Below are 72089 nucleotides of genomic sequence, written 5' to 3'. Positions count from 1 at the left end.
CACAAAATCGAAATGAACAATTCACATAAACAATACCACAATTGCAATCAACAAATTATTTCAAATTATGCTTCACAATTGCTAAGTCTGTTTGATTGATTATCTCGAACACATTTCTTCAGCAATCTTTGGTTTTGCATTCTGCTATCGAAAGAGGAACCTTGTGATCTTGGACATTATGTTGACCATGAGAGTCAACATTGCGGATTGATCTTTTTTTTGTCAAGCAAGTTCTAGTCTGCTACAATTCAAAGGAACAAGCAAGAGAAAAATAGAAAGCCAAAGAAAATAATGTCATTATGGTTTCTCTGACATCATTATGTTAGAAATTTTGTTGCTCTTTCTGTTTTTTCGTTGTCTTGTTGCTGTGGACTGTGGTGGACACAGCTGCAGGCGGATTGGTCCATTGGAATCTTCTCCAATATTCAGACCGTTTCCATTTGCGAGAAAAGAATTTCTGTTTATACCATTTACTTCCCTTGATTCATGAAGCTGAGATAAGAAACATGTGTTTGCTGGTAAGTTACAATTATTTCGAAAAGATTTAAAAAGACTTATCATTCCTAGAGATAAGACAATTTTTAAAATAACACTAGTAGAAAAAGGTCAATTTGCGTCGTCCCATTTGCGTCGCACAAACACGGAAACGACGCAGAAATACTATTTGTGTCGCAGCCAATGAAGAGTGCGACGCACAACATGGGTCCAGATCATAAAAAGAAGATTTGCGTCAGACAGTTTGAAGCACGCGACGCAAATGATCCAACAATGTGCGTCGCACTCTTGGGTACGTGCGACGCACATGATGGGCTTCCCATATTTAACTGCAAGTTTAGATCGAGTTTCTCTTCAAACCCTAAAACACTTGCTACCCGCCTCTCTCTCTCACCGCGCCTCTCTCTCACCCTCAAACCCTCAAACCCTAAAACACCCGCCTCTCTCTCTCTCACTGCGTCTCTCTCTCCTCGCCGCTCTTTCAACTTCTCCATTGTTTCTTCTCCTTAGGTTGCTGCTTCTTACTGTTTGGGAATATCAATTTGTGTTCGTGCTTGAAGCTTCTTCGCCTCTCTCTCACATGTCTACCATTTATTCAATTCGTATACAAGCTTTATATGTCAGTATTCCATGCTTCAATTCGCATACAAGTCATATTTGATACCACAGTTGCGAAAATAATGATGCAGGCTTCTCCGGCGACTAACTTTTCGCTTCTCCGGCGACTTCGTGCTTGAAGCTTCTCCGGCGATGACTTCGTGCTTCGCACCTTTTTCTTTCTCAAACTGAAGAACTCATGAACTGCGATTATGTTCGTGCTTCTCCGAAGTCTTCGCACATCTCCGGTTTGTTAGATCTTGTAAAGTGATGATTCTTCAGTTTCTTTTATTTTAATATTTTTTAGATCTGAAAATTTAAGAGATGATTCTTCTTTTTTTTTGTAAATTAATGATATTGGTTTGTTAGATCATGTATTATTGTATTATTTGTATTATTGTCTCATTTTATGAAAGTGATTATACAATCGGTTTGTTTGATGTTGTTTCAATATGTTTGTTTGATGCTGTTTGATACTCTCATCAGTTTCTTGAATAATTTTTGTCTCGTTTCTTTTTCCTCGAATGCAGTACTAAAGCATTCATGCTTTGGTACTGCGTTTTTTTTTATTTTTCACATTAGGTCATCTGCGTTGCACATGGCTCAACGTGCGACGCAGATGACTAATTTGCGTCGCACCCCGTGCTATGTGCGACGCAAATTCCCCTTATATCTCGCCTATAATTTGTAGTTTGTGTCCTTGGAAGACTAATTTGCGTCGCACCGTATAAAGGTGCGACGCAAATATTTGAACCATATGCGTCGTTTCCGCATACGACGCAGATAGTTTCCGAGTCATTTGCGTCGAGGGCTTTGGCGTCGCACCATAGTCCGACGCAAATAGGCGCCTCACATCCGACGCAAATTGCCTTTTTTGTACTAGTGTAAATTGATTTGCCAATTACCTTTTTCTAAAGCTCGATAAAATGGAGAGGAGGTCAGAGGCCCAACCCAACGTGGAGGTTTTTTTTTAAAAAAAAAACAGATCTGCGGATCCGGGTCCAGGTCTATTGTACAGATCCGGACCCGGATCCGTGATTTGACAAGTGAACCCGAATTCGACCCGGATCCAACGGGTCCATAATTTTAGGATCCAGACCCGGAAAAAACGGATCCGGGTCCAGGATCCACTGCAATCTCTAGTCACCACCCACCACTGCTAATGCTGATGTCATTAGTAAATTCCAATATTCTCTTTCTTCTTTTTTTTCTTCTCTTTTTTACTTCTTCTTCCCAACTGTCGGTCACCAACATACTCTGCTAATGCCTTTGTCATTAGCTTCCTCTTTGTTCTAGCTTTTTCCCCACCATTTTTAACTTTATTTTGTTGATGCTCATGTCATCAACCCTCCAACTTATCATTTTAATCCTTTTCCACTTTATCTTCAAATTTTTCCTTCACCAATTTTTTTATCTTCACCTTTAATTTAAATTCTTCCACATATTTTAAATTTGACACTTACCTCAACTTCTTTTATCTTGCTTCAACCTTCAACATGATAATTTGCATCTTCTATCTTCTTCTTGCTACTCGGATGTTGGCGTTATCACGTTCCGGCTATGATACCATGATAGAAATTTGGGGTGGAATGCGGAAGTTTTGATGGACCCGAATAGTATCTTAAAATTGTATTTCCATTGATATTAATTGTACAAGTGTGTTTTGAGAGCTCATGTCTCTCATTCACCTTCATAGAACCCTTTCTTTCTACGTTTCCTAATATCTTGTGTGGAGCTCATTTGTTTGGCTCCCCTCATTTGAGTTCATCTTTCATCTCATACAACTATGACATATTTATATTAGTTACATACTGAACTCTAGAATTTTCTATAATAATCTAATGCTAGCTACTTCTACCTACAAATATTTCTAGATATTTCTACAATTTGATATCTCTAGACTTTTCCACATCATTCTTCCATTCTAATCTAACGTAGAATTTTAACAAGATATATCTAGATACATCACTTAATTTTTCCACTTAATACAAGATTTTTCTAGAATACATTAGATTTTTTCTTAGAATTTACATCACTCACCTAGAATTTTCTAGATTAATCTTCAACACTCCCCCTTAATCTTGAAAATTCTTGTAATTCAAAATTCTTTTTGTTGACGCACTTGTCATCAACGATTCCAATCAAGATTCCGAATTTGTTCCTTGAAATTTTTCCAAGTCTCATTGGCGTCCACGTCACCAACCATCTCCAAGTTCACTTTCATTTTCTTCACATAATGTTGATATTCAATATTTTGTGTTGGTACCCTTGTTACCAACTTGCTCCGCCTAATTATCACTTTTTCTCTTTTTCTTTGTTGGTACTCATGTTACCAACAACTCCTTTTTTCATTGATTTTTTTGTTGATCATTATGTTGACACCCATGTTATCAACCATTCAATCTTCAATCTTTTTTTTTTTTTCTTTGTGGTGCTCATGTCACCACCCACCACTGCTAATGCTGATGTCATTAGTAAATTCCAATATTCTCTTTCTGCTTTTTTTTTTCTTCTCTTTTTACTTCTTCTTCCCAACTGTCGGTGCGCTTGTCACCAACATACTCTGCTAATGCCTTTGTCATTAGCTTCCTCTTTGTTCTAGCTTTTTTCCCACCATTTTTAACTTCATTTTGTTGATGCTCATGTCATCAACCCTCTAACTTATCATTTTAACCCTTTTCCACTTTATCTTCAAATTTTTCCTTCACCAATTTTTTTTATCTTCACCTTTAATTTAAATTCTTCCACATATTTTAAATTTTACACTTACCTCAACTTCTTTTATCTTGCTTCAACCTTCAACTTGATAATTTGCATCTTCTATCTTCTTCTTGCTACTCGGATGTTGGCGTTATCACGTTCCGGCTATGATACCATGATAGAAATTTGGGGTCGCATGCGCAAGTTTTGATGGACCCGAATATTATCATAAAATTGTATTTCCATTGATATTAATTGTACAAGTGTGTTTTTGAGAGCTCATGGTTCTCATTCACCTTCATAGAACCCTTTCTTTCTACGTTTCCTAATATCTTGTGTGGAGCTCATTTGTTTGGCTCCCCTCATTTGAGCTCATCGTTCATCTCATACAACTATTACATATTTATATTAGATCATACTGAACTCTAGAATTTTCTATAATAATCTAATGCTAGCTACTTCTACCTACAAATATTTCTAGATATTTCTACAATTTGATATCTCTAGACTTTTCCATATCATTCTTCCATCCTAATCTAACGTAGAATTTTAACAAGATATATCTAGATACATCACTTAATTTTTCCACTTAATACAAGATTTTTCTAGAATACATTAGATTTTTTCTTAGAATTTACATCACTCACCTAGAATTTTCTAGATTAATCTTCAACACTCCCCCTTAATCTTGAAAATTCTTGTAATTCAATATTCTTTTGTTGACGCACTTGTCATCAACGTTTCCAATCAAGATTCCGAATTTGTTCCTTGAAATTTTTCCAAGTCTCATTGGCGTCCACGTCACCAACCATCTTCAAGTTTACTTTCATTTTCTTCACATAATGTTGATATTCAATATTTTGTGTTGGTACCCTTGTTACCAACTTGCTCCCCCTAATTATCACTTTTTCTCTCTTTCTTTGTTGGTACTCATGTTACCAACAACTCCTTTTTTCATTGATTTTTTTGTTGATCATTATATTGACACCCATGTTATCAACCATTCAATCTTCAATCTTTTTTTTTTTTTCTTGTGGTGCTCATGTCACCACCCACATGCTAATGCTGATGTCATTAGTAAATTCCAATTTCTCTTTCTGTTTTTTTTTTCTTTTTTTTTACTTTTTCTTCCCAACTGTCGGTGCGCTTGTCACCAACATACTCTGCTAATGCCTTTGTCATTAGCTTCCTCTTTGTTCTAGCTTTTTCCCACCATTTTTAACTTCATTTTGTTGATGCTCATGTCATCAACCCTCCAACTTATCATTTTAATCCTTTTCCACTTTATCTTCAAATTTTTCCTTCACCAATTTTTTTATCTTCACCTTTAATTTAAATTCTTCCACATATTTTAAATTTGACACTTACCTCAACTTCTTTTATCTTGCTTCAACCTTCAACTTGATAATTGCATTTCATCTTCTTCTTCTACTCGGAGTTTGGCGTTATCACGTTCCGGCTATGATACCATGATAGAAATTTGGGGTCGCATGCGCAAGTTTTGATGGACTCAATATTATCATAAAATTGTATTTCCATTGATATTAATTGTACAAGTGTGTTTTTGAGAGCTCATGTTCTCATTCACCTTCATAGAACCCTTTCTTTCTACGTTTCCTAATATCTTGTGTGGAGCTCATTTGTTTGGCTCCCCTCATTTGAGCTATCTTTCATCTCATACAACTATTACATATTTATATTAGATACATACTGAACTCTAGAATTTTCTATAATAATCTAATGCTAGCTACTTCTACCTACAAATATTTCTAGATATTTCTACAATTTATATCTCTAGACTTTTCCACATCATTCTTCCATCCTAATCTAACGTAGAATTTTAACAAGATATATCTAGATACATCACTTAATTTTTCCACTTAATACAAAGATTTTTCTAGAATACATTAGATTTTTTCTTAGAATTTACATCACTCACCTAGAATTTTCTAGATTAATCTTCAACACTCCCCCTTAATCTTGAAAATTCTTGTAATTCAATATTCTTTTGTTGACGCACTTGTCATCAACGTTCCAATCAAGATTCCGAATTTGTTCCTTGAAATTTTTCCAAGTCTCATTGGCGTCCACGTCACCAACCATCTCCAAGTTTACTTTCATTTTCTTCACATAATGTTGATATTCAATATTTTGTGTTGGTACCCTTGTTACCAACTTGCTCCCCCTAATTATCACTTTTTCTCTCTTTCTTTGTTGGTACTCATGTTACCAACAACTCCTTTTTTCATTGATTTTTTGTTGATCATTATATTGACACCCATGTTATCAACCATTCAATCTTCAATCTTTTTTTTTTTTCTTGTGGTGCTCATGTCACCACCCACCACTGCTAATGCTGATGTCATTAGTAAATTCCAATATTCTCTTTCTGCTTTTTTTTTTTTTTCTTTTTTACTTCTTCTTCCCAACTGTCGGTGCGCTTGTCACCTATGCTAATGCCTTTGTCATTAGCTTCCTCTTTGTTCTAAGCTTTTTTCCCACCATTTTTAACTTCATTTTGTTGATGCTCATGTCATCAAACCTCCAACTTATCATTTTAATCCTTTTCCATTTATCTTCAAATTTTTCCTTCACCAATTTTTTTTATCTTCACCTTTAATTTAAATTCTTCCACATATTTTAAATTTGACACTTACCTCAACTTCTTTTATCTTGCTTCAACCTTCAACTTGATAATTTGCATATTCTATCTTCTTCTTGCTACTCGGATGTTGGCGTTATCACGTTCCGGCTATGATACCATGATAGAAATTTGGGGTCGCATGCGCAAGTTTTGATGGACCCGAATATTATCATAAAATTGTATTTCCTTTGATATTAATTGTACAAGTGTGTTTTTGAGAGCTCATGTCTCTCATTCACCTTCATAGAACCCTTTCTTTCTACGTTTCCTAATATCTTGTGTGGAGCTCATTTGTTTGGCTCCCCTCATTTGAGCTCATCTTTCATCTCATACAACTATTACATATTTATATTAGTTACATACTGAACTCTAGAATTTTCTATAATAATCTAATGCTAGCTACTTCTACCTACAAATATTTCTAGATATTTCTACAATTTGATATCTCTAGACTTTTCCACATCATTCTTCCATCCTAATCTAACGTAGAATTTTAACAAGATATATCTAGATACATTACTTAATTTTTCCACTTAATACAAGATTTTTCTAGAATACATTAGATTTTTTCTTAGAATTTACATCACTCACCTAGAATTTTCTAGATTAATCTTCAACACTCCCCCTTAATCTTGAAAATTCTTGTAATTCAATATTCTTTTGTTGACGCACTTGTCATCAACGATTCCAATCAAGAGTTCCGAATTTGTTCCTTGAAATTTTTCCAAGTCTCATTGGCGTCCACGTCACCAACCATCTACAAGTTTACTTTCATTTTCTTCACATAATGTTGATATTCAATATTTTGTGTTGGTACCCTTGTTACGAACTTGCTCCCTCTAATTATCACTTTTTCTCTTTTTCTTTGTTGGTACTCATGTTACCAACAACTCCTTTTTTCATTGATTTTTTTGTTGATCATTATGTTGACACCCATGTTATCAACCATTCAATCTTAATTTTTTTTTTCTTTCTTGTGGTGCTCATGTCACCACCCACCACTGCTAATGCTGATGTCATTAGTAAATTCTAATATTCTCTTTCTGCTTTTTTTTCTTCTCTTTTTTACTTCTTCTTCCCAACTGTCGGTGCGCTTGTCACCAACATGCTCTGCTAATGCCTTTGTCATTAGCTTCCTCTTTGTTCTAGCTTTTTTCCCACCATTTTTAACTTCATTTTGGTGATGCTCATGTCATCAACCCTTTAACTTATCATTTTAATCCTTTTCCACTTTATCTTCAATTTTTTCCTTCACCAATTTTTTTTATCTTCTCCTTTAATTTAAATTCTTCCACATATTTTAAATTTGACACTTACCTCAACTTCTTTTATCTTGCTTCAACCTTCAACTTGATAATTTGCATCTTCTATCTTCTTCTTGCTACTCGGATGTTGGCGTTATCACGTTCCGGCTATGATACCATGATAGAAATTTGGGGTCGCATGCGCAAGTTTTGATGGACCCGAATATTATCATAAAATTGTATTTCCATTGATATTAATTGTACAAGTGTATTTTTGAGAGCTCATGTCTCTCATTCACCTTCATAGTACCCTTTCTTTCTACGTTTCCTAATATCTTGTGTGGAGCTCATTTGTTTGGCTCCCCTCATTGAGCTCATCTTTCATCTCATACAACTATTACATATTTATATTAGTTACATACTGAACTCTAGAATTTTCTATAATAATCTAATGCTAGCTACTTCTACCTACAAATATTTCTAGATATTTCTACAATTTGATATCTCTAGACTTTTCCACATCATTCTTCATCCTAATCTAACGTAGAATTTTAACAAGATATATCTAGATACATCACTTAATTTTTCCACTTAATACAAGATTTTTCTAGAATACATTAGATTTTTTCTTAGAATTTACATCACTCACCTAGAATTTTCTAGATTAATCTTCAAACACTCCCCTTAATCTTGAAAATTCTTGTAATTCAATATTCTTTTGTTGACGCACTTGTCATCAACGATCCAATCAAGATTCCGAATTTGTTCCTTGAAATTTTTCCAAGTCTCATTGGCGTCCATGTCACCAACCATCTCCAAGTTCACTTTCATTTTCTTCACATAATGTTGATATTCAATATTTTGTGTTGGTACCCTTGTTACCAACTTGCTCCCCCTAATTATCACTTTTTCTCTTTTTCTTTGTTGGTACTCATGTTACCAACAACTCCTTTTTTCATTGATTTTTTGTTGATCATTATGTTGACACCCATGTTATCAACCACTCAATCTTCAATCTTTTTTTCTTTCTTTGTGGTGCTCATGTCACCACCCACCACTACTAATGCTGATGTCATTAGTAAATTCCAATATTTTCTTTCTCCTTTTTTTTTCTTCTCTTTTTTACTTTTTCTTCCCAACTGTCGGTGCTCTTGTCACCAACATACTCTGCTAATGCCTTTGTCATTAGCTTCCTCTTTGTTCTAGCTTTTTCCCTACCATTTTTAACTTCATTTTGTTGATGCTCATGTCATCAACCCTCCAACTTATCATTTTAATCCTTTTCCACTTTATCTTCAAATTTTTCTTGCACCAATTTTTTTTATCTTCACCTTTAATTTAAATTCTTCGACATATTTTAAATTTGACACTTACCTCAACTTCTTTTATCTTGCTTCAACCTTCAACTTGATAATTCGCATCTTCTATCTTCTTCTTGCTACTCGGATATTGGGGTTATCATGTTCCGGGTATGATACCATGATAGAAATTTGGGGTCGCATGCGCAAGTTTTGATGGACCCGAATATTATCATAAAATTGTATTTCCATTGATATTAATTGTACAAGTGTGTTTTTGAGAGCTCATGTCTCTCATTCACCTTCATAGTAACCTTTCTTTCTACGTTTCCTAATATCTTGTGTGGAGCTCATTTGTTTGGCTCCCCTCATTGGGGCTCATCTTTCATCTCATACAACTATACATATTTATATTAGTTACATACTGAACTCTAGAATTTTCTATAATAAATTAATGCTAGCTACTTCTACCTACAAATATTTCTAGATATTTCTACAATTTGATATCTCTAGACTTTTCCACATCAATTCTTCCATCCTAATCTAACGTAGAATTTTAACAAGATATATCTAGATACATCACTTAATTTTTGCCACTTAATACAAGATTTTTCTAGGATACATTAGATTTTTTCTTAGATTTACATCACTCACCTAGAATTTTCTAGATTAATCTTCAACACTCCCCTTAATCTTGAAATTCTTGTAATTCAATATTCTTTTGTTGACGCACTTGTCATCACGATCCAATCAAGATTCGAATTTGTTCCTTGAATTTTTCCAAGTCTCATTGGCGTCATGTCACCAACATCTCAAGTCCTTTCTTTTCTTCACATAATGTTGATATTCAATTTTTGTTGACCCTTGTTACCAACTTGCTCCCCCAATTATCACTTTTTCTCTTTTTCTTTGTTGGTACTCATGTTACCAACACTCCTTTTTTTCATTGATTTTTGTTGATCATTATGTGACACCATGTTATCACCATTCAATCTTCAATCTTTTTTTTTTTTCTTGTGGTGCTCATGTCACCACCCACCACTACTATGCTGATGTCATTAGTAAATTCCAATATTCTCTTCTCTCTTTTTTTTTCTTCTCTTTTTTACTTTTTCTTCTCAACTGTCGGTGCTCTTGTCACCAACATACTCTGCTAATGCCTTTGTCATTAGCTTCCTCTTTGTTCTAGCTTTTTCCCCACCATTTTTAACTTCATTTTGTTGATGCTCATGTCATCAACCCTCCAACTTATCATTTTAATCTTTTTCCACTTTATCTTCAAATTTTTCTTGCACCAATTTTTTTACATCTTTAATTTAAATTCTTCGACATATTTTAAATTTGACACTTACCTCAACTTCTTTTATTTGCTTCAACCTTCAACTTGATAATTCGCATCTTCTATCTTCTTCTTGCTACTCGGATATTGGGTTATCCATGTTCCGTATGATACCATGATAGAAATTTGGGGTCGCATGCGCAAGTTTTGATGGACCCGAATATTATCATAAAATTGTATTCATTGATATTAATTGTACAAGTGTGTTTTTGAGAGCTCATGTCTCATTCACCTTCATAGACCTTTCTTTCTACGTTTCCTAATATCTTGTGTGGAGCTCATTGTTTGGCTCCCTCATTTGAGCTCATCTTTCATCTCATACAACTATTACATATTTATATTAGTTACATACTGAAACTCTAGAATTTTTATAATAATAATGCAGCTACTTCTACCTACAAATATTTCTAGATATTTCTACAATTTGATATCTCTAACTTTTCACATCATTCTTCCATCCTAATCTAACGTAGAATTTTTAACAAGATATATCTAGATACATCACTTAATTTTTCCACTTAATACAAGATTTTTCTAGAATACATTAGATTTTTTCTTAGAATTTAGCATCACTCACCTAGAATTTCTAGATTAATCTTCAACACTCCCCCTTAATCTTGAAAATTCTTGTAATTTCAATATTCTTTTGTTGACGGCACTTGTCATCAACGATCCAATCAAGATTCCGAATTTGTTCCTTGAAATTTTTCCAAGTCTCATTGGCGTCACGTCACCAACCATCTCCAAGTTCACTTTCATTTTCTTCACATAATGTTGATATTCAATATTTTGTGTTGGTACCCTTGTTACCAACTTGCTCCCCTAATTATCACTTTTTCTCTTTTTCTTTGTTGGTACTCATGTTACCAACAACATCCTTTTTTCATTGATTTTTTGTTGATCATTATGTTGACACCCATGTTATCAACATTCCAATCTCAATTTTTTTTTTTTCTTGTGGTGCTCATGTCACCACCACCACACGCTAATGGCTGAGTCATTAGTAAATTCCAATATTCTCTTTCTGCTTTTTTTCTTCTCTTTTTACTTCTTCTTCCCAACTGTCGGTGGCTTGTCACCAAACCTCTGCTAATGCCTTTGTCATTAGCTTCCTCTTTGTTCTAGCTTTTTTCCCACCATTTTTAACTTCATGTTGTGATGCTCAGTCATCAACCCCTTAACTTATCATTTTAACCTTTTCCACTTTATCTTCCAAATTTTTTCCTGTCGACCAATTTTTTTATCTTCACCTTTAATTTAAATTCTCCACATATTTTAAATTTGACACTTACCGTCAACTTCTTTTATCTTGCTTCAACCTTCAAACTTGATAATTGCATTTCTATCTTCTTCTTGCTACTCGGATGTTGGCGTTATCACGTTCCGGCTATGATACCATGATAGAAATTTGGGGTCGCATGCGAAGTTTGATGGACCCGAATATTATCATAAAATTGTATTTCCATGATATTAATTGTACAATGTGTTTTTGAGAGCTCATGTCTTCATTCACCTTCATAGAACCCTTTCTTTCTACGTTCCTAATATCTGTGTAGGAGCTCATTTGTTTGGCTCCCCTCATTGAGCTCATCTTTCATCTCATACAACTATTACATATTTATATTAGTTACATAACTGAACTCTAGAATTTTCTATAATAATATAATGCTAGCTACTTCTACCTACAAATATTTCTAGATATTTTACAATTTGATATCTCTAGACTTTTCCACTCATTCTTCCATCCTAATCTAACGTAGAATTTTAACAAGATATATCTAGATACATCACTTAATTTTTCCACTTAATACAAGATTTTTCTAGAATACATTAGATTTTTCTTAGAATTTACATCACTCACCTAGAATTTTCTAGATTAATCTTCAACACTCCTCCTTAATCTTGAAAATTCTTGTAATTCAATATTCTTTTGTTGACGCACTTGTCATCAACGATTCCAATCAAGATTCCGAATTTGTTCCTTGAAATTTTTCCAAGTCTCATTGGCGTCCACGCACCAACCATCTACAAGTTTACTTTCATTTTCTTCACATAATGTTGATATTCAATATTTTGTGTTGGTACCCTTGTTACCAACTTGCTCCCTCTAATTATCACTTTTTCTCTTTTTCTTTGTTGGTACTCATGTTACCAACAACTCCTTTTTCATTGATTTTTTGTTGATCATTATGTTGACACCCATGTTATCAAACCATTCAATCTTCAATCTTTTTTTTTTCTTTCTTTGTGGTGCTCATGTCACCACCCACATGCTAATGCTGATGTCATTAGAAATTCCCAATATTCTCTTTCTGCTTTTTTTTTCTTTCTTTTTTACTTCTTTCTTCCCAACTGTCGGGTCGCTTGTCACCAAATCTCTGCTAATGCCTTTGTCATTAGCTTCCTCTTTGTTCAGCTTTTTCCCACCTTTTTAACTTCATTTTGTTGATGCTCATGTCATCAACCTTTAACTTATCATTTTAATCCTTTTCCACTTTATCTTCAATTTTTTCCTTCACCAATTTTTTTATCTTCACCTTTAATTTAAATTCTCACATATTTTAAATTTGAACTTACCTCAACTTCTTTTATCTTGCTTCACCTTCAACTTGATAATTGCATCTTCTATCTTCTTCTTGCTACTCGGATGTTGGGTTATCACGTTCCGGCTATGAATACCATGATAGAAATTTGGGGTCGCCATGCGAAGTTTTGATGGACCCGAATATTATCATAAAATTGTATTTCCATTGATATTAATTGTACAAGTGTTTTTTGAGAGCTCATGTCTCTCATTCACCTTGATAGAAACCTTTCTTTCTACGTTTCCTAATATCTTGTGGTGGAGCTCATTTGTTTGGCTCCCCTCATTGAGCTCATCTTTCATCTCATACAACTATTACATATTTATATTAGTTACATATGAACTCTAGAATTTTCTATAATAATCTAATGCTAGCTACTTCTACCTACAAATATTTCTAGATATTTCTACAATTTGATATCTCTAGACTTTTCCACATCATTCTTCCATCCTAATCTAACGTGAATTTTAACAAGATATATCTAGATACATCACTTAATTTTTCCACTTAATACAAGATTTTTCTAGAATACATTAGATTTTTTCTTAGAATTTACATCACTCACTAGAATTTCTAGATTAATCTTCAACACTCCCCTTTAATCTTGAAAATTCTTGTAATTCAATATTCTTTTGTTGACGCACTTGTCATCAACGATCCAATCAAGATTCCGAATTTGTTCCTTGAAATTTTCCAAGTCTCATTGGCGTCATGTCACCAACCATCTCCAAGTTCACTTTCATTTTCTTCACATAATGTTGATATTCAATATTTTGTGTTGGTACCCTTGTTACCAACTTGCTCCCTCTAATTATCACTTTTTCTCTTTTTCTTTGTTGGTACTCATGTTACCAACAACTCCTTTTTTCATTGATTTTTTTGTTGATCATTATGTTGACACCCATGTTATCAACCATTCAATCTTCAATCTTTTTTTTTTCTCTTGTGGTGCTCATGTCACCACCACCACTCTAATGCTGATGTCATTAGTAAATTCCAATATTCTCTTTCTGTTTTTTTTTTCTTTTTTTTTACTTTTTCTTCCCAACTGTCGGTGCTCTTGTCACCAACATACTCTGCTAATGCCTTTGTCATTAGCTTCCTCTTTGTTCTAGCTTTTTCCCCACCATTTTTAACTTCATTTTGTTGATGCTCATGTCATCAACCCTCCAACTTATCATTTTAATCCTTTTCCACTTTATCTTCAAATTTTTCTTGCACCAATTTTTTTATCTTCACCTTTAATTTAAATTCTTCGACATATTTTAAATTTGACACTTACCTCAACTTCTTTTATCTTGCTTCAACCTTCAACTTGATAATTCGCATCTTCTATCTTCTTCTTGCTACTCGGATATTGGGGTTATCATGTTCCGGCTATGATACCATGATAGAAATTTGGGGTCGCATGCGGATGTTTTGATGGACCCGAATAGTATCTTAAAATTGTATTTCCATAGATATTAATTGTACAAGTGTCTTTGTGAGAGCTCATGTCTCTCATTCACCTTCATAGAACCCTTTCTTTCTACGTTTCCTAATATCTTGTGTGGAGCTCATTTGTTTGGCTCCCCTCATTTGAGCTCATCTTTCATCTCATACAACTATTACATATTTATATTAGTTACATACTGAACTCTAGAATTTTCTATAATAATCTAATGCTAGCTACTTCTACCTACAAATATTTCTAGATATTTCTACAATTTGATATCTCAGACTTTTCCACATCATTCTTCCATCCTAATCTAACGTAGAATTTTAACAAGATATATCTAGATACATCACTTAATTTTTCCACTTAATACAAGATTTTTCTAGAATACATTAGATTTTTTCTTAGAATTTACATCACTCACCTAGAATTTTCTAGATTAATCTTCAACACTCCCCCTTAATCTTGAAAATTCTTGTAATTCAATATTCTTTTGTTGACGCACTTGTCATCAACGATCCAATCAAGATTCCGAATTTGTTCCTTGAAATTTTTCCAAGTCTCATTGGCGTCCATGTCACCAACCATCTCCAAGTTCACTTTCATTTTCTTCACATAATGTTGATATTCAATATTTTGTGTTGGTACCCTTGTTACCAACTTGCTCCCTAATTATCACTTTTTCTCTTTTCTTTTGTTGGTACTCATGTTACCAACAACTCCTTTTTCATTGATTTTTTGTTTGATCATTATGTTGAACCCATGTTATCAACACATAATCTTCAATCTTTTTTTTTTCTTTCTTGTGGTGCTCATGTCACCACCCACCACACTGCTAATGCTGATGTCATTAGTAAATTCCAATATTCTTTTCTCTTTTTTTTTTTTCTCTTTTTTACTTTTCTTCCCAACTGTCGGTGCTCTTGTCACCAACATACTCTGCTAATGCCTTTGTCATTAGCTTCCTCTTTGTTCTAGCTTTTTCCCACCATTTTTAACTTCATTTTGTTGATGCTCATGTCATCAACCCTCCAACTTATCATTTTAATCCTTTTCCACTTTATCTTCAAATTTTTCTTGCACCAATTTTTTTTATCTTCACCTTTAATTTAAATTCTTCGACATATTTTAAATTTGACACTTACCTCAACTTCTTTTATCTTGCTTCAACCTTCAACTTGATAATTCGCATCTTCTATCTTCTTCTTGCTACTCGGATATTGGGGTTATCATGTTCCGGCTATGATACCATGATAGAAATTTGGGGTCGCATGCGCAAGTTTTGATGGACCGAATATATCAAAATTGTATTTCCATTGATATTAATTGTACAAGTGTTTTTTGAGAGCTCATGTCTCTCATTCACCTTCATAGTAGAACCCTTTCTTTCTACGTTTCCTAATATCTTGTGTGGAGCTCATTTGTTTGGCTCCCCTCATTGGAGCTCATCTTTCATCTCATACAACTATTACATATTTATATTAGTTACATACTGAACTCTAGAATTTTCTATAATAATCTAATGCTAGCTACTTCTACCTACAAATATTTCTAGATATTTCTACAATTTGATATCTCTAGACTTTTCCACATCATTCTTCCATCCTAATCTAACGTAGAATTTTAACAAGATATATCTAGATACATCACTTAATTTTTCCACTTAATACAAGATTTTCTAGAATACATTAGATTTTTTCTTAGAATTTACATCACTCACCTAGAATTTTCTAGATTAATCTTCAACACTCCCCCTTAATCTTGAAAATTCTTGTAATTCAATATTCTTTTGTTGACGCACTTGTCATCAACGATCCCAATCAAGATTCCGAATTTGTTCCTTGAAATTTTTCCAAGTCTCATTGGCGTCCAGTCACCAACCATCTCCAAGTTCACTTTCATTTTCTTCACATAATGTTGATATTCAATATTTTGTGTTGGTACCCTTGTTACCAACTTGCTCCCCCTAATTATCACTTTTTCTCTTTTTCTTTGTTGGTACTCATGTTACCAACAACTCCTTTTTTCATTGATTTTTTTGTTGATCATTATGTTGACACCCATGTTATCAACCATTCAATCTTAATTTTTTTTTTTCTTTCTTGTGGTGCTCATGTCACCACCCACCACTCTAATGCTGATGTCATTAGTAAATTCCAATATTCTCTTTCTCCTTTTTTTTCTTCTCTTTTTTACTTTTTCTTCCCAACTGTCGGTGCTGCTTGTCACCAACATACTCTGCTAATGCCTTTGTCATTAGCTTCCTCTTTGTTCTAGCTTTTTCCCCACCATTTTTAACTTCATTTTGTTGATGCTCATGTCATCAACCCTCCAACTTATCATTTTAATCCTTTTCCACTTTATCTTCAAATTTTTCTTGCACCAATTTTTTTATCTTCACCTTTAATTTAAATTCTTCGACATATTTTAAATTTGACACTTACCTCAACTTCTTTTATCTTGCTTCAACCTTCAACTTGATAATTCGCATCTTCTATCTTCTTCTTGCTACTCGGATATTGGGGTTATCATGTTCCGGCTATGATACCATGATAGAAATTTGGGGTCGCATGCGCAAGTTTTGATGGACCCGAATATTATCATAAAATTGTATTTCCATTGATATTAATTGTACAAGTGTGTTTTGAGAGCTCATGTCTCTCATTCACCTTCATAGAACCCTTTCTTTCTACGTTTCCTAATATCTTGTGTGGAGCTCATTTGTTTGGCTCCCCTCATTTGAGCTCATCTTTCATCTCATACAACTATTACATATTTATATTAGTTACATACTGAACTCTAGAATTTTCTATAATAATCTAATGCTAGCTACTTCTACCTACAAATATTTCTAGATATTTCTACAATTTGATATCTCTAGACTTTTCCACATCATTCTTCCATCCTAATCTAACGTAGAATTTTAACAAGATATATCTAGATACATCACTTAATTTTTCCACTTAATACAAGATTTTTCTAGAATACATTAGATTTTTTCTTAGAATTTACATCACTCACCTAGAATTTTCTAGATTAATCTTCAACACTCCCCCTTAATCTTGAAAATTCTTGTAATTCAATATTCTTTTGTTGACGCACTTGTCATCAACGATTCCAATCAAGATTCCAATTTGTTCCTTGAAATTTTTCCAAGTCTCATTGGCGTCCACGTCACCAACCATCTCCAAGTTTACTTTCATTTCTTCACATAATGTTGATATTCAATATTTTGTGTTGGTACCCTTGTTACCAACTTGCTCCCCCTAATTATCACTTTTTCTCTTTTTCTTTGTTGGTACTCATGTTACCAACAACTCCTTTTTTCATTGATTTTTTTGTTGATCATTATGTTGACACCCATGTTATCAACCATTCAATCTTCAATCTTTTTTTTTTTTCTTGTGGTGCTCATGTCACCACCCACCACCCACCACTGCTAATGCTGATGTCATTAGTAAATTCCAATATTCTCTTTCTGCTTTTTTTTCTTCTCTTTTTTACTTCTTCTTCCCAACTGTCGGTGCGCTTGTCACCAACATGCTCTGCTAATGCCTTTGTCATTAGCTTCCTCTTTGTTCTAGCTTTTTTCCCACCATTTTTAACTTCATTTTGGTGATGCTCATGTCATCAACCCTTTAACTTATCATTTTAATCCTTTTCCACTTTATCTTCAAATTTTTCCTTCACCAATTTTTTTTATCTTCTCCTTTAATTTAAATTGTTCCACATATTTTAAATTTGACACTTACCTCAACTTCTTTTATCTTGCTTCAACCTTCAACTTGATAATTTGCATATTCTATCTTCTTCTTGCTACTCGGATGTTGGCGTTATCACGTTCCGGCTATGATACCCTGATAGAAATTTGGGGTCGCATGCGCAAGTTTTGATGGACCCGAATATTATCAAAAATTGCATTTCCATTGATATTAATTGTACAACTGTGTTTTTGAGAGCTCATGTCTCTCATTCACCTTCATAGAACCCTTTCTTTCTACGTTTCCTAATATCTTGTGTGGAGCTCATTTGTTTGGCTCCCCTGATTTGAGCTCATCTTTCATCTCATACAACTATTACATATTTATATTAGTTACATACTGAACTCTAGAATTTTCTATAATAATAATGCAGCTACTTCTACCTACAAATATTTCTAGATATTTCTACAATTTGATATCTCTAGACTTTTCCACTCATTCTTCCATCCTAATCTAACGTAGAATTTTAACAAGATATATCTAGATACATCACTTAATTTTTCCACTTAATACAAGATTTTTCTAGAATACATTAGATTTTTTCTTAGAATTTACATCACTCACCTAGAATTTTCTAGATTAATCTTCAACACTCCTCCTTAATCTTGAAAATTCTTGTAATTCAATATTCTTTTGTTGACGCACTTGTCATCAACGATTCCAATCAAGATTCCGAATTTGTTCCTTGAAATTTTTCCAAGTCTCATTGGCGTCCACGCACCAACCATCTACAAGTTTACTTTCATTTTCTTCACATAATGTTGATATTCAATATTTTGTGTTGGTACCCTTGTTACCAACTTGCCCTCTAATTATCACTTTTTCTCTTTTTCTTTGTTGGTATATCATGTTACCAACAACTCCTTTTTTCATTGATTTTTTTGTTGATCATTATGTTGACACCCATGTTATCAACCATTCAATCTTCAATTTTTTTTCTTTCTTGTGGTGCTCATGTCACCACCCACCACTGCTAATGCTGATGTCATTAGTAAATTCCAATATTCTCTTTCTGCTTTTTTTTCTTCTCTTTTTTACTTCTTCTTCCCAACTGTCGGTGCGCTTGTCACCAACATGCTCTGCTAATGCCTTTGTCATTAGCTTCCTCTTTGTTCTAGCTTTTTTCCCACCATTTTTAACTTCATTTTGGTGATGCTCATGTCATCAACCCTTAACTTATCATTTTAATCCTTTTCCACTTTATCTTCAATTTTTCCTTCACCAATTTTTTTATCTTCACCTTTAATTTAAATTCCTCCACATATTTTAAATTTGACACTTACCTCAACTTCTTTTATCTTGCTTCAACCTTCAACTTGATAATTTGCATCTTCTATCTTCTTCTTGCTACTCGGATGTTGGCGTTATCACGTTCCGGCTATGATACCATGATAGAAATTTGGGGTCGCATGCGAATGTTTTGATGGACCCGAATATTATCATAAAATTGTATTTCCATTGATATTAATTGTACAACTGTGTTTTTGAGAGCTCATGTCTCTCATTCACCTTCATAGAACCCTTTCTTTCTACGTTTCCTAATATCTTGTGTGGAGCTCATTTGTTTGGCTCCCCTCATTGGAGCTCATCTTTCATCTCATACAACTATTACATATTTATATTAGTTACATACTGAACTCTAGAATTTTCTAAATAATCTAATGCTAGCTACTTCTACCTACAAATTTTCTAGATATTTCTACAATTTGATATCTCTAGACTTTTCCACATCATTCTTCCATCCTAATCTAACGTAGAATTTTAACAAGATATATCTAGATACATCACTTAATTTTTCCACTTAATACAAGATTTTTCTAGAATACATTAGATTTTTCTTAGAATTTACATCACTCACCTAGAATTTTCTAGATTAATCTTCAACACTCCCCTTAATCTTGAAAATTCTTGTAATTCAATATTCTTTTGTTGACGCACTTGTCATCAACGATCCCAATCAAGATTCCGAATTTGTTCCTTGAAATTTTTCCAAGTCTCATTGGCGTCCATGTCACCAACCATCTCCAAGTTCACTTTCATTTTCTTCACATAATGTTGATATTCAATATTTTGTGTTGGTACCCTTGTTACCAACTTGCTCCCTCTAATTATCACTTTTTCTCTTTTTCTTTGTTGGTACTCATGTTACCAACAACTCCTTTTTTCATTGATTTTTTGTTGATCATTATGTTGACACCCATGTTATCAACCATTCAATCTTCAATCTTTTTTTTTTCTTTCTTGTGGTGCTCATGTCACCACCTACCACTACTAATGCTGATGTCATTAGTAAATTCCAATATTCTCTTTCTCCTTTTTTTTTCTTGTCTTTTTTACTTTTTCTTCCCAACTGTCGTGCTCTTGTCACCAACATACTCTGCTAATGCCTTTGTCATTAGCTTCCTCTTTGTTCTAGCTTTTTTCCCACCATTTTTAACTTCATTTTGTTGATGCTCATGTCATCAACCCTCCAACTTATCATTTTAATCCTTTTCCACTTTATCTTCAAATTTTTCTTGCACCAATTTTTTTATCTTCACCTTTAATTTAAATTCTTCGACATATTTTAAATTTGACACTTACCTCAACTTCTTTTATCTTGCTTCAACCTTCAACTTGATAATTCGCATCTTCTATCTTTCTTCTTGCTACTCGGATATTGGGTTATCATGTTCCGGCTATGATACCATGATAGAAATTTGGGGTCGCATGCGGATGTTTTGATGGACCCGAATAGTATCTTAAAATTGTATTTCCATAGATATTAATTGTACAAGTGTCTTTGTGAAAGCTCATGTCTCTCATCTACCTTGATAGAACCTTTCTTTCACGTTTCCTAATATCTTGTGTGGAGCTATTTGTTTGGCTCCCCTCATTTGAGCTTATCTTTCATCTCATACAATTATTACATATTTATATTAGTTACATACTGAACTCTAGAATTTTCTATAATAATCTAATGATAGATACTTCTACCTACAAATATCTCTAGATATTGCTACATTGTGATATTCTCTAGACTTTTCCGACATCATTCTTCCATTCTATCTAATTTAGAATTTTAACAAGATATATCTAGATACATCACTTAATTTTTGCACTTAATACAAGATTTTTCTAGAATACATTAGATTTTTTCTTCGAATTTACATCACTCACCTAGAATTTTCTAGATTAATCTTCAACATCCCCCTTAATCTTGAAAATTCTTGTAATTCAATACTTCTTTTGTTGACGCACTTGTCATCAACGATCCAATTAAGATTCCGAATTTGTTTCTTGAAATTTTTCAAGTCTCATTGGCGTCCACGTCACAACCATCTCCAAGTTCACTTTCATTTTCTTCACATAATGTTGATATTCAATATTTTGGTGTGGTACCCTTGTTACCAACTTGCTCCCCCTAATTATCACTTTTTCTCTTTTTCTTTGTTGGTATCATGTTACAAACAACTCTTTTTCTTGATTTTTTGTTGATCATTATGTTGACACCCATGTTATCAACCATTCAATCTTCAGTCTTTTTTTTTTTTTTCTTGTGGTGCTCATGTCACACACCACCACTGCTAATGCTGAGTCATTAGTAAATTCCAAATATTCTCTTTCTGTTTTTTTTTTTCTTTTTTTTTTACTTTTTCTTCCAACTGTCGTGCGCTGTCACCAAACATACTCTGCTAATGCTTTTCAATTAGCTTCCTCTTATTGTTCTAGCTTTTTTCCCCCTTTTTAACTTCATTTTGTTGATTGCTCATGTCAAACCCTCCACTTATCATTTTAATTCCTTTTACATTTTTATCTTCAAATATTTCCTTCACAATTTTTTTATCTTCACTTTAATTTTAAATTCTTCCACATATTTCAAATTTGACACTTACCTCAACTTCTTTTATCTTGCTTCAACCTTCAACTTGATAATTTGCATCTTCTATCTTCTTCTTGCTACTCGGATGTTGGCGTTATCACGTTCCGGCTATGATACACTAGTAGAATAAATGCTATTTGCTGCGGTGATATTGCTGCGGTTTTACCCATACGCAGCAATATATCACGTAAAAAGAAAAGAAAAAATATAAAATAACCATATTGCTGCGGTTTCGACCGAAAACCGCAGCAATATGGTTTCAACATAATTTTTTTGAAATTATTTTGACTATTTGACCAAATATATTGCTGCGGTTTCTGGCAAAAACCGCAGCAATATATTAAAATAATATTTAAAATATTATTTAAACCTATTGCTGCGGTTACTAGAAAAAACTGCAGCAATAGGGTTATTAGGGTTTTTTTTAGTGTTTTTTTTAGGAATAGGGTTTTATTTAATGTATTGAGCACCATTTACATCACTATTTCTCTCTCACTCCTTCCTTCCTCCCTCAATCTCATCCTCATGCGCCGTTTCCTCCCTCATTCTCACTCATCAGTTTCCTCCCCCCATTCTCACTCATCCGGTCTCCTCCCTCATTCTCACTCTTCCAAATCTCCTCCTCATTCGTCATTCTCACTTGCGGCTTGAGCCTCGTTCTTCGTCGTGGCTTGATTCTCGTTCTTCGTCGTTCTTCAATCGAGATTTCAAGATATCCCTCCTCGAAGTCTTCGGCGGTTCACCAGTAGGCAACGTTCGTCCGCGCTCGTTCTTCGGCGGTTCACCAGTAGGCAGCAGCGTTCATCGTTCGCGGCTTCGCGCTCGTCGTTAGCGCCCCTTCTTCGTCGGTTCACCAGTAGACAGCCTTCGTCGTCCGCACTCGTTCTTCGTCGGTTCACCAGTAGGCAACGTTTGTCGTCCACTCGAAGCCTTCATCGTTCCTCAAATCTCCAGATCTTGTTTTCTTTTTTTTTTGTTTTTTTTCTTCATTTTTAGTTTTTAAGATTCAAATCTCCAGATCTTTATCCTCGAAATTTTCTTCATGTTGGGTGATTTTTAAGATACTTGTTATAATATCTTTTCACATCTGCTTTTTTTTGTATTATAGTTTTGATTTTCAGTTTCTTTTTTTTTCATCACTTTCTTTCTTATTTTCATTATATTTTTTTGTTATTAATTATTTAGTTATAATTCTGTTTTTTTATTTTTGCTTTTTTATTTTACTTTTTGATTTTTTGTACTCATATGAATCTCATTTTGCATTTTTGTACTAATATTCCAGTTCATATGAGCAATATGTCCTGCATTTTGCACTATAAATGAGATATAATGAACTGCAGACATATGAATCTCAAAATATTTTAATATTTCAAATTTAATTGGCAAATGCAAAAAAAAAAAAAATTTTTTTTTTCTATACCAGGTCATATTGCTGCGGTTTTGACCATAAACCGCAGCAATATACTGGATTTTTTCTGATAAGAAAAGATAATATTGCCGCGGTTTTGTGCTACAAAACCGCAGCAATATGTTGAGATATTGCTGCCCCCTTAATTGTTGCGCGCCCAAAACCGCAGCAACAGGGCACTTTTTAACCGCAGCAAATAACATTTATTCTAGTAGTGATACCATGATAGAAATTTGGGGACGCATGCGGAAGTTTTGATGGACCCGAATAGTATCATAAAATTGTATTTCCATTGATATTAATTGTACAAGTGTGTTTTTGAGAGCTCATGTCTCTCATTCACCTTCATAGAACCCTTTCTTTCTACGTTTCCTAATATCTTGTGTGGAGCTCATTTGTTTGGCTCCCCTCATTTGAGCTTATCTTTCATCTTATACAACTATTACATATTTATATTAGTTACATACTGAACTCTAGAATTTTCTATAATAATCTAATGCTAGATACTTCTACCTACAAATATTTCTAGATAGTTCTACAATTTGATATCTCTAGACTTTTCCACATCATTCTTCCATCCTAATCTAACTTAGAATTTTAACAAGATATATCTAGATATATCACTTAATTTTTCCACTTAATACAAGATTTTTCTACAATACATTAGATTTTTTCTTAGAATTTACAACACTCACCTAGAATTTTCTAGATTAATCTTCAATACTCCCCCTTAATCTTGAAAATTCTTGTAATTCAATATTCTTTTGTTGACGCACTTGTCATCAACGATCCCAATCAAGATTCCGAATTTGTTCCTTGAAATTTTTCCAAGTCTCATTGGCGTCCACGTCACCATCCATCTCCAAGTTCACTTTCATTTTCTTCACATAATGTTGATATTCAATATTTTGTGTTGGTACCCTTGTTACCAACTTGCTCCCTCTAATTATCACTTTTTCTCTTTTTCTTTGTTGGTACTCATGTTACCAACAACTCCTTTTTTCATTGATTTTTTGTTCATCATTATGTTGACACCCATGTTATGAACCATTCAATCTTCAATCTTTTTTTTTTCTTTCTTGTGGTGCTCATGTCACCACCCACCACTGCTAATGCTGATGTCATTAGTAAATTCTAATAATCTCTTTCTCCTTTTTTTTTCTTCTCTTTTTTACTTCTTCCCAACTGTCGGTGCTCTTGTCACCAACATACTCTGCTAATGCCTTTGTCATTAGCTTCCTCTTTGTTCTAGCTTTTTCCCCACCATTTTTAACTTCATTTTGTTGATGCTCATGTCATCAACCCTCCAACTTATCATTTTAATCCTTTTCCACTTTATCTTCAAATTTTTCCTGCACCAATTTTTTTTATCTTCACCTTTAATTTCAATTCTTCCACATATTTTAAATTTGACACTTACCTCAACGTCTTTTATCTTGCTTCAACCTTCAACTTGATAATTTGCATCTTCTATCTTCTTCTTGCTACTCGGATGTTGGCGTTATCACGTTCCGGCTATGATACCATGATAGAAATTCGGGGTCGCATGCGGAAGTTTTGATGGACCCGAATAGTATCATAAAATTGTATTTCCATTGATATTAATTGTAAAAGTGTGTTTATGAGAGCTCATGTCTCTCATTCACCTTGATAGAACCCTTTGTTTCTGCGTTTCCTAATATCTTGTGTGGAGCTCATTTGTTTGGCTCGCCTCATTTGAGCTCATCTTTCATCTCATACAACTATTACATATTTATATTAGTTACATACTGAACTCTAGAATTTTCTATAATAATCTAATGCTAGATACTTCTACCTACAAATATCTCTAGATATTTCTACAATTTGATATCTCTAGACTTTACCACATCATTCTTCCATCCTAATCTAATTTAGAATTTTAACAAGATATATTACATACATCACTTAATTTTTGCACTTAATACAAGATTTTTCTAGAATACATTAGATTTTTTCTTAGAATTTACATCACTCACCTAGAATTTTCTAGATTAATCTTCAACAAAAAAAGCAAATACTACTGTGGAAATTAATTAGCATAAGTTAAACCAAAACAAAACGAACAAGAAGGGGAAATTAGGTTTCTGTTTATACCGATTTTGTACCAAGTACGTAAATGGTATTGGGGAGCCAACAACAAGAACAATATACTTAAACAAATGCGAAATAAATAATGATCAGCAAGAATGTAAATAAAAGAATAGAAAGACAAACAATTATTGACGCGGAAAACCCGGATAATGGGAAAAACCGCGGGTGATAATCTTGATCACCAATCCACTGTTATGATGTCGCCGTCAATACAAGTATGTGAGTTCAATCAATAATACAGGAACTTTTATGTATGTTTAATGGAGAATGAATAGAGGAAAGAGAAAGCTAGGTGGAGGCTTGCTAGTAATCAGTAATAACTCACGTAGTCTATTAGGTTACAAGACTCATACATATATATATATATATATATATATATATATATATATATATATATTATATATATATATATATATATATATATATATATGTATATATATATGTATGTATATATATATGTATGTATATGTATATGTATGTATATGTATATGTATGTATATGTATATGTATGTATATGTATATGTATGTATATGTATATGTATATGTATGTTATGTATATGTATGTATATGTATATTATAATATATATATATATATATATATATGTATGTATATGTATATATATATATATGTATATATATATATTATATGTATATATATATATATATGATATATATATACATATATATGTATATGTATATATACTATATATGTATATGTATATATACTAATATGTATATGTATATATACATATATATGTATATGTATATATACATATATATGTATATGTATATATACTATATATGTATATGTATATATACATATATAGTATATGTATATATAATATTATGTATATGTATATATACATATATATTGTTATGTATATACTATATATTATGTATATATATCATATATATATATAGTATATATACATATATATATATATGTATATATAATATTATATATATATATATATATATATATATTATATATATAATACATATATACATATATAATATACATATATACATATTATAATATATACATATATATATATACATATATACATATATATATATAATATACATATATTATTATATATATTATATATATATAATATATATATATATATATAATATATATTAATATATATCATATATATATACTATACATATTATATATCTATATACATATTATATATACATTATACATATATATATATACATTATCATATATATATATATATATATATATATATGTATATATACATATATATACACTTAAAATGAGCAAAAACTTCCTAATTAAAACGAGCAAAAAAAAGTATCAAATGAGCATAAACATAAAATGAGTAGAAAGCATTAAGTTCTCAAAAATGTATATATATATAGGTAATGCCTTGGTTATCTCTAACTTCCTTGAAGATAGGTAATGCCTTGGTTATCTCTAACTTCCTCCTGATTTTCCTCTAGCAGTTATACCCAAAGTCAATGCCAATCCCATGATTCTTGCTAATTTCGTTACTAATATGAAATTTTCAAGGCCCAACAATTGCCCCTAATTGATGACACTTGCTCAACCGTCTTGGAAAGTGGCATCAATTACACTCTTCCTTAAATCTTCTCCTTCAATTGGCTTAAAGTACGTTGTTCGTTCACTTCGGACGCGGTCACTGTGTCTTTATTTAGTTTCCATGCTTATTTTCATGTGCTGTCGTCAGAGAACACCATGTCGTCTACCGCCATCGCTATTGTTGTGATAACTACTGCCGCCGTCATCCTAGATGACGCCAAAATCATCAAGGAGACGTCATTGAAGGAGGCAATAGATGCTAGAACATGGAAGGTCATACGACATCATGGACTCCAGAAGATGACGTCCATAAATTCCTTGTTGTTTTTTGAACTCTCGACGACCTGCTTCCTGACGGCGTCGCTGCCGCTACTGAGACGACGACAACTGCTTAATCTTCCCCTGTTGTAGAGGACGAAGATGCCATGGAAACAAACTAGTTTTCAATGTTAGTTTTTGTGTATAAAAGTCGTTGTATATTTTTGTTGTGTGGTATGCAAATGTATGTTTGTAAGTATGTATGTATATATGTATGTATGTATGTATATAACTTTTCCATCATGACTAGAGGTTTAGTTTTAAAAGTAAATGTTGTCATCCACGATATGTCGTCAAGTGTAGGGCCATTATGTTTGTACGTATGTGTGTAGGTATTTTGATGTTTGAAACTACTTGCAGTGTTAATTGTTAAGAAGGGCTAAATTGCCTCTTCTAATTAATTGCGTGTGGTATTTTGTATGTTGTTGTGATGACTTCTTAAGGTGTGCGTCCCTTTTTTTTTATAGAAGTCACATTGTGCTCACCTGAACGCCGTCAAACCTTGATGCCCCAACTTAAAACTGTCGTTGTCATAATAAAAGTCGGCGTCAAATGTGATGTAGTCGTCGACGCTGATGATGGCGTCAGGTGAATGTGAACATTCTGGTGTTCGATTGTGTCAAATTTGATTGTCAACTAATCCTCGTCCCCATGTCTGTCTTCATACAACAAAGGTGAGATGATCGTTGGCTTCCCCTAACGGTCCTACGACGCTCAAGTTAGTTCAATATAAAGAAATAACGCTTAAAATATGAAGGAAATAGAATATGTTGAGAACAAAATGAAATGAAATAACTCAATTTAACTTGTTGGTTACTCACATGTAGTGGTGTCCCTTTTGTTCTCAACATAATACGATTAAAAGTGATAGATTTTTAGATGGACGACGTTCCACTTCAGGGAACGCGCTATTACCCTCCTTGAAATATGAAATAATTAACGACGTCCAATTGTCAGACGCCGTCGCAATTGTTGACGTCGACATCACTTTTTGGACGACGTCCAATTGCCGAACGCCGTCGCAATTGTTAACGTCGACATCACTTTTTGGACGACGTCCAATTAGGATCGTTTTTCCAGTCGTTGGCTTGATGAGTCTGACGGACACTATGAACTTATTGTGGATGATCATAAGGCTTTGGACGCCACGAAATTACTTTGTTTGGCGTCGCCTTCCTGCTGTCGACGTCATAGAATTCTTTTCTTGACTACATGTCTTCCTCCAATCGGATTTGGGCCGAGTCTTTGGCTTGAGCATCCTCGAATGTTGGACAGGGATACTTGGTAAGCTCGTTGTACAAATCTGAGTCTTCATCCAGTCCCCGTCAGAAAGCTGCAATCGTCGTCTTAACGTCGCAATTTGGAATCGACACCTTTTAAAGGATTCATCAGATTTTTGCACGATTCTATGTAAGTCACTAGCCTATTTTTCCATCTTACGACTACTAGCAAACTATAAATTAAAAATATTAATCAATTTATCAAAGGAAGAGATAGTGTCGTTGCCAAGGTGGATGAACCACTACAGGGCTGGTCCAATCAACGTCGATCCGCATCCTTTACACATGCATGCCTCGCGCATGCTACGAGGAATTGAGATGGTGATCATCCGTTGTTGTTGGACTGGTAGTGTCGTCGTACATCTTCATGGTTGGGACGGAGAACTGCTTTGGAACCTCGACCATGGCAATAAAATCAGTAAAAGGTGAGTCCGCATAGCTGTTCGGCGTCGCTTTCTCCATAGGGCGAGGGACGTCGGGGATTCTGGCAATCATGTCTTATAGTCGCTAAAGACGCTCCTGGATGGGATCGTCGGCGACAGAACGCGGTTGCCCCTTGGCCTGGTCTCTAATGATGTCGGTGTCATGCTTGATGTTGGCGTTATGCTCGATGACGGTGTCATGCTCGATGTCGGCGTATGCATTTTGGAGATGTGGCCTATGCTGCGGCACTTAGAGCCTTTGGACTTTTGAGCAGATTTAAGGCTTTGATTCTCCATGCATGATGCGACATAGCTATTCTACAATTCCGCCATAGCAGCCTTGACGCGGTTGAGTTCATATATGACTTATTGAGTGGTTACCCAATCTCCTGCCATTTCAAACACATAAAAAAGAGAAGGCACAAACGAAATAATAGACAAAAAGAAAGTGATGAACGATGTATAGAGATCTTGCTGAAGGCCCCACGGTGGGCGCCAAATTATTTATGCCGATTTTGTACCAAGTACGCAAAAGGTATTGGGGAGCCAACAACAAGAGCAATATTCTTAAACAAATGCGAAATAAACAACGACCAACAAGAACTTAAATAAAAGAATAGAAAGACAAACAATTGTTGACGCGGAAAACCCAAATGATAGGAAAAAACGGAGGTGACACTCTTTATTATCAATCAACTATTATGACGTTGCCGTCAATACAAGTATGTGACTTCAATCAATAATACAGGAGCTTTTATGTATGTTTAATGAAGAATGAAAAGCAGAGAGAGAAAGCTAGGTGGAGACTTGCTAGTAATCAGTAATAACTCATGTATTCTATTAGGTTACAAGACTCATATATACATATATATATATATATATATATATATATATATAGAAGTGAGTTCATATGAGAATGCATACTTATATGAGAAATCAGAATGAATTTTACACGCTATAACTCTTATTAATAAGTGATGTAACTCTAATGAAAAAGTGATGTAACTCCAAAAACAAAATATTTGAAAAAAAAAAAATTCAAAAAAAAAACAATTTTTTTTTGAATTCAAATTTTTTTAGAGGGATATAACTCTAATGAATAAGTGTTGTAACTCTAAACCAATCGTGTGTTGAGATTCATTCTCATTTCTCATGTGATCTTGCCTATATTATATATATATATATATTATATATTATATATATATATATATATATATATATATATATATATATATATATATATATAGGCTAAGGAATATCCTTCAAAGATGCTGCCAAACTCCCTTGAAGATAGGTAATGCCTTGCTTATCTCTAACTTCCTCCTGATTTTCCTGCAGCAGTTATACCCAAAGTCAATGCCAATCCCATGATTCTTGCTAACTGATATTTAATTCTTTCTTTACTAATATGGAATTTTCAAGGTCCAACAGTTACCGATGCGCAAATTTCGGTCGAGGACTCGAACACCGATAACATCATTAGATGAAAAATTGGCATTTGAAATCATATTATAGTCATGGAATCATCCAAAAAGGAATTAACAATAAGCCATCAACGATATTATGTCAATAACCAACGAACATATACACAACGTAAAAACACCAAGCAAAACAACTCAGAATAATATTAAAATTGATAGAAAATCAGCATTGAAATTTTGCGCAACAATTATAATATGAAAAAAATGAAAAACTTACTGAGATATAATTGGGGTAGTGATGATTGGATTCATATGCTTAGAATCAACTTTCTCTTCTTCTTCCTCACTTTTCACAATTCTAAGGATTCAATTCTTCGACGAGGTCGTCTTCATCGTCTTTGGTTTCTTCTGGGTTTCATCTGTCTCTTCATTCTTCTCTCGGGTTTTCTCTTTCTTCCGCTCTAGTTTTGGAGAATCCGGTGGTGCAAAAGAGAGGAGAAAGGGAGAGATGAGGGGGCAAAAAAGAAGAGATGGGAGGAAAGAGAGAGAAAGGCCCAAATAGATTTTTAGGGCAAATAAGCGGGTAATAGGTTTAGGGTAAATAGATTTTTTAAAATGCCCAAGGTTGCAGTTAGCACAAATATGCAACCCTTTATATATATGGAGGTCTGCGTTTTTGGGCTAACCGCAACCTTTTGACTTAAAGGGTTGCAGTTTTCTTACTTAAAACTGCAACACTTCGTGTACGAAGGACTGCGGTTTTTAGGCTAACTGCAGCTCTTACGTTTTTTTTTTTCCACTAATGTATGCTTGTTTTGCAAAAACTTTTCACATATATTTGTTTGTTCAAACTTATGTTTGTTTTGCCGGTACCGATGTTCAAAAGAGTTGTTTTAGATTCCAAATCATCTCGAATCATCCCCCCCCCCCCCGACACGAATAATACCCCCGACACGAATAGTAATCTTGTCTCCACATTAAGTACCCTATGATGACTAATACCCCGCTCTAATTGGTCCGGATTGAGGAAAAAATAAAGAACGAGTCAAAAAAAATTATTTTAGTCCATTTTCTAACTCTTTTTATTACCCATTTCCGGAATTTTATTTTTATAAATAGATTTACTAAGCCCCTTTTCAAGATATTTTAAACAATTGTAAAATAGCTTATATTAGAAAACCTTTTAAAAATAGTTTTATGAAAACCGAATTTCAAAAATCCATTTTCTAGCCCAATTTGATTAATAGAGTTAACTAATTGTAATTACTTAGTTAAAATATTTGAAAATATATATCTTTTATGAAAGAAATCATTTTTACCCAAAATATTTCCAAAATGTCCACCTACTCCTAAAATCTTTGCAATTAAAAATCTTTTATAAACCTACTTGTTTTTAGTTACCTATTACTCCCTAAACACCTCACCTTATATAAACTAATCTTCCACACCTCCCTGATCTCACGCTATCTTCCCTCTATAGAATCCTATCTCACGGCCTGTAATAGCTTACCACTACCTCATATGCGTAGCTAATGTCGCCTACCTAATACAATCAATCATCCTGATCCACCGCCTAATACCTGCATCAACATATATTCTAATCTCCCTCATTAATACTCCTTTACACTCTAGCTCACCAAATACCAAACTTCCCTCACCTGATTAATTACTTGATCCAGCACTCTTCTATTCCTACAACATATTTTCATGCCCACTTCTTCTATAAACTAATGCTTACACTTCAATCATCATACATGTAACATCATAATCTCACAAGTTCCTCATCCATTAAGTTGGCACTGCTTCAATGCAATTGCGAACGAGACCCTGCGCATCAAACTCTACCTAGAGTATGTTTACTTGAGCACTAAGGACCCGTGTCACAACATGGGAACCCGGGCCCATAAGTGACTCCAAAAAAGACAATGTACCTAGTTTGAAGTACTAGAAATAGCAAATAAGGACATGGCCCAAATGGGGTAAATCTGTCAAACAACCAAAATAAAGAAAAACGAACAAAAAGCGCGTCCTTACCAATAAAGGGCCAGCCTTAGTTCAAGTCTAATAATGATTCCCGACCTTGACAATCACTTGAATCGAGACAGTTTGCAGTCCAACTACTAGTCTAGACTTTGAGCTTCTTTGTCATCATTCCTAGGAGACACATAAACATAAAACCTTGTAAGACCAAAGCTCAATGGGTCAGATGGAACCTCTAAAAGTCAAAAGCAGATTATGCCACAAACTTGTTGACCATCATAAAGAAGGGATCACCTTTAATCTTAGACAAAGCCTCCTCGTGATGGTTGTAGTCAATGAGGAAAACAGGGGAGAATCATAAATTTCCACAATGGGTTCTAGCCCTTTATCATCACCAACTTGGCCATTGAGATTACAGAATGTAACAAACGTTTGCTACTACTGCTGATGCTATTGATGTTAATCCTCTTCTCCAACAAATGTCTGATACTCGACATAATGAGCACCCACCATCGCTAAGCTCATCACAACTTCTTCTATGACATTGTCGACTGTCGTCCCTCAAAGGGTAAGCTTTGGATCTTTTTGGAGATCTTGTTAGAGGAAATTCCTCATTTGAAGGGTCCACAATGTCCCTTATATGTCTTTCCCCTCCGCAAGAGCGGAGTAATCATGGAGACCACGAGCAGCTTCTTAAGTTATAAAATTTTGCCCTGGAACTCTGATTTATTGGTCAATGTCTTGTCTCCAGCAACCTCATGCTCTTCAACATTTTTCACCGATGCCCTTCCTTGATCCAGCTATTGGAGTCGATGTCGAGCTAAGATTTTCTCTAGCAATCTCGCAACGCGACCATGAGTAACTCGTTCACTCATATCTACCAAAGGCAGAGAGGCCCCCGCTACATCAGTTCAGTTTGCAAAGGACCTCTTATAGTGCTAGCTGGTAGAGATGCAGAAACAGACAGGTTAGGTAATCTCCCCTTATCAAAAGGATCCACATGAACCACTCCTAATCTGCCTTGCAAGTTAAGAAGATGGGTGGAGTAGTTCGGGTAGTCCACCTTCAAAAGAGGATAGCCTTTATCAGGGAACGGAAAAACAAAGTGCCTAACACCAGCCACATTTACTGGTCAGAAATGTGTTGCATGCACTTAGTAGCAGACGAATTATATAGTCTCATAAGTTTGTTTCAGCCAAAGGAGCAAGATAGAAAGAGATAAAAACTTCAACAAAGAGAAGGATAACAACATACCCTTCTTCTACACATGGCTCCAGCAACAGGTAATATCTTCTCTTGAACCATGAAGTCAAAGTGAGGGATCCAGAACTTTGGAGTTAGCCCCTTTTGAGGGCGAGTTCGCTTGTGTATACAAAAAATGATCCCATGTAATAGCCACATGAGGATTGAGATTCTGCATATCATAAGCAAGGTGGGTAGGTTGATGGAGTGTCAAAGGGGCTTGAAACCTGAAAGGATTCCCCCAGGCCACAATAGTGGCCACCCTCACCCATATAAACCTCACTTTCCAAGTGTTTTTGAAAGAAATAGTTTAAAAAGAGGAGCGATCTCAGTCCCACTCTCAAAGGTGTACCACCCTTCCCGGTGATTGGACCTAGCAGTCTTGAATTTAATGAAAGATCTGAACACATGGAAAGATAGAGGATACCCCATGATCTCTCAAACCCATATTAATCCTATTGACTTGCGGAGGCTCATGTAAGTAATTTGGGTCAAGATGACGCCATAGTGCAGAAAGAAAAGGATGCAGATGAAAATGCATACTATAATCTAAATGAGCCTAATAGATGGTGATCCGGCCCGGTGAAGAAAAAGCAAGAGGATATGCTGAGTTAGGTTTTTCACAACAATACCCCTAAACGGCCTTTAGAGATCCGGCCCGGTGAAGAAATAGCAGACATGACCTACTAAATGGCCCTTAGGATTCGCTTCAAAAGTTATTTAATCAAATCTAAGTTGGACTTACAATCAGTTCAAACTGCTCAATCACAGGTCATGTTTGCTATTTAAGGAACCTCTTATAGCCGAGACAATGCCATAAGCCTCTCCCTAAAAAAAGAGTTCACAACCACCAGCCTCGATTGAAGAATGACTGACAGGCGAGGTTGTTCATTCAGGGTCACATCGTGACCAGGCGACCAGCTGATTGACTAGTTTTCTCACTATTATCGACATAAGGAATCCATATACAATAAAGATGTAAAAGAATTGCACTTGTACTTGTATGTCTTGAAAGTAGAAGCCATTAGAGGGAAGGTTTAGAGAAAGATGAAGGAAGAAGGATGTGAGAAGAATCGAAGGATTTGTTTATCTTTAAAGAGAGAATTGTACAAATTCATCAGCAGGGCGGAAGAAATGACGATTTTGGTTTACAAATTTGGGGAAGAAGAACTAGTGCGAGCAATAGGAGGAAAAGGAAAGAAAGATTCATAGAGGTCGCTGGTAGGGATGAGCATGGGTCGAGGACCCTCACTAGACCCTATTGGACCTGAACCTAATTTCACGGTCTGGGTCCAACTTTTTCTAGACTCTAATCGTCCGGATCCGAATCCAGGTGAACTTCTTAGGGTCGGGGTTTGGGTCTACGAAATTAAGACCTTACTTAGACTATACACTTGGACCGTAAAGTTATTTAATATTACTTTTTTCTTTTAAGTTTTAGAGAGAAAACCTTCATATCTATACTAAAATTTCAACTTTTGTTATTTGGACCATTAGCCCAGACCCAGACCCAAATACGGACCCTAGATCCTACATATAATAGGCACTATCGAAATCAAGAAGTATACATGATATTGGAAATTAGGAAAAAATAAAGGAAATGCCCTAAACCCATACTCTAAATCTTTTAGGCCTAATCAAGGGTTTGGGTTCGAGTCCAGCTTTTCTAAACCCTTATGGTCCGGGTATGAGTTTAACAAAATTTCAGGCTCTAGGTCTAGAGTCTAGGCTGGATCGGACCCAATCCAGACCTTACCCATGCCCATCCCTAGTCGTCGTATAACTCGAGAGAAAAGAAAACAGAGGCGAAGAGGAGTAAAAGTTATCATGGAAAATGTCAAGGAAACTATCTATAGGCAAGGGAGGTTGGTTCAATTCGCCAACCAAACTTATTTCAAAATTCAATTGCTCCTTAGTGGTGCATGATGAAGGAGTGGAGGGCCATGTTCGAGAAATTGTTCGAGTTTCCTGTCCACAGTTATCATCATAATTGTGGCGTAATCACAAAAATAATTGCTAACTAAAGAAGAATAGTAACAAGTCGTATCATATCAAGCAATCCAGATCTAGTACGAGCTATCCCACTGAGAGCTGACCATGGCTCATCTATCCCAGGCCCATCTGTGAAAATCAACTCTAAATGTTCCCAGACTAGATCAAAATCATTGCCCTAATTGGGACAATGGCTTTGGAAGGGAAATTGTTGGGGTCTAAATTTTTAAGCCGAGGCCCAATGCAAGTTGATCTCGTGTCGGTTGCAAAGCAACTTAGGGCCAAAAGGATATAAGTGGAGGTAAGGCATCAAGTGAGACCGGTCCAAAACCACATATGCCTTCCTCCCACCATATATTATCCATTTGGCACCCAAATATCAATAACTTCATCTAACTCAGCAAACACATAACTTTGGCAATATTCTTCATTCTCTTGCTTACTACTGCTCAACCATCTGACTTAAGCATCGTAGAGGGTTAGCCTGACAACCCCCGGTTTAGTCTTCTTATTTTGCAAGTGACGGTGCAATTGGAGATACAAGTTACAACCCAGCATTCATCATATTCATATCTAATTATCCACGGCCTACTTGCTAATTCCACTCACACCATTGTTTTTAGCTAAAATAAAAATGACATGTTGCTCACAAATTAGTACAACTTAATTACTGCATTATTGTTCTTCTTAATCAAATCAGCACATGTTACACGAGCCATCATGAGCCTACCCATTGGGTAGTCATGACTACATAATTACATAGAGGAACTTCATAGACAAAATCAATCCAATTACAACCATAAATCACAAAAAATGACACAGTTGCTGAATTAACATAGAACATACCATTGTTGTTCGTACAACACTCGAAAACTAAGCAAGACATGCACAAATCACAGAATAAATCAATTATGCTCGTAGTTTTCTGATAAAATTGCTTTCTCAGTAGACTCATGTGTGTACTTGTATAACTTGGCACATACAAGATAATAACCAAGGTTAATAGCTCCAATGATAGCTAAAGTCCAGAACACTTTATCCAATCTCCCATGATTAATATCATCTGGTAACCATGAAGTACTTCGTCGAACCAAACTAATAAGCACACTACTAAGATAATATCCAATAGCCATATGCAATGAGGCTAAAGAAGCTGCTGTACTTCTTAGCGATTTTGGTAGTTCTTGATAGAAGAATGCCAACTCAGCTGGGAAGTAAAACGAACTTGATACACCCAAAAACCCTAATGGCCAAATTAACCATAATGCTGAAATCGAATGGTTGGTAGGTACTAGATTAAGTCGTTTCTTTTCAACGAGAGCGAATGATATCATGCCGATGAAAGTCAAGAAGTAACCAATTCCAACCCGTTTAAGAGGCTCTAATGGTCTACCAACAATCTTTTTCCAAAGTGGATATACTAGGCGATCAAGAAGTGAAAGCGCGATAGCTCCACATAGTAGCGGAAACACTAGAATGCTTGCAGCCGGTATCTTGAAATGAAGACCTAGGCTCCGGTCCATCTTCAAAGCTTGAAGAACAACTAGGCTTGCAGCAACACCAGATATAGTGTTAAGTAATATGCCTCCTGACCATATTGGCAATGCTTTGATCAATTTCTTTAGGTCCTCTACTTCTTCAGTAGTGCACAAGCTCCATGATTTTGTGAGGAGTTTTGATTGGTGATTATCTCCTCCTTTTATTAATGCAGCTCGATTGAAAAATCTATTTTAGTCAACAATCAAAATAATACGGATGAACAAGATGTATTTTAGAGGATTAAATTTAATAATTAAGATTCAACTAATGGTAAAAGCAAGATAGTACAAGTTTAAAACTTAATTAACCTCTGGATATATTTTACACTGTCAAAGTAAAATCAGTTCAACATTCTTTTCGTTGAAGCAAACACAACCTATATGTAATGTTGCAAGATAATATTTATGAAATCAACTTATTATATTTACACTCTTGCCTATAATTTTGTACCACATAATATAGCTTTGTGACTGTTATAAATGTTTTGGGCCAGTGAAAGTACTATCCATCAATTTGATGTCCCAATTGGATTCTCCACGATATGTAGATTTATGTTATTCGAGAGTATAATCTTCTATCCCACTCTTTTGCACAATATTTGTCACTGAATATTATTTGTCCACATCATTAGCCTTCTTAGCACTAATAAGATAAAGTGGTATGTGTAATGGTACAAATAAGTCGGACATATAATATATATTTCAAGTTAATCAATAGCTTTGCTCTTCATATATGACTTAAAGTAACTCAAGAAACGAAAGTTAAAAAGGGAACAACGTACCTTAGGCTAGAAGTTGGAGCTCCATTAAGCATCTTTGATTCTATGGTACCATGAAAATACTCATCTTCAACTCCTCCAGCCATATGAGCACGCTTTCTAAAGGACGCAACTAAGACGCGAGCTAAGCTGATGAAAGGGCTTCCTTGTCGTGCAACTAGCCGATAAAAGCGCGAGCCAAACAAAAACAATACAATAACAATTGCATTTACAATGGCACTAAGGCCAAAACTCAAGGTCCATTTTCCCTTGTCTTGGAGGTAAATTACGGCAGTAAAGCCTACAACGGAGCTCGCTTCGATGGCGAAGATGAACCAATTGAAGAACACTCGTTGTTGTTCGGGTGTTTTGAATTGGTCTGCTCCTAATGCTCCAAGCACGAAGCGAGTGCCTCCGAATCCGATCATTGAAATCGCTAATGTGGCATAGAGAAAGGCATACTGGAGGCTTGATGGAGGTGTGCATGTGCTCATGCTTGTGCATGGTGGAGGTCTCAAAGAAGGGATGGCAGATGAAAGAGTGAACATTATTCCGCCCTGTATTATGGAGGAAAATCAGCATATTACACGTCAATACGAATTTAATTAGATCCCACAAAAAATTTATTTTTATACTTTTCCCGTTTTGTTTTAAATGAAATATTAGGTGAAACGACACTATTTATTGATCAATTTTGGCTCTAATTTATTGTTGTTATATAAAGAAAAATATGGTCAAGTGGGATCTTGTTAGATTCATCTCAATGCATACTATCAAATTATAACTTTTTTATATTTTTTACGTGTGCACAATTAATAATATCAATGATGAAAGAAGTGTGTTGGATTGCGTGAAAAAGTAAATATTTCATTTAAAACAGAACAAAGGAAGTATATAAGTTACCTCTTACCAAATCTATAATACTCCTTCCATCCCATAATATAGTGCCTAATTCATTTTTGGTGGGTCAAACTTTAAAATTTTTGACCGAATATTTTCATTTGTATATATAAAAAAACGTATTCATGTGGGATCTTGTTAGATTCGTTTCAATGTGTAGTTTCATAATATCAACTTTTTATATTTTTTTATTAATACAGAATTGAAGATATTAAAGGTCAAAGTTACGTCTTAGAAACCGTATAAAAAAAAAACAAGCACTATATTATGGGACGGAGGGAGTATAAGTTTGATAGTTTTAGCTTTTTTAGTGCTTGTTTGATTGGCAAAAAAAAATTAATATGGATACTTCCTACCTGTGTAAGCTATATTACTCCGACACGAATACGGGTGTCGTATCCGAGTAAGGAACGGAGGATCTGACACTCTACTGCAAAATTTTGGATGATACTCCGACATGGTCAAAAGAATATCTTGACCAATTATTTCGACACGTCTATCAACTAAAGTATCGAAAAAAAATTACGGACACTTTTTTTTTAATAAAAAAAGAAAAAGAAATTATTATTTTCTTACAAGTATCAAGTTTAGATAAAAAAAGACTAAGAATCAATTTCTTCCTATAAAATGTAAATAATGTTGAAACATTTATTATTTTCCTTTATTTGTGGCTTCTTGTTTTTTTTTTACCTTACAACACTTGTACTTTCTTGAAAATCAACCTATATATAACTTACTAGCAAAAGTTAAAAGACTGAGTCAAGAAGTCAAAAAAGCAAGAAAGAGGAAGTTTAAAAGTTTAACTTTATTTCACCCACTAACTTTTATTAAAAAAATCACCCACCAACTCATTACTCAATCACTCAAGAAACAGAAAATACGGAGGAGTGAAGATGCATGACCAGTGGCACTGTTGCCGTCATTTGCTCTTGCCGGGAAAAAAAAAAAAAAGTCAGCAGCCCAACACTTAGAAATTACAGCAACTGTCTCGCCTCATACTACTCAATAAAAGCCCCAACAATTTAGCTCTTGATTTGGTGAATTATATATCGAATTTCCAGATCTATGGTTTACCATTTGAACCCTAGATTTGAAATTTTCTCTCCTCCTTTGCCAAACTCGACCCTTGATTGCCGACACTTTATGGATAGGCGTATCGAAATCAATTTTCAGGCGTGTCGTGCGTCGTGTCGAGTAGACAAACGACACTCGAGGTGGAAGAAAGTGTCAGAGTAACATAGCTTCTTAATTAATTCACCCACCCCCCCCCCCAAAGTAAGTAGATATTCTAATGAATTTTAAAAAGGAATTTATTTTGTTCTTATTCAAATTTCATTGGGATATTTACTTCCTGTGATGAAACAGAAAAGCATTAAGTATAACTGAAAATAACTTGAGGGGTTTTGCATATCTTCTCTCACATTATTCACATATTTCACTTTGAGAATCTTGTACTATTTATATAGAAGAAAAAATAGCAAAAGATAGTTATGTAGGAATCAGGATCTTATTTAATTTATCTCAATATAAATTTAAAAAACACAAATCAAGTAATTTTTATTTATATACAAATAAAGATATTAATGCTCAAATTCCTAGCAAATTTACAAAGTAGTGATGGTAGAACTAGAAGAACGAAAGTGTATAAAGGGATAGGATAGATAACGTTTCACCCATCTATGGATGTATCACAACGAACATAGATCTAGTGAAGAAGGAACGCTTACCAATAAAGAGACACAGGATGAGACGAGCACGACCGTGTAGGAGCCGAAGAGAGAGTCAGCAAGAATTGCTCCTAAAATTGGAAAGAAATTGACACCCGCACCCGAAACATTATGGAATTGAGCAGCAGAAATATCTTTAATGTTATATTTCTTCATTGCATACACCACTATGTTTGCATACCATGATGTGGCTGCTAATGTTAGTCCCATCACACTTCCTGTACATGCATCATGAATTGAAATTTGAAAAACACAAATACGTAATTATGAGATATGTAATAGTTAATTAAGTGAGTTAACATGCATATGATAATGTCCTTGTTTGGCAACTAAAATGCTTTGGAACCAATTAAATTATGATATCATGGATTTTGGATTAGAAGGTAGCAATAAACTCCCAATTCAACATAACAGTAAACAACACTACAGTATGTATCACTCTAAGTGACCAGAGTGATAGGGCAACCCAAAGTAATATATAAGTGCATGCATTTTTAGTTTATTTTAGTGGGTGTATATAGACATTCATATTAATTTCTCAAGTTTTAATTTTTGCTCATTCACTCAAAATTTTAGCTCTCTTACAATTTGGTTTTCTCATTAATTTGTGATGATTTACAAGAGTGCAATTTTCCCTCTTAAGTAGTAAGGAAATCCTAGCAGATTACCTAGGTGATGCAGGGAATATACCCTAGCAACAGACAGTTGTCACAGCCTTTTAAGACACAAGTAATTAATCATCACCTATCATAAGCACATGATCCCATAAAGATATTCTTACTACAAAAATAAAATGACATCACCCATGATATGTAGTGTTGTTGTACAACAGCAGACACACAACACCATGATATGTAGTTCAGCTGTACAACAACCGACACACAACACCTCTATCAACACTCCCCTTCAAGTCAGGAGTGAGGAGGAGGAATGAACTCCTAGCTTGGACAATAGCTTGTTGTGTTGTTCAGTGCTCAGAATCTTGGTGAGTATATCGACAAGATGATTTGCTATTGGAACATAGAGAGGAGTGACCTGGCCTTAAGTGACTTGATCACGAATGAAGTTGCAGTCTATACCAACATGCTTTGTTTTTTCATGATGGCTAATGATGCCTGATTATCACAGAATAAGGGAGTAAATCCAAGATGCTTCTTTCCAAGCTCGCTCTCTGAAAAGTTGCTTCACCCACGCACATAACTTGACACATAGTCATTGCCATGCTTCTGTATTCAGCCTCAGCTGTTCACCTGGCCACAACACTCTGCTTTTTAGACTTCCAAGAGCAGGGTAATTGTCCAAGCAAGTGACAAAACCCAGATGTAGACCTTCTAGTGTTGCGGCAACTAGCCCTATTACTCACGGTATGCCTTCAGTGTGGCTGCAGATGAAGCTGCTAGTAGAATGCCTTTACTCCGAGTCCCGGCAAGATACCTAAGGAACCTCTTGCCAGCTTGGAGATGAACTCATGTTGGTTTGTGCATAAAGTGGCTTAGTACATGAATATTGTAGGAGATATCTGGTCTAGTTAGTTTCTGATAAACCTTAGGATGTGGTAGTAGATCACCATCAGTTTCTAACAACTTCATATGAGTGTCCATAGGAACCTTTAAAGGCTTGCATTGGAGCATATTATACTAATGCAACAGATCACCCACATACTTCCTTTGTGACAGAAAAATCCCTTGAGAGTTCTTGTCCACTTCTATGCATAGAAAGTACATGAGTTCACCAAGATCTTTCATCTTCAATTCAGTACTTACACACTGCTTAGCTTGAATAATTACCTCCATATTGTTCCCAGTCACAATCAAATCATCAACATATGCTAGAATGACAACAAACACACCAGACTTTTCTTTGATGAAGAGTGAATAGTCTGTTTTGGATTGAACAAATTCACAATCTTTTAGAGCTGAACTCGGCTTAGCAAACCATTGTCTTGGTGCTTGCTTAAGCCCATACAATGATTTTAATAGTTTACACACCTTTGTTTGAGTGTTGATGCCATTAGTACATTGACTAGGTTAGTTAAGGTTAAACCTGAACCCATAACCTTCATATCCAAGAGGGAATTTCATATAGACCGTTTTATCTAACTCCCCATGAAGGAAGGCATCTTTCACATCCATTTAATGTGTGTGTCAACCTTTAATTGCATCAACGACCAGGAGTGCTCTCACAATGGTTTATTTTGCCACTGGAGCAAATGTTTCGCCATAGTCTACTCCATATTGCTGCTTGTTTCCAAATCACAAGCCTTGACTTGTATCACAAACCATTTGCACCCTATATCATGTTTCCCTGCTGGTAATTCTGCGATCTCCCAAGTTCCATTGCTCTCAAGTGCCTCCAACTCATCATTCATGGCTAGCAACCAGTTCACTTGCTCAACAACTTCATTAAAGGATCTAGGATCAGGCTCTTGTTTCACAACATTCATGAAACAGAAGAACTTGTCTGTAACTTGTGCTTCACCAACTCTTTAAACAAAATTGGCACTGACATGATAGTCATCATACCAAGCAAGTGTCCTATGAGTTCTACTTGACATCGTTACATCAACATCTTCCACTCATCCTTCTTCACCTGCTCTTTCTACCACTTCACTTTCACTTCGTATTGCATTTTTTCCACATCATCATAGTCATTGTGACTACTTCTCTCAAAATCTATCTCTAGGTAATCTGCAATTTTCAGTAGTGTGAAAGACATGGAAGGGGTAGATGTTCTCATAAAACTTTACATCCATGGACAAAAAAGTGGTTCAAGTGAGAACATTATGAAGCTTATACCCTTTATGTGTAAGTGGGTATCCAATAAAAGTACATGTTACTCCCCTTGTTTGGAACTTGTCTTTTTTTTCTCTTTGGATTATAAGCAAATCCTAAACCCAAATGCTTCAAGTGTGTCTAATTAGGAGCCTTCGCACGTAGCACTTCATATGGACTCTTTTTCTACAAAATAATAATACTTGGTGGTATGTTAGTGATGTGAGTTGTTGTCGTCAAACAGTCTCCCCAAAATTGGAGAGGAAGACCAGCTTGAAACCTTAAGGCCCTGCTCATTTCAAGTATATTTCTATGTTTCCTCTAAGCTCTTCCATTCTGCTGAGGTCTGTCAATGCATGATGTTTGATGTATCACACCTAATTTCTCAATAGAGGCTTACATTTGTTGTCATCAAACTCTAGAGCATTCTTAGATCGTATGATCTTGATTTTCTTCCTATAGTGAGTCTTCACCATGTTGATGAAGTTCTGAACTAAGCAATCAGATTTTAATTTAAGTAAATGCACCCAAGTCACTCTTGAATGATGTAATTTTGGAAGTTTCACCAGTTGATAGGTTGATTAATGACTCCTTGTTACACAAATTATAATCAGTTAACATATCAAAAATACCGGTCATGTGATCTGATGCACCGGAGTTTGTTATCCAGCCATCATTCTTCACACTTTCAGCACAGTGATAAGAGACCATACCTGAATAACTCACGTAGCAATGATTGTTGTTGCATTTGCTTGCTACTGAGGCTGCATCATTGTGATGTTAACCCTGAGCATTGGCAGCAACATTTGTACTGGTTTGTCCCTTGGTTTCTCCCCTTAGGATGATTGTTAGGAAAACCTATAACATACCAACACTTTTCCTGAGTGTGAACACTCTTTCAACAATGAGAACATTGCAAGGATGGTGAGATACTATTTAGAACTCCCTCTGTCCCTTTACTGAACATGGCTAGAGTTTCACCTTCTTCTTTTACTTGGCCTAGCACTTCCCTTTGTGCTTCTTCTTATTCTATGTGACTGCACGCAACTTATACAGAGTGTAAAGAGCTTGTCATCAGCAACTGACTTCTCTGCATTCCAAATACTTCATCAATCCATTTAAGAACTGAAATAACTTTTGTTCTTCTTGCTGTTTGTTCAAAGCTTCAATGAAGCTTGTAATCTCTGTTGTAACTGATGTTATTGATGGTAGAGCATTCAATGACTGAAGTTCCTCCCAATAACATCTCATCAAGGTATAATATTCCCTTATTTGCTTACCTTGTTTAATTTCATACAAATCTTTACAGATTTTGTATTTTTTGGTTTCATTAGTTAGAGAAAACCTCTTCTCCAGTTGGTTCCAGATTTCTCTTCCATTGCTCATGAACATTATGGACATCTTGATGGATTCTGATACAGATCCAAGTATCCAAGAAATGATCATATTGTTATAGGTTTCCCAAGCTTCCCTTTTTACATCATCTTTTTCATCCTTTTTCAAAACTCCTGTTTTAAATTTTAATGTCTTTTTGAAGCAAGTTCTATTTCCATAGACCTTCTCCATGATTTGTAATTATCTGAGCCTTGAAGTTATTATGCGCTCATAAAGTTGTTCCCATCAGAGGGATGAAGATACAGAGGGCATGTAACATCTATGGTGGTGGGTTTGAGAAGTCATCTTTTTTCTTTTCTTAATTACCTATTTTGAGAAGCTAAAGGAAGGATCTTTTTAAACAAGTAAACTGAAATTTTTCTAAGGATTTTTGAGATTTCTAGAGCCATGGCTCCGATACCATATAGACATTCATATTAATTTATCAATCTTTAACTTTTGCTCATTCACTCAGAATTTTAGCTCTCTTGCAATCACGTTTTTCTCATTACTTTGTGATGATTTGCAAGAGTGCAATTTTCCCTCTTAATTAGTAAGGAAAACCTAGCAGATTACCTAGGTGATGCTGGGAATATACCCTAACAACATAAAGTGGTCACAACCTTCAGGACCACAAGACAAAAGTAATTAATCAGCACCTATCATAGGCACATGATCCCATACAGATATTCTTACTCCAAAAATAAAAGGACAACATCCATGATATGTAGTAGCTGTTGTACAACAGCAGACACACAACACCAAGATATGTAATGCTTTTGTAAACGGCCAAGTTTTTATATAGAAAAACTACAGATAGTTCAATTTTATAACCAAAAAATCGAAGGTCAAGTAATTTAGTATCTCGGTCAAAAAGTAGTTCCTTTTTTTCGTTTATAACCCTTTAAAAGTCACAATAGTAAAAGTTGTGAAGCTACAGATTTAGAATAGGGGTCGAAACTTAAACAAAAATTGATGCTAACTAATTAAATATAATAATATTATGTTATAAAAAGAACGTAACGTTCATATTCTCCTATTTAATTAATCTAGTACTTTTGTAAAAAAAAAAAGAAGACGACTTTACACTTGTAATCCCATTGAAGTTTTTCTCAAGGTAAAGTAATCCAATCTAACCATATAAATAAAGGGTGAACTTAAATTTTAAGAGTTCTTGTAACACCCGGCCAATAAGGAGTCGAGCTATCATCATCAATGATCATCCAGACTCTAGAGTAACAACTGTCCTTAATAACCAATACAAGTTCTTCCTTCGTTTTTTGTCCTCACTCATGTGCACCCTGAGAAACTTCCTATGATGTCACACATCCCTATGCTACTCTCAGCCAAAGAAAATAAGCTCCCTAAAAGAAATATGCATCTTGTTGGAATGAGTACTCTGCTAAATCCCTTTGAAGCAATAATGAGTGGTATTACATGCCCCCACTTGAGGACAGCAAAGCAATAATGAGTGGTATTACATGACCTTGTGTGCATGAGTACCCATCATGCATGTAAACTCAATTTTACTTTTTAGGTGTTCAACCACTGGAACTTGAAAGTTCGAATGACAATCCTCTTGAAGATTTAGCTAAAAATCTTTCACCTCGATCATTATTAAAGGAGTTGCAACAGAAATCGGAGGTCTGGCCTCAATTCTCTGAATGGATGACGGCGATTAAGAGTAATTTGACGCAACCTGCAATTCTGGTACTGCAGTTGAATCCAGGTTGGAGTAATTCTGCCAATAATAGAACTATGATTTCTTATCAAAATTTCTTGAATAGAACTGGAAAATAGAAATGTGATTGACAATGTGAACAACAGTATGGTGCAATTGAATTTCAATGATGTTGTAACTGTCAAAAATGCTGGAATTTTTGGAGAGTCTTGTGATGTGACAATTGATGTTAAGGACATTCAGGATCAGGTAGATTTTGGAATTCAACTGTGATTTGTTTCGTTATAGGTGTTAATCCTCCTATATACGTAATGGAAGCCTTTATACGAAGAATTTGGAGAAGTATGGGTGTGGATAAAGTAGCCAGTGTGAATAGGGAGTTTCATTGTTAGGTTTATGACCATGGAGAATCATGACAAGGTGTTGAATGGTGGATTCCAATTTTTGATAAGAAACCTGTAATTATCAAAGCTTGGACACTTGAGATGGATCTTACCGAGGAGATTACAGGTTCTATTCCGATGTGGATTCAATTACATGACCTAGACATTAAGTATTGGGGTTATCGAAGCTTATTCAATATTGTGGGACAGATTGGAAAATCGTTAAAACTGATCAGACCACATAAGAGAGAACGTTTGTTGAGCATATTTGTTTTGTAAATGAAAGAGATAATAAGATAGAATTGAAGGTGGTTTGTGAGTTGAAGCCTAAATTATGTGATACCTGTCAGCCATTTGGACATATATAATGCTAGGCAATGTAGGAGAATGGTGGGGAGGAAGATTTGGAAGAAAAAAGATAAACAAACATAGCAGGCACCACCACTAGATGGTGTTGAAAGTAGACATATTGTGCTTCAGCAGAGGCAAGAGGTTGATAAGGATATATGGATTTAGAATGGTTCCAAATTCACCTAGGTAGACATCACCAAGTCTAGACTTGTGATTACAATTAATCCTTTGCAAGTGCTGATAGAGGAGGAGGTTGCTATGGGACAGATTATGTGTGAAATTGTGGATCATGAGGCTGAGAGGGGTGACAAACCTACAGACGCTGATGAATAAGGTCCTATGTTGGAACATAAGAGGCTCAAATAGCCCTGCAAAGTAAAAAGTAGTTAAAAGCTTTTAGCCAAAACTATTCTGCTGGGCAAGTTAGCCTCTTAGAAATAAGGTTAAGGGTTAGAAACTTAGGAAATCCTTACCTAAATATGTGTCTTGGGTGGTGTTTCACTTCTAACTCCCAATTTTATAAAGAGGGTACGATTGTGATGTTTTGGAATCCAAATTTCTTGCATGTAAACAGAATAAAATGTACAAGCCAGCTAATAGATTGTTTTGTTAAGCAGACTAATGACCAAGCAAATTTTAATGTGATATTTGTGTATGCATTTAATGATGCTGGAGGTAGGAGACAATTGTGGGAGGATTTGGAGCAGTTAATGATAGCTAATGTAGCTTGGATTTCGATGAGTGATTTCAACTGTGTGTTGAACATGAAGGATAGAGTTGGTGCACCTATTAGAGCCAGTGAATGTCCATATTTTATGAGGTGTGTAAAGAGATGTAATATGGATGATATGAAGGACACTGGCTGTTTTTACACTTAAAACAGCAAGCAAGGGGATGATACCAGGATTTTTTCAAAGGTAGATAGGGTTATGTGCAACATTGAATGGATGGAGGCTTACCAGTTCACTGAATCTAGTTTCCTACATGAAGGGGACTTTGATCATAGTCCCATGGTGTTGACTTTCCCATCCCTAACATAATTTTGGCACAAAACCTTTTGTTATTTTTCAATGTGGAAGCAGGCTGTTAATTTTGAGATGATAACTTAGGAGGCTTGGGGTGAGGTTTTGGTTGGCACCCCTATGTTTAGTCTCACTCAAAAATGGAAGAAGGTAAAAGGAATTTTAAAGAATTTGAATAAAGAGGGGTTTTTTTATCTTCATGCAAATGAGATCAGGACTACTCAAGCTCACAAAGAGTGTCAAGTTCAGCTTCATCAGCAGCCAAGTAATGTTGAGTTGAGAAGGAAGGAAACAGTTGCAGCTCAAGCCCACAAAATAGCTCATGAATCTTACAGGTCTTTCTTGAAACAAAAGGAAAAATGTGCTTGGCTCAAGGATGGTGACTCAAACACATAACTGTTCCATAGACGTATCAAGAAGAGACAAATTCGAAATGCTTTTTTTGGCATTCATAATGATACGGGAGTATGGGTGAATCAATCTGATCAAGTCACAAAGGTCTTTCTAGATTATTACCAGCACTTGTTGGGTGACAAATTTCAACAGAGAAGAAAGGTAAAATAAAGTATAATAACAGGTGGTCCACTAGAAACTGCTCAATAATGCGAGAACCTCTTAGACATTTTACTAGAGAGGAGGTGAAGCATGCTTTGTGGTCCATTCATGGTGACAAGGCCCTGGGCCTGATGGCTTTGGGAGTCACTTATTTAAGGATTGCTGGCACATAGTAGGGCCATATATCATTGTTGTTGTGGTAAATTTCTTTCATCATGGAAGACATCTAAGTGAGGTAAACTCCACTTCAATCCCTCTTATTCTTAAGGTTCTATGTCCTAGTCATGTGGGGGATTATAGACCTTTTTTTTGTAATGTGATTTATGAATGCATTACACAAGTGATTTGTAATAGATTGAGGGAGGTGTTACCTGAGATCATCATGGAAAATTAAGGTGCTTTTGTGCACAGTAGATACATCATGCATAATATTCTGATTTGTCATGATTTAGTGAGGTAATAGGGGAGAAATAATGATATTCCTAGATGCATTATGAATATTGATATGAGAAAATAATATGACACTATTGAGTGGGATTTCTTACAAGAAATGTTGGAGTGTTTAGGTTTCCTTGAGAAATTTATTGCTTTGGTTATGACATGTGTGACATCTCCTAAGTTTTCATTGATGATTAATGGTGGCCTTTATGGTTATTTTTCTTATTAAAGGGGTATTAGGCAAGGGGATCCTTTATCTCCCTTGCTTTTTGTGGTTTGCATGGAATACCCAAGACTTTTAAGGAAGGTTAGTGAGCAACAAGGCTTCAAATTTCATCCTAGGCTTGCTTCTATGAGACTCACACATATATGCTTTTTTGATGACGTTTTATTATGTTCCAAGGGTGACTTCATTTTATCCTTTTACTCCTTAGAGGGTTTAAACTTTTCTCTGAAACATCTAGCCTTCAAGCTAATGTGCAAAAATATGTCATATATTTTAGTGGTATGAGTAATGAGGAGGTTCAAAGAGCTCTTGGCAGATCTGGTTTTGTGAGGGAGCATCTTCCTTTCAAATACTTGGGTGTACTAATCTACTCTAGGAGAATTTCATTTGCAGATTGTGAGAACTAACTGAGAAGATAGTAGCCAGAATTCGAATTTGGGGTACTAGAAACATCTCCTTTTATGGGAGATTTCAGTTGATAAATTCTGCTTTTGAGCATGCATTCCTATTGGGCACAAGTTATGGTCAGGTTACGTACTCATACAACAACAAGCCAGGTTATGTGAAGTGGAGTAGAGTTTGCACTCCCAAGGCTGCTGGTGGGTCAGGTTTTAGAAATATACACCTTTGGAACATATTAACTCTGGGAAAATATGTTTGGGTTGTTGAGAAGAAATTGGATAATTTGTGAGTTAAATGGGTACACAATGTGTATATCAAGCAAGACACATGGTGGGAGTATGTGCCAAAGAGCACTTGTAGTTGCTATTGGAATCAATAATGTAATATCAAAGAGAAACTTAAGGCTTCTTTACTGTTTATCAGTTTCAGCAAATGCAAAGATACTCAGTTCAGGAGATTTATGGGAAGCTTACATGTGACTATGAGAGATTTCAATAGTGTGAGCTTATTTGGGGGAGGACAGGAGTACCAAAACACTAGTTTTGTTCATGGCTAGCTATGCAAGCTAAGGTAGGTTGCAGACTAATTAAAGAACACTTGCACATATTTGGGGATTGTGCACACAATACTTGTTTGTATGTGGTGAGAAGGTTGAAACACATTACCATCTTTTCTTCACTTCTCACTTCAATCAAGAGTGTATGAAAAGAATCAAGCTTTGGTGTGGTATGCAGACTCAGGGAGTGATCCTTCACCAAATAGTTGAATGGCTAACTAAAAGAAGAAGAGGAAGTTCTAGAGACTAGTGCAGGTTGCTGCCATTGAAACAATAGTTTACATGACTCAGCCAGCTACAAGTGAAGCTTTCTATCTTGTTAAAGTAAATAGCATTGATCATATTATAAAGAGAATACAACAAATAGTGAGGAGTAGAAATAGGAGTGTTTTGCCAAAGAAGATAAGTACTAGAGATAAAGTGTGGTTTGATTCTTTATAGTTTGTTGTTTTCTTGCTCCTTCCCTTAGAGTCCATCCTAGGTCGTTTGTTTGAGGAAGGAGGTTTGGTTGTAAATGGTTGCTTTTAAAGTTAAATAGAATCATCTCTTACTTATCAAAAAAAAGTTTGGGATAATTGAAAGTATCTATAAACTCAAACCAATCATATAATATTGAAAGTATTATAAAGTTTGAGATAATCATTAAGAAAAAGTGTCTTGTGTGACAAGCATCTCAGTCATTTAGGGGGTGTTTGGTTCAAAATAAATAAGGTATGAGATATGAGTTTATAATGACTAAACGCATACCTATTTTTTTTTTTTTTTTTAAAATTTTATACTAAATCCATACATCAAACCCATAAGGTATGGGGCTTAGAAATCCAATAGGGGAGGTAGGTATTACTCATACCAAACCTTCATGTATTAAAATAAAAGGAAAAAATTTATTCCAAGATAAATCGAAATACATGAAATCAAGTATCAAGTTCAAATTTATACCACCTGGTTTCATTACAGATTCCAAACTTATACCACTTCGTGAACCAACTGCCACCTTAGAATTAGGGCTGGCAAAAACTGACCCAACCTGATAACCCGACCTGAAACTGACCTGAAAATTTTGGGTTTGGGTTGAGATTTTCGACCTGAAAAAAAAAAATGGGTCGACCCAACCCGACCTGAAAATATAATGGGTTAGGTTCAGATTGACCTTTTGAACCTGAAAATAACCCGAAATGACCCGATTTAAAAGTAACTTATATTATGTAAGGTTAGCCCTTAGCTGGTTATGTTATAATATTGGGCCAAGCCCAACTCACTTCAACCTGAAAATTCCGACTTTGAATGTTGAAACTTAAACATGTTACATGTACAAAACCTTTCTGAATTAAGTTGGCAGTTTTTTTACCATTGGATATTTAGATTTTTATTTCAGGTCATTTTGGGTTGGTTTCGGGTCAACCCGAAAAATATAAGGTCAGGTTTGGGTTGAGGTTTTCGACCAGAAATATAAATCAGGTCGGGTTTGGGTCAAGGATAAGTGACCTGAAATATTAATCAGGTCAACTTGAAACTGACCCAACCCGACCTGATTGCCATCCCTACTTAGAATGAATGAGACGAGGTCTTGTTATCAGTTTATGAGTAAAAGCTGATAGACGTTCTAGGTGAAACTGATAGAGTTCTGAGTTAACTAATAGTTGTATGACTTAAACTAAAATATGACATGCACAAATTGATGATTATCTCAATCATCACATAAGATCTTTTAATTGAAATAAATTGTATTAAGAATATGAATATATACGATTTTTTTCACCAAATACCCTTAAGTTTTCACGCAGTTCACAATATACCCTCCAACATTTGGATATTCACCAAATACTCTGGACTTTTACATATTAACACAACATACCCTGTGACTAACACTAACACCGTTAGTTTTAGCCCCTAATTAATTAACACCTAAACCTTGATTAAACCTAATTAAACCGATAACCCTAACAAATTAACCCTACCACCCCACCATCCACCCCATCCCCTTCCACCAAATTCACCACCAATAACCACCCAAACTCCCTCCATGAAAGTCACCACCTTCACCTTCATCTCCTTCCACCAAAACCACCAATTACCCACCCGAAACAACCTCGAAAATCAGCACCTCTCTTCCAACTGTTGATCCTACGTGCTGCCCTGAAATTCCTCGAAATAAGAAGTGAATGCCCTTCTTTGGTTCCACTCTCAATTCCCCCGTCTTCTTCCCAAGCTCACCTTCACTGCCCACTCTTTATTCCGTCTCAGTCTCTTTTCCCCGGTCTCATCTCCAACGTTGTCATCCTCGAAATCCTCAAACACCTCGTACGACTTCTTCGTCCTTTCTACAACTCTTCCATGGGGTCTACCCTCTTTGTTAACCACTGGTCTTTTCTCCATTGGGAACGCTTCTATAGTCTTCTTCATTGCTTCACTTTTATCTCTCGTGATCTCAGTTGTCAGTGAAGGAATTTATTATTTGAGGATATGTGATCCAAAGTTTTAGACCTTTGGACTAGAGGTCGCGTTTTAGGTGAGGTTGTTGTAGTTTTTTTTGTATTTGTTTGGGATCGGTTCATGCATGCTTACTTTCACTTCTAGGGTTTTTGTGATAATCATGAGCTGGAGTAGCAAGGGTGAAAGAAGAAATAATTTAGGTTGTTGGTGATGGTGGAGGTTGCTCCGTGGTAGTGGTGAATTTAGTGGTTGGGTTGGTGTGAGGAGAGAAAAAGTGGAGGATACTGGGGTGGTTTTGAGTTGGGCGTTAGGGTGGTTTTCGGCTGGGTTGGTGAAACTGTTTTCGGGTGGTTGGTGGTGCGGTTTTATGGAAGGAGATAGAGGTGGTGATGGCGCCAGTGAATTTGATGAAAGGAGATGAGGTGGTTGGTGGGGGTGGTTATGTAAATTAGGGTTAATGAAGGTTCATTGTTTAAGATTATCGAGTTAATTAGCTTTAATTAAAATTTAAAAGTCAATTAGGGGCTAATGACTAATGACGTTAGCTTTTTTTTTTAGTTCGAAAAGGCATTTTGCGTTATTTATGTTGAAGTCAAAGGCATTTCGTGAATTTCCAAAATTTGGAGGATGTATTATGAAATATCTGAAAACTTGGCGGTATTGGGTTAAAAATCAAAGTTATATATTATTTATAATTTATATATATATTATTGGTACGAAGGAAAGGCGGGTCTCTAGTACATTCTAAGACTATCTATTATAAAGAAACTAGTGAGTGTCATGGACGAATACCTTTTCGTAAATTTTGTCTTTTAAGGAAAAATTTAACGTCATAATTTGAAGAATACAAAAAATTGGAGTAAGTGTTTATGTCTAAAATAGTAGATTATTATTACCATTAATGTGTTAAGTATCAAACTACTTGTGTAAGTATTTTAATGATATATATAATTACAATATATTATTATATTTTTTTATTGAAATACTAAATAGTGATGTGATGTTCAATCAATGGTTAAAATCTCACTTTTCATTTCAAACGTCACGTGGTCGATACCTTATAACTACACAACATTATTTTTTTAGTCGAGGGGTTCGACGTGAAAATAGAGTAGTTGCATTAGAGCCTTAGAAGAGAGTGTCACATGACACATAAACATTCTTAGTAAAGCCTTTTAATATATTATTATAGATAATAAGGTTGAACGTATGTAACAGACGATATGGGGATTAATTCTAAACTAATTGCACTACTCTATTATATATAATTTTTTATATAATCACCAACAAACAATCTTCATATAGTAGGTTCATTGTTTAGATAGATAGAATTATTATGGGAAATCCTATGCATCTCAACCACGCCAAAAGAAGAAAACAAAAAGTAGGCACTTTCGCAACTTATGACACTTGAAATCGATCCAAAAAGCCCCACATTGTATCCTGGAACTCCCAAGGCCACCCAAAATGTTTTCCACCCCATCAATATTTTTCCAATATTCTTCTCTATTTTTCATATTTTTCCTTCTTTTCTCCGATTTTTCACCTATTTTTTCTCATTTTTCATAAATATTAAAGGACAATTACGTAAATTACTTATATGTCGAAAAATATATATCATACTTATAATTTTTACTGAGTGTTTCAAATATTTGGAGCCCTTATGTTCCTCCCACCTACTGTCAATCTTTGCTAGTTGTACATTACTCAAGTTGATCACACGTTCCTCTTCTTTTTTTTATTCCTTTTTCCCAGGAAAGGGTTACGATGAGAATTGACAGCAAGGCTACTATCTGACTTTCAGTGAGGTATTTTAAGGGAGGGGTGAGGATTAAGCACTGAATATGTACAATATATTGAGCTCGTCTTGGCGTCCAACCGTTTGAGTCTCTTAGGGGACTCAAACGGGGGTAATTTGGTTATTTTATGCGTTGGAAGATTTCACGCGCGTGTGGCAAGGATTTGCTTGGTACCAATACTAGGTTATAGTGGTACCATTCTTCGAAAATATTGATACCTTGGTACCAGTACTGATAACAATTTGATACCAATGTCAGGTTATAATAGTACCATTTTGTTTTTTTTTTGGGTGTTTGAGTCTTTTTTGGACTCAAACAGTTGGTTACCAAGCGTTTCTCCAATAAATTCAGGTCATTGGTGTATCATTAGTAGGAGTGTTCAAAACCCGAAACTTACTATCCGATTCGTTGACTTGCCAACACAAAATAGACAAAAAATTGTGTACTAAAATATTTTTTTTCCATTTTAGTAGACCGAGTACTCAATACGGTATATTTGGGTTGGGTTACGAGCCGATCGAATTATTAAACGGGCCAGCGAAGACCCAGTATTTTATATATTTTTATTTTAGTTTTAGTCAAATTGCTGACTTGAGAATGGAAAATGATCTTCATATATTTTTAGCTTCGAGTAATATATATATATATATGCAAGATCACATGAGAATGCTCCCTATATGAGAAATGAGAATGAATCTCAACCACATGATTGGTTTAGAGTTACAACACTTTTTTTTTTTTTGAAAGAGAGTTACAACACTTATTCATTAGAGTTATATCTCTCTAAAAAAATTTGAAATTAAAAAAAATATTTTTTTTGAAATATTTTGTTTTTGGAGTTACATCTCTTTTTCATTAGAGTTACATCACTTATTCATAAGAGTTATAGCGTGTAAAATTCATTCTCATTTCTCATATAAGTATGCATTCTCATATGAACTCACTTATATTAATATATATATATATATATATATATATATATATAATATTAATATATATATAAATATATATATATATATATATATATAATATATATATATATATATATTATATATATATATATATATATATATATATATATATATATATATATACTCTCATTATAGTAAGAACTGTGAAAACCACTTAAAATGAGCAAAAAACTTCCTAAAATGAGCAAAAAAAAGTAACAAATGAGCATAAACATAGAATGAGTAGAAAACATTAAGTTATCAAAAACGTAAAATGAACAAAAATGTAAAAGAAGAAAAATCTAAAATGAGCATAAAAAAGTTCAATGAGAAAAAAAGTAAAATGAGCAAAAAGTAAAATGGGCAAAAACGTTGATAAATGAGCATAAAAAAGTTCAATGAAAAAAAAAGTAAAATGAGCAAAACGTAAAATGAGTAAAAATATTATGAAATGATCAAAATCTTCGTAAAATGAGTAAAAATGAGTGGTTCTCACGATTCTCACCATAAGGGTGGTTCCCATATGAACTTAAATAAATAAATAAATAAATAAATATATATATATATATATATATATATATATATATATATATATATATATATATAATATATATATATATATATATATATATATATATATATAATATATATATATATATATATATATATATAAGTTATTTTTGAGAACATAAGTACCATATACAAGTTTTGCACAATTGGGGAGTGCTTACAACCTATAAAAACTAGAATTTTTTGCACGCGATGCGTGCTTGAATTTTTTTCGAAACAAAAACTCGATTTTCTTCGACATAAGAGTCAAAATTTGACCATTAAACATACAAAGTATAATTTTTTTTAGTTGCAAAATTTAATTGGTTTATTAGTTTCTGTCACTTAAGTCTCTCACCATTCTTTTTGTTTTTTTTTTTTTACTTTCAAAGTTAAATTCTATGAATAAAATAGAAATTTTATTGAATTTATTTATGATTTCTAATATTATAATTTTTTAGTTGATTTTTGAATTAAGTACAGTACTTCATAAATTGTAAAGAAAGTGGACACTTTGATTTCAAGTCAATTTTTTCATTGGTTGTAGTTTGTAAGTGAATTTTAAAGTTTTTATAAAGTTTCCTCATTTTAGTGATTTGCATAACGTAAATTATGCAATTTTATGATTTTAGTTGACTTGTGAGTGATTCTTATAATTATATTTTTGGTATTTTTGTTTGAAGCCCCCTTTGATTTGTAAGTGAATTATTTGTAATTTAGAATGGGAAGGGGGTAACATAGTCTTCTCATTCGGGGACACTATAGCCCCCCCCCCCTTCCCTTATATAATAGAGATATGTTGTACTTTAATTCTTGAATGATATTTTACATAAACCTTTTTACCTTGATAACTAATCGCTATTATATAATAGAAAAAGATAGGTCCAAATATATGTTAAAGTTTCATTATATATAGGAAACACTATAAAAAAGTAAATAATTTTTTCCTTAGTGATTTGTAAGTACATTTTTGTAAATGTTTTTGTATGTATTGATGTTCTAGGTTATTAGTTTTAGTTTGTATATTAATTTTAAGTTTTAATAAAGTTTCCTGATTATTTGAGTGACTTGCGTGATTTTTATAACGTGATTTTGTCAATTGTATGAGTGATTTGTTAAGTTTCTTCTTTTAAGTAATTTGTGGGTGAGTGTTGTAAATTAATTTTCGATAGTTTTCTTTGAGTGTCAATTTTGATTTTGACATTCCTTTTGTAATTTAGAAAGGAAAGGGGGGCAAAATAGACATTTCAAAAGATGAGACCATTGCTCCCCCTTCCCTTATATAATAGAGATTATAAATTTAAAGAAAAATAGTAGCATAACTAATATTTTATGTATGTTTGAGGGGATACTAATATTTTATATATGATTAGCTTTTGCGATGGATCATATAATAATAAGTAAATTATAAGAAGAGTATTAATGTAATATAATAAGGACTACATGAATTATGATCAGAATAAGAGTTTTATAATTATGAAGAGAAAATACGGTTTGATATTTTGGTAAATCAATTAAAAAATCAATAACACAATTGAGTATAATAACTTTTGCTACATACTACAAAAATTACACAAGCTTATTGTAATTAAATAGAGTTTGAGATTACCATTAGAATAATAATTATTAATTAAGAATATGATTATATATATTACTATAACACAATCATGATTATAGTCTAAAATAAAATTTCAACAAAAAAAAATTAATAAATGAAATAAAATAGATTCATAGTGGTTAAGATAAAATAAAGTTAGAGTTCGGATCAATTGAATTATATAAGAACTTTATATTCGACAAGTTTTTTAATTTAATGTCAATCAGTAATATTTATGTCAAAAAAGTCTCAAATAAATCGTAGAAAAGGAAAGTATATATAAAAATAGATAAATAGCTAATTTTATCTTATCTAGGATCTCATCTAATAACATATGATATACTTATACCAATTAAAATGTAACCGTGTGCCTCAATGCTGAAAAGAATAAACAATAGTAAAACCTCTATAGGCGCACGTTAAGGTGATACGCTAACGTGCACCTCCCTGAAGCTATGGGGAGAAAGAAGAAGGTGGCGACGCCGATTCCGAGTACACCGGAACCGGAATCTCTTGAGAAGCACCCTAGTACATCAAAAGTGGATAACCAAGAGCTGGAGGTGACAGAAATTGATGGAACAATAACTATTGGAAACCCTGGAAAAACGCCATTGAAGGAGAAAGAACCAATGGTCGAGAACGAAGCGGTAGAGAATGAAGCTATGCTCAAATGGAAAACATTCACGGCTCAGAGTAGAATCTCTGATAAAGGTATGGGTCTTAAATTTATTGCTCCGGTGGTCATGAATGGAGTTCCAGTAGCAAAACTTGATAAGAATGAGGTTTCTAAGCTGAGTGAAATATGGATTAATTCCATAATTGTGTATGTTATTGGTCAATCACCTACTATTACAGCTATGACAGCGTATATTAGGTCTCATTGGAATGTGTCTATTGATCCCAAAATTTTCAAACATGAGAAAGGCTATTTTGTGGTGAAGCTTGAGTCTAGGGGTGAAAGAGATGCAATCTTGTGTGTTGGTCCACATCTGTTCTATGGCAAACCAATCATAGTGAAACAGTGGGATCCTAGTTTTAATTTCCATAATGAAGTGTTGAGAATTATTCCCTTATGGGTTAAACTTCCTAATCTGCCTCTTCACTACTGGAGTGGAGATTCTTTCAGTAGGATAGGAAGCTTGCTTGGTAAACCTGTGTATGCTGATGAATGTACATCTAAAGCCCTAAGAGTATCTTTTGCTAGGATCCTCATTGAAATGGATGTCACTCAAAAGCTACCATCTGAGATACAAATAGAAGAGCCAAATGGAGCTACTTTCACCCAGAAAGTAAGCTATGACTGGTTACTACCATACTATAAGAAATGTCTAAAGGTAGGCCATAATTGTGAAGCTGGAGGAAGCAAGCCTAAAATTACTCCTAAGCCTGTTCAAAAATGGGTGCCCAAGGTACAAAATGTGGTTGAGAAAGGGATAGCTGCAGAACAAAAAGCTCCTATTGGTGATCCTACAGTACTAGTAGATCCTATTGTTCCCCAAGAGAATGTTGGTGATCCTAGTATTGTAGTAGATCTAAGTAGTGAGATAACACCTGTTGCTACTCCTATTCATCAGACTATAGATGAATCACAGGAGGAAGAAGGAGCTTGGAAGGTTGTAATAAGGAAAACTAAAGATAAGGGGAAACAAGCAGCATTTCATTCCAGTAAGGCTGTCTATTTCTCTCATGGAGGTCATATCTCAGGTGTTCCTGGGGGTGCTAAGGGACCTAGCCCTTATCTGTCTTGATGATTCTCACAACATGGAATGTGAGAGGGCTCAATGACCCTCTAAAACAAAAAGAAGTTAAAAACTTCTTAAATAAGTCTCACATTAGCTATATAGCTCTGTTTGAAACAAGAGTGAGGAGAACTAATGTTGCTAAGATTAGGAAAAGATTTGGGATTGATTGGCAGTGGGAGGATAACAATGATTTTTCTCCTAGAGGTAGAATCTGGTTTGGGTGGAGACCAGGTGAAGTTAAAGTTCAGGTTCTCTCTAAATCTGAACAAGTCATAGTTATGGAAGTTGAGAATTTGATAGGCAGTGTGAAATTTCATATTGCAGCTGTGTATGGACTACATACTGTCCAAGATAGGAAGGAGCTTTGGAGAGAGTTGTTAAATCAAACTGTTGAGTGTCATGACCCTCTTATCATAGGAGATTACAATGATGTCACTCATACCAGAGATAGATTAAATGGAGCTCAAATTACAAATCATGAGACACATGATTTTAATGATTTTATCATGAGAGGGCAAGTAATGGAGGCACCTAGTAATGGGTTATTTTATTCTTGGACAAACAATAGTATTGGTGATGAAAGAGTGTTAAGCAGAATTGATAAGGCATTTGTGAATGAAGAGTGGATCTGTAGGTATCCTGATGTCCAAGTACAATATCTCCCCAGTGGGATATCTGATCATTCACCTTTGATGCTTTATTTTGGAAGCAGTGGAAGGGAAGGTGGTAGACCTTTTAAATTTCATAATATATTAGCAGAGCATGAGTTTTTCTTGGATGTTGTCAAAGAGGCTTGGCAGTCTATCTCTGGAATCTACTATCTTCAGACAACTTGGAATAGATTGAAAGCAGTTAAGGAGGCAATGAAAGGGCTTCATAATCGAGCTTATTCAAATGCTAGACAAAAAGTTGACGATTATAGGCAAAGACTTAAGTGCATTCAAGCTCAAAGTGACCTACAGCAAAATGTTCAACTCCAGCTGGAGGAAAGGGAGCTGTACAATCAGTATAGGCACTGGAGTAAGGTGGATGACAGCATAATGAAGCAAAAATCAAGAATTGACTGGATGACTCATCGTGATACTAATTCAAAGCTTTTCTTTACTGCTACAAAAGTGAGGAAAGCAAGAAACAATATTAGTATCCTTTATAATGATCAGGGGGTGCTGTTAACTAAGCCTGAGGAAATTCAAGAAGAGATAGTTGGATTTTATAGAAGTCTTCTTGGAACTGCTGCTCCTATAATTCAAGCTATTGATCTGCAAACTGTGAGAGCTGGGGCAAGCTTAAGCTTAGAAGCAAGGAGTAGGTTACTGGTGCCTATTACTAAACAAGAGATTAATGATGCCTTGAACAACATCAATGATTCCAAGGCCCCTGGAATTGATGGTTTCAACTCCTTCTTCTATAAGAAAAGTTGGAATATTATCAAGGATGATATATATAGAGCAGTTACTGAATTTTTTGAGAAGGAAAGGCTGCATAAGCCTATCAATGCTACAATTATCACTTTGATCCCCAAAACAGAAAATGCTACAAAGGCTAAGGACTTCAGGCCTATAGCCTGTTGTACTGTACTGTATAAAATAATCTCTAAGATTATTACAAAGAGATTGCAAGAAGTTATTGGTGAAGTTGTTGACACATCTCAATCTGGCTTCAAGCCTAACAGACACATTTCTGAAAATATATTATTAGCCACAGAACTTATAAGAGGCTATAATAGAAGAGTGTCTCACCTAGGTGCTGCCTGAAAGTGGATATTTAAAAAGGCCTATGACTCAGTTGAATGGTCCTTTTTATATAGCATGTTGGCTGAATTGGGGTTCCTAGTACTTTTGTTAAATTGGATCATGGCATGTGTGAACACTGTGAGCTATTCAATTTTGATTAATGGAAACCTTCTCATCCTTTCAGTGCTAAGAAGGGCTGAGGCAAGGGGATCCCTGTCCCCTTATTTGTTTGCTCTTAGCATGGAATACTTGAGCAGGTGTCTGAGAGAGCTAAGCCATAATCCTGATTTTAATTACCATCCTAAGTGTGAAAGAGTTCATCTAACACATTTGATGTTTGCTGATGATCTTCTACTCTTTTGTAGAGCAGATCATAACTCAGTGTCAAAGATTTGTAGTGCAATTGCTAAATTCTCTGCTGCTTCTGGATTGCACATCAGTTCTGAAAAAAGTAACATTTATCTAGCTGGGGTAAATAATGAGGAAGCTGCTGATTTAATTGAAGTGAGCAATATGCAATTAGGTACTTTACCTTTCAAGTACCTGGGGATCACATTGAGTACAAAAAAGCTCACTTATTCTCAATGCAAGCCACTGGTTGAGAGAATCACAAATAGAGCTCAAGGGTGGATTGCTAAACTCCTTTCCTATGCTGGGCGCCTTCAATTGGTAAGGAGTATCCTAAGTAGTATGCAGAACTACTGGGGGCATATATTTCCTTTACCAAAGAAAGTAATTAAGGAAGTGGAAGGAATTTGCAGAAGATTTTTATGGACTGGCAACACCATGGATTCTAAGAAAGCTCCTATAGCCTGGAGCAAATTTTATGATCCTAAAACCTATGGTGGTTGGAATTTGGTTAACATGACTCTTTGGAATAAGGCTGCAATGCTTAAGTTATTGTGGGCTATTGCTGATAAGTATGATAGATTGTGGGTGAAATGGGTGCATGAGTATTATATTAAAAGACTTACCTACAATACAGTGAGTATTACTGCTAATACTTCCTGGTTACTTCGAAAAATTAATGATACCAGAGAGACTTTGCAGCTGTTGGGAGGATGGAATGAGGTGTGTAAAGCTGGCAAATTCAGTATTAAGCAAGCTTATAAGCTCCTTCAGGGTATACAACAGCATGTTCCTTGGAAAAGACTTATCTGCAACAATCATGCTTCACCAAAGAGCAAGTTTATTGTCTGGTTAGCTATTCAAAATAGACTGGCTACCACGGATAGACTTACTAAGTGGAATGTTCCTTGCAGAGTTATTTGTAGTTTATGTGATAGAGAAGAGGAAAGTGTCCATCACTTGTTCTTTGTGTGTGATTACTCTGCTAGTATTTGGAGAAGGGTGTGTCAGATCATTTGTGCTACAAGCTCAGGCAGTACCTTTGATCAGGAGTGTGCCATAGCTATTGCTAAAGCTAGAGGAAGTACAAGAAAGGCAAAGATTTACACAATGTGCTTCAGTGAAACCATTTATGCTGTGTGGGGTCAAAGAAACAACAAAATTTTCAATGGCAAGTGCTTAGATTGTAGTCAGGTGGTTAAAGAAATTATTTTCAGGGTAGCTTGCTTATGTAAAGAGGAAGATAGGCATTTGTTAGTCTATTAACTCTTCTATTTGTATTGGAGTTGTAGTTTGTGTGCTTGGGTTGTTTCTCAGGTAGAGCATGTTCTACTGAGTTGCTTCTCATTGTGTTTGGTTGTACTCTTACCATATTTTTTTGGTAGTCAATAACAACTTTGAATTGCCAAAAAAAAAAAAAATGTAACCGTGCATTGCACAAGTTTCAAAAACTAGTAAATGACAATAGTGAATGCAACTAAAATGGATATATAATGTCTCCATGAAACTAGTGAGTGTTCCGGGCGATGTCCCGAGTTGTTTCATTCTGTAATTTTTGTCTTATGAGGAAAAAAAATTTAACATCATAATTTGAAAAATACAAAAAATTGAAGTAAGAGTTTATGTCTACAATATTCTATTATCATTACCATTAATGTGTTAGGTATCCAAATATCTAACTACTTGTGTAAGTCTCTTAATAAAATATAATTACAAGACCTTATTATATTTTATTTTGAAATACTAAATAATGATGTTATATTGTATCAATGGTTAACTTCTCAAGTTTTATTTCAAAGGTTACATGTTCGATACCTTGTAACTACACAAAGTTTTTTTTTCAGTGGAGACATGAAAATAGAGCATTTGTATTAAATCTTAGAAGAAAGCGCCACATGACACATAGACATTCTTAGGAACGCCTTTTAATATATTTGTATAGATTATGCAGCAATTGAGTTTAAATAACAATTGATTACAATAAAACAAAGCTTCCTACATTCTAATTAGGAAAATTTGCCGAAAAACACTTTTAAAGGTTCAATTTTGCGAAAAAAAGTTATCAAGCATTCTTTGCAAAAAGAAACCATAAAAATGAATTTTTCTTGCAAGAAGAAACTTATTCCCATTTTCCAATGTGTTTTTTCTCAATTCCGACGATGACCCTTCTATCTTTCTTTAACCCCCTATTTCCATTAACTGCAGCACCACCCCTATACATCTCAAAAACCACACCCAAAAATGAGAATAGTTTTCATCTTGGAAGAAAATTTAAGTTTGTGAATTTTTTTGCAAAAAATGCTTTAAAAGATTTTTTTCTTTTAAAATTGAACATTTAAAAGGTTTTTTTTATAAATTTTCTTTATAATTAAGTGTGTCATGTGATGGTGTGGCTCCGGACAAGGGGTGAACGAATTATTGCTTTCCACATAGTGACGGACCTAAAATTTTTAATTATATTAGGTGGGACAAGTTTAAATATTATAAAAGAACCATATATATAAATAGTGAAACTTTAGTGACTGGAGTAAGATATTATTAACTCAAGTCCGTAATTTATGTGCACAACTTATATACACATACAAGAAATCGAGGTGTATGTAATATGGCAGAACTAAAATTGTACTCTGTAGTTCAATTGTACAAAAATCTACAGCGTAAGTGATTAGTTTAAAGGAAGAGAAGAAAAGAAAAAAAGAAGAGGAGGTGGGCAGAACAGGAAAAAGAAGCAATGTACTGCAAAGGGTTTCGAACACTAAACCAGACCAACCAACAATCTATTTTTTAAGATAAGATCCCTTGTATATGGAGGGAATTTAAGGATCCTAATTTACAAGAAACAAAAATCGAATTTCTTGTTAAAGGAGTAGAATGTCTCCAACAATTATACCAACCTTAAAGTATTTCTTATCACCAACAATGTCATACAAACATAAAAAAAAAAATTGTTAAACTCTGCCGCAGATATACTATGCTAAGAAAATGTGTGTTCATAGTAAAATCATAACGATTAGGCAGGGTATGGCCCGAATAGCCCCTTGGATTTGCCATTGCTTCCATATAAGGAAGCACTCCCTCCGTTTTTTCCAGTTTACTCACTTCACTTTGAAGAAGAATCAAGCAGTAAGTACAAAACTACAAATATGCGAGAGAAACTGAAAAAGTGTAGAAGAAACTAAAATATGGGTTAAAATGTTAAAAATTGAATGACATGGATGGAAAAAGAGGAGAAAGAAAATGGACATGTTACCAAATACAGGGAAATTAAGAGAATTTCTCAGTGGTTGCCTACAACTTTGAATTTTTTTTTTTAATCATTGATAGCCAAAAAAAGAGTTTAATTATTAGAAATAACCTTGAGGTCTTGGATATACTTGAAAATATCGCATTAACAACGAGTTTTCGTTAAAACGATTGTTAAAAGGGTGATTTTGAACTAAGTATGGTTCCATAAGCTAGAAGGACATTAGTTTCCTTCATAAAATCTATTTTGCCTTCGTTTCTTGTTAACTTCGTTTCTTGTTAAAAACATATTTCACCCGATTTTAGAAAAGATAGAACAAAAGAAAGTTTGTCAAGGATTATTTATGTTATTTTAGACACTAGAGACCTTAATTACGGTGAAAATAACCTTTTTAACAATTGATTATAGTAAAAATTGGTTGTTAATACTACATTTCAATATAGCCAAAATCTCAAGGTTATTTCTGATAATCAAACTTTTTTTGGCTACCAATAATAAAAAGCCAAAATTGAAGGCTACTACGGATTATTTTCCAAATATAAATAGTGTATATATTAAAAACTAAAAAGAAACAAACCTAAAAAAAGCATCTAGATTAAAAAACCAGAAGCAATAATATATTAGCCTAAATTGAACACAAAAAATCCTTTAGCCTTTCTTCTCTTGTAACCATCACCACCTCGTCCATCGTCTTATCAAGCATGCAATATTACACAACCAATCTAAATACCAAGCGTCTATACTACTATACTTGTTTTATGATCTTTATATATGAGGAATTTGGATAACGTACATGAATACTAATTAATTTCAAATGAAGAGAAATTACTTGTTTATTTGTATAATATGTGAATATGTCCCTAAAAAAAAAAAGGAAAGCTAGCCATTAGTCTCCTATTCTCTTCTTTCTCTCCTCTTTTCACATAAAACCCTCTAAAAGGGTTGTCATAATGTTTTCATTCATGGCAAATTCCTTTTTCTCTCTTTTGCAATTTATAGTTTGTTTTCTTACTTTTTTGCGTTGTTTTCAATAAGTCCCATTTATGTGATGGCTTTAGTCCTCTTTATTGGTTTTGTAATCACCCCCCTTTGCGATGGGTGTATTAGTTTAGTTTCTTTATGTCTAAGTACGGTTTGAATCCTAACTCCAGGTGAAGGTTATTTGTTGATAGGATTTTGTGCGATATTGCAACAGCGGTCAATACTTCGCATATAATCATTTGAATTTACTCTAGTTCTACATTAAAACTACATCAAATCATTAGGCCCCCTTTTAGAAAGCTACATTAAACAACTATGTGAAGAGGGTATTTATCGGGTTATTTCTACTCAACGATTGTGTTTTTGCCATATTAGAATTAAGTTTTTTTTTTTCAATTTGACATGTATTTTCTAGCTTTCGATTTTTATTGTACTTGTCGTATGACTTTATAAATGAATGAATTTTTACAACTGTAATCTTTTTAGCATATTACGTGCTCCACAACTTTTTAGGCCTATATCTATACAAGTATATTAAAAGGCGTGCATGACAATGTATATATGTCACATGGCACCTCTTATTACTCCATTAGAATTGTCCAATGTGTATATAAGTCATGTCAATTAAGAAAAGTAAAATTAGCTCACAACAAGATTTGAACTCGTGACCTCTTACTATTGTACATGACACAATTATCATCTCAACCAACTGTTAATCATGCTTTAAGTGTTCATATTATTATATTTGTACCTTTTAAATGCTGAGTTTTCCTTAATATTTTAATGAAAATGGAAAAAAAATACATATTAAATTTGGAAAATAATACCAACCCGGGACAATGCTCAGATCCAAATACTATTTTAATTTTTTGAAAGAGGTAAGAAAATTCTCCCAAAATGAGCCAATTTGAGTTGTCTTCTAACACTTTTCTTTTTCTTCGTAAATGAACATAGTTCTATCAGATTAAGTAATATTATTATTTAACAAACGTAACTAATACATGCTATCAGCTTTACGTGTTATTCTCTTTGAACTTCTGACATGGTGCCACATCAATTGTGACCAATTAGATGGATGATGTATCTTTATGCATTAGACTCTCTCCCAATAGCAAATTAGACATTAAAAATATAAATAAATAAATAACTCAACATGAAGATATAAGCATGTGACAAATGATTCCAAAGGAAGTTAAAGTCTTAACCTCTATACTAAAAATTGACTACTAATGCTAAATTTATCAAAACAGATAGATATCCTTATACATTAACCATCTATACTAATATATTAAAAGGCGTTCCTAAAAACGTATATGTGTCACGGGTTACCATTCCTCATTCAATAACATTATATCCACGTCTTTCTCTAAAATATATAAAATAGGACCATACTTCTAAAACCCCCCCTCTTCACAAATAATGTGTGATGTGGCCTTCGGTTGTCAGGCACAATAAACGCATACGGGACTAAAAATAGCAATAAAAAAAAACTTTGCCTCATAGACTAAATTTTATAATATATTTTTTACCATTCTTTTTATGTGATACACCTTTTTTTTTTATGCAAGAGTTTTTTGAGAGGTGTAATCACTTTAAAAAAAGGGGAGGAAGTATTATCTAACAAACGATAACACGAGGTATTAACCAGGCAAAAAACCAATCGGTTTATTTAAATATAGGAAATTTAGCAAACATGGAGGAAAAGATATATACACTAAGTATTAATAGGCAATATAATCAACTTTTCATTTTGCAAAAGCAAAACCTTTCATTTGTACACCCAAAATCATTTTAAGAGAGAAGAAAGAAAAGTTGAGTTAATTTTATTAAGAATGGAGACATAAATAGAAGTATAAAGAAGAGGGAAATTGAAGAGTGAGTACCTATGATGAAAGGAAAGGTAATCCATCCTCCTTTCTTGTCATTGACATATAGTTTCCCGTCCTGAGAAGATGCTTCATCTTCGTTCTTCTCATGCAGAGACTTAGAGTGTTCCATGATTTTGTCTCCTTGTAATTTGGAGTACTATGTTTCAAGGGTTCAGCGATAATGTAAGTTCAATCATCCACTACTTTATATAAAGAAAAATACAATTAAAATTCACCACTTCAAATTATAAAGTATAAATATCACTACTCTTTAGAGTATTTATATAATGCCCTAGTAATAATGACTTGTAGGGCAAACTTCAACACAACATTTTGAGAATATTAGACAGAACATATACATAAGTGACATGTGGCCACTATCTGTACATATTCCATAACTATAGAAATTAATATAATCTACGGTGTTCCGTACATTTATGCTTTAAGACTTTAGTCTAGCAAATTAGACATAATTATTTATTTTATATTATTACTCCCTCTGTTTCAAAATATAAGGCATTCACGCTTTATGAAAATTTGCTTTGACCACAAATATCTCTCAAATACGATAAAAAAAAAATTATATCGTTGGATCCGTCTTGAAAAATACTATAATAATATTATTTTTTTTTAAATTTTCTATCAACATTAATTGAGAGTAATTAACGGTGAAAGTTCAATCTCGAACATCGTACGTACCTTATATTATGAAACGAAAGGAGTATTATTTATATTATTATTATTGTTATTGGATCCCTAAGTATTAATTGAATCTATACAATATATTAAAAGGCGTACGAAATAAAGTCTATGTGGCACATGGCACTCTTCTCAAATTTATAATGCAAATGCTTTATGTTCATGTGTACTCCTCACTTTTAAAAAACTTTGTAAGTGTGAGTTATCGAACACGTGACGTTTGAAATGAAAGTAAGAACTTAACCATCAATACACCATGACTTTGTTGTTTAATGCTTCAAATAAAATATGACAAAGTCTTGTATTAATTGTAGTTAACTAAAAAGACTTAACAATTATATACTCCCTTTGTTTTTTTTATCGGTACATTAATGTATGCAAAACCATTTATGTAATGCAAAACCATTTATGCAATTTCACTTTCAAGCTTTTTGTAGTGTATTTTTTGATCCATTTAATGTAAAACAATGAGAAAAAGTAGTATTTTTGAGTGAAAAAAAGAAGAGCAAATGTAAAAGTATCAATATATGGTGGGTCAAGTACCCCAAATAAGAAAAATGTAGCAATTAAAAAGAAACAACAATTTAAGAAAAATTTAGCAATTAAAAAAATAGAGGGAGTACATCTTTAACACTCTTATATCGTAACTTACAAGAGAATATTAGTGTCATATTCTCTTACCACAATTCCTTTCAAGGTATTGTTTGCAAACTCAAAGCTTTCAATTTGTTTTACTTATCACGTCGTGACGTGAATTTTTCAATTTCTCAATGGACAAAAAATACGATAAGTAGCAAAATAAAATATGAAATAAAAAATAATAAGATATTTGTTTACTGTAACTGATCCAAGGCATCACCTGGGCAAAAAAAAACTAGTTGTATTTTTAAAAGTTTGGAATCACTAAGCAGGCCTGAGTTTAATTAGGTAGTACTTCCTCCGTAACAAAAAGAATGCAACATTTCCTCTTGACACGGACTCCTATGGAGTTTTTCTTAATGAAGTATTAGGGGTTTGGTTAGAGTATTAGTGGTATGATTAGGCTTGTGAGGAGAGAGAAAGTGGGTCAAAACTGACCACCATACCAACCACCACGGCCACCACCGGACCACCTTCACCAGTCACCACAACCATCGCAACCCCCATTGCCACCACAACCATCGCAACAACACCTTCATCACCACCACCTTATTTCTACCCAAACCGACCTCCAAATTAAACTCAAATCGCCACACGCTTACCTTTGCCCACAACCTGCGGTTGTTTTGTCCACGCAAACGAGGAAACCTTTCCCCACCACCCTCGACTGCCATGAGCGCCCAGAAAATTCGAACCAAGGAAATTCGAACAATAAACCCAGAAAGTTCGAACGAAATCAAACCCCGAAAATCAAACGAAATCGAAATCGAACGAAATCAAACTAAGATAATTCGAAAGCCAAACCACAAATTCGCGTTCGATTTGGTGGTATGATTGTGATGGTGGAAGTAGGTGCTTGTGGCGATCGATTTGGTGCTTGTGGCGATCGATTTGGTGCTTGTGGTGGTTGATTTGGCGGTTGGAGGTGAGATCAGTGGTTGGTGGTGAGGTAGGCGATGGGTGGTGAGGTAGGCAGTGGGTGGCTGGCAGTTGGTGGCAGCTTGGCAGGTGGTGGTTGGTGAGGTCAGCGGTGGAGGAAGGTTGATGATGTTAATTTAGCATGAAATAATTAGTGTTAATGCTTTTAAAGTTTAGTTGTTAATGATGTTTAAATCTTCATAATTGGGGGCATTTTGGCAATTTCATACTAAAAAACTTACCTAAAATAGTAAGAAATGAAATTGTTGCAGTTTTTGTGTTACACCCCAAAATTGCAAATGTTGCGTTTTTTTTTTTTGTTACGGAGGAAGTATATATTGTGGACTACCTCTCAAGCAAGTTTATGTATTATCTTCTGACACTAACTTATTATAAGATAATAGTAGGAGATGTGGTAAAATTGATCTAATCTGTATTGTAAACTAGCTAATCCGACTTTGACCAAATCAGATTGCACGACTAGAACTGAGTTGCAATTCTGTAAATATATGATAAATTTTGATGTATATTTGTACCATATAAATAATGAACAATACACTTGAAATTGACTTGATCACCTAATATTATCTGCCAACTTAGACTGGGAATGAAAGATTGTTACTTAAATCTGATCAAAGGATAGTTTATTTGAATAACCTGATTGACAACTTTATAAAATTCATCTCTTAAAGATGAAGAGTCACTCTCATCTCATAACAATGTATTGTGAGACCGTCTTATTTGAAAATTAAAACCAAATTAGTAGGCCCTTTTGAAATGGACATAATTACTTATCTACTACTTCCTACTTTCACTGTCAGGTTGATAGCCCCAATGCAAATCAAATGAATTATCAACTGAATTTGGCCCAAATCCAAATTGATTCGAACAACCGGTTTAATATTTTTATAATAAGCACCTCTTAATATAGAGAAGACTATTGATAAAAAATAGTTTGGTATATGAATTATAAGACAATGATACGCCAAAGTAAAAAATTTATAAAAGTAAATTAAATTATGAAAAATATGAACCAAAATTCATTAGTTTTGTTAAAGTTGGATATTAAAACATCTGAATCACTAATACGAATGGAAAAAAAAGCTTCCTATTGAAGTCAAACGGGAATTTTCAAATTAAAACATTATAATTCCAATGCTTAGATGCCTGTAATTCCAAAATACTATAATTTCACCTGGTCTTAGAGGCTTTGAGTTTTGTTAGCATGGTACACTGTTTAGTACACTTCTTATGCATTTCCTTAGTTCAAGCTACTTCAGCTACCATGACCTTTAGTCCAGTCTGTCCGTATCTCTTAGTAAGAATGAAAAAATGAATTGATATCGTGATTCTCATCCCATAATAAGCTATTGTGAGACCGTCATATATACTACTCCACCTTAAATCAACGAGTTGTACATATTACGTGATGACTTAGCAAGATTCTTATCTTATAACCTTTTAGATATTGAGTTCAAATCTTGCAATATGCTATTCAAAGGTAGGAATCCCCTTGTCCTCCCTCCTATTCTCAAGCACCTAACTCGTAAAAGCGAAATCTAAGATATTGTGCTTATACATCCGTCCTAATTTGTTATGTTGACTTTTTACATCAAAATTTAACCATTTTCCATTCATCATTATAAATCAATTATCAATTAATTACACCACAATAATATATAATATTAACAAATATGCAATTTTGACACTATTCCTGTAATATTCTTTTAGCAAATTGGGGTGGAAGTTCGTTTATTTTAAAGTTATATGGTAGTAAATGATAAGAAGGAAAATTGTTGTAGACTTGTAGTTGATCTTTAATCTTAGGGTTGACCAACCCTCTAAACGGATCTGAAAACTTGACATAAATAATACTTCCGAGGAAGTATCTTTAAGGTACAATTATTGGACTAAACAACTGCTCAGGATGTGTCTCCAACTTTGCTAAATAACATGGTACAGAGGCTCTCCAACAAATGGGTGACCTTGACAAGTTTCATTGAGCTGTCCCAAAACAGTTGACCCATAAATTGTGGATTTAGAATTAATTTAAGAGGACCTACTTAGAGCTAGGAGTGCAAGTCTGGAGCGTGAGCTAGATCTCTCTTAGTCTCGTGGAAGTAATTGAGAAAATGTTAGCCTTCTCTTGAAAGGTGAAAAAGACATTTTGGTGTTTTATCAAAAAAAACCAAAAAAATTGGC

General features: G+C 34.3%; 1 protein-coding gene across 1 annotated transcript; it reads right to left on the bottom strand.

Moving 5' to 3' along the window:
• Positions 1–36362: 36362 nt before the first annotated feature.
• Positions 36363–67861, bottom strand: LOC104906097 (protein NRT1/ PTR FAMILY 2.3). The gene is made up of 4 exons (XM_010694814.4): positions 67647–67861; positions 40629–40846; positions 38026–38558; positions 36363–37430 (listed from the first exon to the last, which is right to left on the bottom strand). Exons 1-4 carry the CDS (start codon positions 67759–67761, stop codon positions 36611–36613), a joined length of 1686 nt encoding a protein of 561 aa, XP_010693116.1. The 5' UTR covers positions 67762–67861; the 3' UTR covers positions 36363–36610.
• Positions 67862–72089: the final 4228 nt, after the last annotated feature.

Source organism: Beta vulgaris, chromosome 2 (genome assembly GCF_026745355.1).
Source record: "Beta vulgaris subsp. vulgaris cultivar EL10 chromosome 2, EL10.2, whole genome shotgun sequence".
Lineage (NCBI taxonomy): Eukaryota > Viridiplantae > Streptophyta > Magnoliopsida > Caryophyllales > Amaranthaceae > Beta > Beta vulgaris.
Note: the sequence above shows the minus strand (reverse complement) of the source record. Positions and strands in the feature narration are given on the sequence as shown.

What these genes read in the sequence shown, in the direction of transcription:
- LOC104906097 (XM_010694814.4), bottom strand. Translation starts at nt 67,761, where the DNA reads ATGGAACACTCTAAGTCTCTGCATGAGAAGAACGAAGATGAAGCATCT. An exon ending in TACCTTTCCTTTCATCATAG is followed by an intron (nt 40,847 to 67,646) that starts GTACTCACTCTT and finishes ATGCATGTACAG; the next exon opens with GAAGTGTGATGGGACTAACA. An exon ending in CATCCTGTGTCTCTTTATTG is followed by an intron (nt 38,559 to 40,628) that starts GTAAGCGTTCCT and finishes TCCATAATACAG; the next exon opens with GGCGGAATAATGTTCACTCT.